Genomic DNA, 72,089 nt, shown 5'->3' with positions numbered 1-72,089 from the left:
GCATGCCTGTAGTCCCAGCTACTCTGGAGGCTGAGGCAGAAGAATCGCTTGAACCCAAGAGTTTGAGGTTGCTGTGAGCTACACTGACGCCACGGCACTCTAGCCCCACCAACAGAGCAAGACTCTGTCTCAAAAAAAAAACAAAAAAAACAAAACTAGCCTGTGATCCAGCAGTTGCACTCCTGTGCATTTATCCCAGAGAAATGAAGACTTACATTCACACAAAAAGACCTGTATATGAATGTTTACAGAAGCTTTATTCATAACAGCCAAAAACTGGAAACAGCTCAGATGTCCTTCAGTGGGTGAATGATGACACAATCTGTGGTACCTGCTTACGGTGGGACACTACCCAGCAATAAAAAGATTAAACTATTGATGCACGCAGTAACCTGGATGAATATCCATAGCATTATGCTTAATGAAAAAAAAAGGTCGATTCCAAAAGGCTACATAGCGTATGATTCCATTTGTATAATATTCTTGAAATGATAACATTACAGGAATGAAGAACAAATGCATGGTTACCCTGGCTAAAAATGGAATGGGGAAGAAGGGAAGTGAGTGTGGCTGTAAACAGGCAAGCTAGGGGCTCCTTTCGGTGATGGAAATGGTCAGTATCCGGACTGTATCAATATCAGCATCCTGGTTTGATATTGTACTATATTATATTTTGCAAGATGTCACCATGGGGGAAAATGAGTAAAGAGTACAGGGGATCTCCGTGTATTATTTTTTTTGCATGTGAATCTACAATTATCTCACAATAAAAGTTTAAATATTTTTAAAAACTACTCTCTTCATTTCCAATACTGCCTTGATTCAGTCATTACTCAGCCTTTCACAAGCTCAAAGCCAGACTGCTGGGCCCCAGAGCCGAGCCTGCCCCCTTAGCATTTCCTCATGCTAATAGTGAGGTCAGGGGCAGCCTGCTGGCACCAGGCCTATCAGGGAAGACTGACTCTTAAAAGGCAGGGTCAGGGAAGGAAGCAAGCAAGTCTGGCAGGACAGCTTGGAGCATAGATCCTCTCATCCCAACTGTTTTCAGTGCCCACCAAAAGGCCACTAGGTCCTTGGTTGCATATGACAATGCATCTCCTGGTCAGCTGGCTTTGCCCCAATAGCCAAATGCAAAGTGAGGTCTTGGTTCCTCGGGTCAGTATTTAGGATGTGCCAAAGGGCAGAACACCTCGGACATTATCTACTTCTTTGCTGTCCATCCAAGGCCAGATACATAGCAAAACCCCTCCTCCAGGGACTAAATGTTGTGGAGGTGACCTGGCCATACACAGATATGGTTTAATTCTCTTTTTCAACACTCTCTCAGCACCAGATTCTCTGAGGCACAGAACATCTTCCCCAGCCGTGTGCCTCCTGGTACATTTCATCATAAGTGAGCCTGGTGTGGCTCTCAACCTGGGGGTCAAAGGAGTCTGGCTTGGCAGGTCTTGGCTGCTGGAAGTTGCTCCCCAGAGAAAGTCCTTTGGTGCTACTGGGACCCAGGTCAGAACACCCCCAGACTGATGTGGGCAGTTTGGGGTGCTATACTTTGAGTAGAAGACCAACAGACTTCTGTGTGTCCAGAGAGACCAGGAACCCAGGGAAAGGTGGAAGAACTGTAGCAACCTAACGTGGAGAGAAGACTTGGGGCCTGGTTGCTCTCTTCAGAAGTCTGAGGCTGTCACGGAGAAGGGGAATTGTGCTCTGTGTGGCCTGAGTGACAGCTGGGACAGCCGGGAAGAAGCTATGGAGAAACATATCAATATTTTTTTTTTTCCTAGAGCTTCACAATGGTGGAATGGGTGCCTGGAGCAAGAGCAAGGTCTGGAAGTAAATGGAGATGTTAAGACTGCTGGTCTGAATATTCCTTCCTTTGTAAGGAATATTGTGTGGCTAAAATCTCAGAGAATTTAAAGACTTTGAGAAGAGGGTTTGAACTAGAATAGATAACTCTATGAATCCTCCCAGCACAAATTCTATGTCTCCAAGAAACCAGACCAGGGATCAGGCCTGCTAGGAAGTCAGGAACCATGCTTCACCCATGGACCTGACAACCCTCAGGGCCCAACCACAGAGGGATCCTGGGGTCAGGTCCTTACTTTCTCCAGACCCAGATACCATATAGACAACTCCTGAAAGAGGAGGAAACCTCACCCAGGAGAGCCAGCGTTGCTCTCCTGAAAGGACACAGGCTCCTGGGAATCTCTGAAATATCCCAAGTAAAACTCCTCTGTCTGCCAGGTGCCATTAGGGCAAAGCTCTCTGAAGCTCCACTCAGCATCTCAACAGACTGGCTAAAGCCAGTGGCTGCTAAATCCAGCTCAGCTGACCCCCAATCCCAGCCTAAACCACGCTGGCCTGAGCAAGACCACCTTGCAAATACCTTTGCAGGACACATGTGCCAACTTGCCTGCCCACCCTCCCAACCTTGCCATCCCACCCTCCCAACCTTGCCATCCAGCTGGTCATTGCTTTAAACCAGAAGTTAGCAAACGTTTTCTCTAAAGGATTTGATAGTAAATATTTTAGACTTTGTGAGCCACACAGTCTCTTTTGTAACTCTGCTCAACTCTGGCATTGCACCACAAAAGCAGCCAGAGGCAGTATGAAACTGAATGAGCATGTCTGTGTTCCAATAAAACTTCAGGTACAAAAACAGGTGATGGGCCAGATGTAGCCCAAGGCCATAGTTTGTCGACCCCTGATCTAAACTCATGACCACCCTAGCCTGACAGGCTGGATACTCCCGGATTCTGAGTTACCTCCACCAGAGAGCCCTTTCCCTCTGTGTCTGGCCAATTCTCCCTGCCTATTCCAGGACTTCTGGCTCATGTGGATCTCATGAGGGCAAAACACCCACCACCCCTGGCTATCGCCACCCTCCTGATCCTGCCATGCTACTGCCTGCATCTTGCTGTGTTCTCCAAGACACCAAATGTCTTTCGGTCACCTGGAACTCCCCTCCAGACTTTACCCAGGCTGTCCCCTCTACCTGGACTGCCCTGCCCCATCCTCCTCACCAGCTGCTTCTCCAACCTTTAGGAAGCAGCTCAGCCCTCTGATTTTGCAAAAGGTCTTCCCTGCAAAGGAAGTGCCCACGCTACCCCCACCACTCATTTTACTCCCTGAGTTCCGCACTGTTTGAAAATTGTCCATTTGTTGGTCTGCCTCTCTGATTAGGGTGTGGATTCCTAAAGGGCAGGAACAGTGTCTTACTCATCTATCTGTCCCTAGCACGCAGCCTCGGAGCAGGTGCCCAGTAACGGCTGAGAGAACAATCACCTGGACAGATGCATCGCCGCATGTGGCCTCTTGCAGGAGTCACTGTGTTCTGCACGCACATCTCATCTCCTCGCATGTTGCCCTGGAGCTTTGTGCAATCATTTCTCCATCCCCACCCATCTGCGTGTCTAACATTTTCAAATTCAGCTCTCTCCTTAGACAGTGGAGTCTGCGTGCTTCTGCCTCCTTCACTGGACTTCAGGCGAGCCCCATCTCTCTGCCACCTGAGCCCCCCTCAGAGGTGAGCAGTGCTTCAGCAGAGATAATCGAGGGCTTGAAGCACTTCATACCTGGGGATAAATAAGGACTTTTCAAACTGGAGAGCATCCTCGCCATTAGAAGACACTCTGTTGGCTGTTAATCAGAGAAGCCTGTGAGTGCTGGCAATGCAGGAAGAAGGAAAACTCAAGCCCAGATCCCAGCAAGAGAGAGCGCAGTGCTCAGGTGGGAGTTAGAAATGGTGAATTGTAGCCAGGAAGAAAGCTGAAGATCCTGCCTTTGCGAGCCCCTCCTGGCTGTCAACATTCAAGCAAAACAGCTGCACATTCAGCCCCGGCTGGGCATTGAGCTTTCCCTGAACCACAATGGGAAGAGGATTGGGAGTCTCAACCCCTTTAGTAGGTGGGGCCCAGCGAGTTCTGGACCTCCCCCGTTTGCATGGACTCATTTCCTCCCCAGGTCTATCATGTTAACCTGGGCCATGAAACTGGGCTTCTGCCTCCATCTCCCTGCTAGCTTGTCAATTCTCTGCTGAAACTGGCTGTGTCCCCAGCCCAGGTTCCTAGGCTGCAGCATGGCTCCTGGCCTAGCTCTTGCCATCATTTTCTCTGGGTCCCAGGATCCTTTTCCTGCACCCTCTGCTGTTACCACCCACCTGACACAGATGCAGTGCCCACACACAGGAGGGGTGCATTGCATGGCCATCCTCATCCTCTCCGAGCTCACCACTTTCCTGAGGTGCCCGCTGCCCTGCACCAGGTGATGCCAGCCTGTACCAAGCTGATTCCACCTGGATCTTGGCAGCCATCTCAGGGACCAGCCCAGCAGGCCTGCCAAGCTCCAGTCCGGTCAGTCCTAGTACCTCTCCTGCCCACAGGCCTGGTCCTGCTAAGCCTCTAGAGTCCTCCTACCAAGCTGTCACTCATGCCAGCCAGGTGCTGTGCTGAAAAAGGAGAGGCAGGTAGGGAGCCTCCTCCTGAAAGCATTTTAGGGACTGGAACCAGCTCCTTGGGGAGGAAGGTTAAATCTCTGAGCCCTGAGACTGCACCCCAGCAGCCCATCCCACCTGGTTCCAGGGCCTGAGGCTCTCCTGGTCAAGCCAGTCAAGGGTCTGCCCATCCCACTCTACCAAGGGCTGGGGGGAGTTGGCAATCTAGGTCTGCAGGCAGAAACCCCTGACAAGAGTCCAGGAGCACCAGCAGGGGTGGCCTGGGGGGCTCTAGCACAGGAACAGGGTCCTGCCAGGGGCTAGTTCCACACACTGAGCTGCATCCACCTCCCTCAGGCTGGGAGCAGAGTGGGAGGGTGTTGGGGAAAGAGAGTGGGACTTTTGCAGCAAGGGCTTGTGTAGGGAGCTGGCCTTCCTGCTTCCTCCTGACTGGGCACAGGGCAGTCAGGTTAGAACGAATGATTCCCCAGGAGGGGGAGGATGGATCAATGCCCAGGAGCCAGGCTGGAGAGGAGCACAGGGCAGGGAAGGAGGTATGCCTCTGATGGCCAAGGTGGAGTCCCCAAGATTCACATGGCCACCTCCTACTGAGCAGTTTCCCAGGGCCTGGCCCTGAGCTAGGAGGTTTCCAGACCTTACTCTCATCAGGATCTCAATTCTCCCTGGTAGGCAGACCACACTCACTTTACAGTTGAGGGGAGGGAGGTTCAGAGGATGACCTGTCTACAGTGGGACAAAAAGTGATGGGGTCTGGATTTAGCGCTGCTCTGCCTGTGAGGGCCGCACTCTCTCCACAGCGAGACGTGGCCCCCCTAGAAAGCACGTCCCAGAGCAAGGCAGGGAGAACAGGAGTGGAGCCAGCCCCAGGAGGCAGGACTGGCAGCAAGGAGATGAGCAAATGGATCTGAGCAGGGTAGTGCCAGGCAGGCCTCCCTGCGGAGGCCACTGCTTTGGGTGTGGTGTGGGGGGCAGGAGAGACAGAAAGCCCATGACCCCAGGATAACTTGGGCAGACCACACCAGCTGGTGGCCGGCCTCCAAGCAGACCTATCCCTGAGCACTGCCACCCGATAGCAATGCCCGCGACCAGATGATGGGGCTCTGAGCGCTCAGCTTAGCTCTCCATCCTCCTTCATCCCTCTCCTGCTATCTTTCTCCTCCAGAATGTTCTCCCTCCTCTTGGTGCTCTGAGTTTCCCAGAACATAATCCAGACTCTGCAGCATCCTCCTTTTGGCGGTGTTTCATCAATTAATCTTTCGTCCACATTGATCCCCTGAAAAATGACTTCCTCGTTATCCATCTTGCAGAGTTTCCACTTGGCAGCCTGAATGGTAAAGCATCTGTCAAACTCAAATTCTCTCTGACGCAGCAGGAAGAGCCAGGGTTTTGGAGTCAACAGGCCCCGCTCTGCCACCCTCCAGCTGTGTGGCCTTGGGTGAGTCACTGGGCTTTTCTGAGCCTCAGTTTCTCCAGTTGTCAAACAGGTTGAAAGTACTCCCCTTTAGCTTTAGGCAAAGCTAAAGTTACAGGCTTGAGAGGTGTCCCCAAACGCTTCTCATTCCCCCACCCACCACAGAAGTCACAGCTTGCCATGCAAGGCAAAAGCCCACATATAATTAAAGCTAAAAGTGAAAGCCAAAAAATGGGGCGCTCATTTCAGTTGCAAAACTAAATCATGAAAAAAATGTGCAACCTCACTTATTATAACAAAAACAAAGATTAAAACTATGTCAAGACTTCATTTCTCATCATCCAATTGGCAAAAATCCAAAAGTTTGACAACCAAGTCTGTTGGTGAAACTGTGGGCGGAACAGGCTTTCTTACACATTGCCGGTGGGAATGCAAGAGGTTACAGGTCCTGGGGAGGGGAGATAGGCATTACATAGAAAAAGTGGATATTTATTCATCTTTTAAGCCAGAATCCCACATCTAGGAATCTATTCTAAAGGTACACTGGTAAAACATGAAGAGGAAAGAAAGAAAGAACAAAGCTATTCATTGCAACACTATTTACAAAAGCAGAAGATTAGAAACCACCCAAACATCCTTATCAAGAGGGGACGGGTTCAGTAAACAATGGGACGTCTGTATGAAGGTGCATGAGGCACCCATAGAAAAGAAGGAAGAAGATCTGTAACTACTACTGTGGAGTGTTCTCTGAGATGCCAGGTTAAGTGAAGAAAGCATGCTGGAAGAAAGTGTGTATAGTCCACCGATTATCTAAGAAAGGGGATATGTATACATATTTGCCTATAATTTTTTATAAATGCACAATGAAAGGAGAGTTGGACTCTTTATGCCCCACTTCCATCACCACAGGCCATCCTTTGGCTCCATCCAGCCACTGCCACAGCTGCACTGGCACACCTGCAGCCTGGCACAGCCCCTGCCCAAGCTGCACTGCACCTCCCCTGCATGTTCCCTAAGATGTCTTGTCCACTGCTGACAACCACTTTGGCTCATAAGCACACCTGGAAGTTCTGGGAGATAACACCCCCGGGGCAATCCTTGACCAACAGGGGACCAGAACACAGGAGCTGAATGTCAATACTCTCAACTTCATGTCTTGAACAGACAATTCTGGGGTACATTCTCGGTTCCCCAGAAGGTCCTCTGTGGGCCTGAGCTTCAGTTGCCCATTGCAGTCAGCTCGGTAACGCATTCTCAGATTGCCCTTCCTTCCTTCCTTTTGTTTCCTTCTTCCACAGTCTCTCGTGATTATCCCCAGGGGTCACCTCCCAGAATTAATTACCTGCACAGTCATTGTCTCAGATTCTGCTTTGTGGAAAAACCCAAAGTCTAGCAAAGGATAAACCATAAAAAAAAAATGATTACCTACAGGGGCAGGAGACAATAAGGTGGAGAGAACAGGAATAGCAATATATTTTATGAATATATTTTACATTTTAGACTTGGCTTTTGATACATTTAAATATTTTATATAATTATAAAACAAAATTAAATTTCAAAAGGTAATTCCTAAAATTGAAAGTAAAATAAAACAAACCTAAATGTGCATAATGTTGGAGGCATAATCACAGAGAAGAACTATTCCAAGTGACTTTAAAATATATTTTAAAAGTTAAAAATAATCTTAAACTATTTTCAGTAGTCATATTGTTAATGGCAGGGTTGCTGTTGCTATTCTGAGATTGTTATATATGGGATAAAGCAAAAAGCAATTATACTGATGTCATTGAGAGCCTGGATTTTTGACATGAATGAAAGAAGATACAGATCTAAGACTGATGATTTTAAAAAAAACCTATAGTTTTGAATTTCAGTTAGAAATGTCAGTAAAAAAAAACCTTATAGCATATCTAATCTTTAAAAATAAATATATATTTTCCAGCTTCATCTCTCTATAAGGCCAAGAAATGCTGATTAAAATGATTAGAAATGTTATTAATAAAAACCCTAGTACTCAAATGGTAATCATTTAAAACCATTTCCCACTTAAAAAAAAAAAAAAGCAAGGATCCTTGGAGAAATGGCTGATTCCGGATTACAGCAAGAAATGTACAAGATGAGCCTGGAACTTTTGTCATCCCAGAAAGCAAAGAAGCCATCAAAGACTGTTAGGCTTTGGGCACAGGGTCTGCAGAGGCACCTTGCGCACGTTCCTCCCAGTCAGTGTCAATGGCCTGGACAACACGAACACCTGCAAGGGTGAGCACTGCCTCGGAGGAACTGCAGCAAATACGCTTACAAATGCCACCCTGGCGAATGAAGAGAAAGAACATAGCATTTTCCTGCCTTTTCTATATGACTATACCTCAGAATAATTAAACCGCTCATGAGAGAGAATTCCTCTCCATAGAGGTATTCTAATTTAGTAGACAAAGAAGAAATGACAGAAGTAGAATATCACCATTTTGCAATCCAGCCAGAATGAATGGATGGACCCAGCTAACGATTATCAATAGTTGTAACATCACAATTACACAAGAGACAACCAGATATTATGTACCTCTCGATGGACCAGCTGTGAATAGTCTAGCCTAAAATCAAAACCCTGAATCTGTCCAAACCCCTCGATCTACCTACCAGGTTAGAGTAGACGCAGAAGACAGAGGAGTATGTGAACGACACCACAGGGAGACAGCAGCAAATCCAGACTGTGGGAAAACTGACCACGAGACAAAAGGCTCAGTTTCTTCAACAAGTCAGCTTTAAAGAAAAAATAGTTCAGGGCCCTATAATTGAAAAGGGACTTGAGAGACATATCAACAACTGCAACGTGTGGGCCTCATTTGGATCCATCAGACTTGGTATGGGCGTCAAAGACAGGACCCGGCTTTGGCCACGCTCCACAGGCTACAGCTGAGCCCAGGGCTTTCCTGTCCTGGGGCTCAATGAAGGCCTACTGGGAAAACGAGCATTCACCTTCCCTGGCCCTTCAACCTACACCCGTTCCCCTACCACGCCCTCCAGCCCTCTCACTGCTCATGGCATCAGCCCCAAACAGTGTATCCTGCTCCGTTGCTTTTATCTCATCCTGTTCTTCACTCCCCCATTTACAAGCCTCATGGCTCATTCTCCTGTTTCTGACTTCATCCATCCCTCCAGAGGTGACACTTGATACCACTGTCCCACTAAGTCCTGGGCTCCCCAGCCCATCCTCCAATCCAGGTCCTCCCTCCAACCATGCTGCCTCACACTGCTCCAAATAAATGACATGCCAGTGGTCCCCCAGTCTCCAAACTCCACAGGCCACTACGTGGCTCACTTACTGGCCCATCAGTGCCACCCAATAGTCCACATACTCTTCTGACTGCATCCGTCCACTCTATGCCCGGCCATCTTTCAGGGAATCGCAGAATGTCAGAGTGGGAACTGTCCTGCTTTTGCTGATGGGTATTAGTCCTGGGCCTCCAAGAGCACCTCCTTCCAAGGAGTCTAACAGATAAAGCTCCACATTCTGGCCACCCATGAGGACCAGCTGAGACCTTGCCCAACAGAAGTGAGGAATGGCAGGGACAATGGCTTCCATTCACGCATTTACAGAGGGCTAGACAATGTTCCAACCACTCCCTGGGTGAAGACATGGTGAGCTGTCTTGGTGGGGGTCAGGGCAAAGAGATTGGCCTCTACCCCTTTGCCGGACTCAGGGCAGGGGCTTTGGGGATGGCATGGCAACCCCACCTAGGGTCATTAAGATCATATGGGTCATCCAGCCCCAGAATGGGAGGCCCATTTTCAGATTTAAAAGGGCCTCTCAGAGCTAACCAAAGAGACAACCAGCCCTAGGTTGAAAATAAACAATTGGTAGGACTAGATGCCTTGTATGTGTGTGTTCTGTTTCCATTTTTAAAAAAGTAAAAAACGAAAAGTAGCTGAATAATTTCTATTAGGAAATAGGATGATGCAGGCCAAAAGGAAAGGGAATAAAAAAGCAAGCATTCTTCTAGGAGAGAAACAAACGTAAACCTAGCAAAACAAAAAGCAATTCCACTTTCGACACCAGCTGTGATTGTTAGAAAGCTTGCTCTTGCCCTGGGTCCACACCTTTCCTCCTGCAGTGACCCTCCTTTGCCAAGCTTCTGTCTTCTGGATGCAAAGGGAAAAGTTCCTTGGGCAGCCACCACGCAGAAGGTGCTGTGCTAGGTATATAATCCCGACAATGCTGAAGAATAAGCATTTCTGTTTCCATTTTACTGATTAAGCCCTGAAGCTTGAGGAGGTCATGCGGCTTGACTATTGTCACCCGGCAAAATGTGAGGGAACTAGCATGTGAACCCAAGTCTGCCTGGCTCCAGAGCTCCTGCTCTTCATTCAACTCTTTGCTGCCTGTGGTCCCAATCAGAATGCCTAATTCTCTCTTCCCACGAGAGCCCTTCACATTTTCAAAACCAGCCATCAGCTCCCTGCCTCTTTCCAGCTCCCAGACCGACATGCCGCAGCCCAGATAGTCCCAATCCCTTCAGCAGTCAGCATGACACGCCTTCACATCTTTGCATCTTTCTTCTTTGAATATGTTCCAATTTGCCCAAATCCCCTTAAACATGTGAGGCCCAGAAAGTGGACCCAGATTTTCAGATCCGGACTGATGGGCTGACCAAAGCAAAGCCTGCGGGGATTATCTCCCTCTTTGATCTGGAATCGAAACTGACAGCAGCACAGCTTAGGACAGATTCATTAGCTCTGCTGACAGCCGCGGCACAGGGCTGGCGCATAATGAGTGTTCACTCAGATAAAGCTCCCCAGAGCTTTGTGTCCTAGCCTCTGCTAAGCCAGCTTTCCTCTTCCTAAACTTGAGCAATTTGTTGTTTTGAACCTCAATTCAGGATTTTCCCATCATTGATTCCAATTCCATTCAACAAACACCCACCGAGCTAGGCACAAGCACTGTTGCTAGGGAGCGGAGACGCCTAAGGTTACCGTTGAGCGCCAGGCTGCTAGTCTCCTCCCCTAGCCCAGCCCAGCGCTCCTCTGGGCACCCCCGCATGCCCCCCGAGCCCCCCGCCCAGGAGGGCCTGGCACCCACTGCAGTCTTCCCCCAACAGGTGCTGAGTTCTTCCTGCAGAGCAGAGCCACACCTTGCAAACTGCCAGGTCTCTGGAGTAGTTTTTGGGTGACCAGAGCTATGCCAAGCAGGGTATTTTTCATAGTGAGTGAACAGCTGCCAAGAACATTTCAAGAGATGATTTACTCCTTCTCTGAGGGTTGTTTACACCAGAGCTTTCTGTTCCCATCAGAGCCTGTGCCTCTCATGAAAAACCTGTCACAATTTGTGATCTGAGAGGAGCCTGTTTGCCTGAAGGAAGAAAACTCCTGTTTCTCTCCACACAGGAAATACTGCCAGGTTTTCTCACTTGTCCAGAACGTGCTCCCCTGGCTGGAACTGCAGGTGGAAGTGCAGGTGGCCATTAGCTGACCCCGGCCTAGACCCTGCCCAGCAGAGGTCATCTGTAGTTTGAGGTGACACTTTATGTTGCCTGTGCCCTCTGGGAAGCTGACAGTGCCTGGCTGAGTTATGACGTATTCAACTCCATACGCCCAGGAGACCACGGTATAATTCTGGCCCTTTCCAATGAGTCGGCCCAAAGCTTGAGTGTTAGCTAACACATCTGGAGACTGGTTTGGTACAAATGGTGACAAGAGCTCTAAGCTGGGAGCCTGCAGACCTGGATCTGGGTTCAAACTCTATCACTAACCAGCTATGTGACCTTGGGCAAGTCGTTTACACTCTCTGGGCCTGTTTCCTCATCTGCCACAGTAAGAGGGCTAATATAGAGACTCTCCAACACTATTCAAGTTGTGATACTATATAGCACGATGGGTCGTGAACACGGCTGTGGAGCCGGAGTGCCTGGGTTTATACCCCAGTTCTGCCATTTAGCAGCAGTATGATCTAGGCAAGTTACCCAAGTTCTTTAAATCTCAGTGTCCTCTTCCGAAAAATGGGGATAATACTAGTATGTACCTCATAGGGTTCTTATGAGGATTAGGTGGAGTCAACCACCTTAACAGGAAAGCCAGTAACCTGGGAGCCACAGTTAAACCCAGGCCCCCGCAGCCTCTCCCACAGGCCCAGGCCTAAGCTTCCCCCCCAGGCCCAGCACCACACTCCTCCCTCCCAAGCCCAGGCAGACCCCTGCACCCGAGGGGCGGGTGAGCACACCTGGGCCCCACCAGCCCCAAAGAGCAGGGCAATTAAACCTGCCTTTATTGTGGCCCTGAGGGTTATAAACAAGCAGGCCTGACATATGGGTCATTCCTGAGGCTCCTGCTTCATTGGTTTTAAGGGCCCCTTGGCGGTAAAGAATTTCAAAGCTGCTAACTCCATAGTATATTAAAGCGGAATAAATTCCTCTGAATGGTCCTCAGGTGAGAACCAGCGTGTAGCAAACACCTCCTGGCTTCCTCTTGCAGGACCCAAGAGTGACCCCTGGTGGTCTCAGGCCAGCTGAAGTCCAGCCTTTCCCATGTGGATCCTTGAGAATCTTCTGAGTCTGGCGACTTTCTCTCTCTCTCTCTCTCTCTCTCTCTCCCCCCTCCCCCATATATGTGTCTTACTCTCTGTGCTCTGTGTCTCTCTCTCCCATGAGGCTCCCAATCCCTTAGAAATGTAGGTGTAATAGGACATTATTAATAGGATGAGACTCTCCTTGCCTTTGTTTCAACTGAGGCACCAATATGTGAGAGATCAAATAGGGAGATATCAGATACCAAAATTAGTGTAAAATAGACATCCTCACATACACAAATTCACTAAGGATATAGACCCATATAGAACTTGTTCTATAATTTTTAGAGCCCCTTATTTGTCAGGTTCAAAAGGAGGTTGTCCTCACTAACCTTTCTAGCTTCCCTTCTATCACTCGCCCATACTCCCTACACCGTATTGACGCTGATCTGCTCACCTGACGCACCTCTGTGCCCCAACAGGACAGAGGCCTTCAGGCCTCCATGTCTTGGTTCACGCTGCCTTCTCCTCCTGGAACGCCTTTCCCTACCTTTCCCCTCATAATCCCGTTTATTTTTCAAGGCCGACCTCAATGTCTCTCCTTCCTAAAGTCACCCTTGTTGAAAATGAACTGCACCTGGGCTTTTACCATAGCTCTCAGTCCTTCCCACCTGGAATCACAGAATGTGTGTGCACACCTGTCTCCCGGACCAGCCTCTGAGGTCTTTGGGGTGCTTCTGGGTCATCCTGGCAGAGCTATACACATTGGTAAACGAGTTAATGAGTGGATCCTAATGGAGGAGTTTTCTCTGTTCTGAGCATCAAAGAAAAGACAGAGGTCATTTCCTGAGTCCCTTGAGGGTGGGCATGAGGCCACAGGGAAAGCTCCAAAGCCAGCGCTCATAGTAGAGAGTGGCAGACTATCCCAGCTCAGAGCTACCTGTCTGCCTTGCCCTTCTGCACAGACATCAGAGCCGCTCTCCTGGCACGTGGCCGGCAGCTATTACTGGGCTCATGCTGCACACCTGCTTTAAGGCCAGGACTAAAGAGCTGTGTCTACACAATTTATGCCTTCAAGGACCAGTGCCTAGATAACCTGCATCTAAATAATCCAAACTGTATAATATGCTTTTGTAACTCCTGTTATGTAAAATCCATATCTCTACAATTCAATTCTGTGTACTCCATGTATCTTTAACCTTTATCTCTAAAATATGTCTATACACTGCATGTCTGTACAACTCCCCTGTACATGATTCTGTCCTGGGAAACTCACGTCTACATCACAAGCCCCAGGTATCACATGGGTTTCTGCATACAACATATCTGGACAAAGAATGCATGGCCAACCAGGACCGAGTTTTGTTTATGACCCCTCTTTTTTTTTTTTTTTTTTTTTTGAGACAGCATCTCATTCCTCTGGCTCATCCAACTAGAGTGCAGTGGCATCATCATAGTCACAGCAACCTCAAACTCCTGGGCTCCGGTGATTTTCCTGCCTCAGCCTCCCAAGTAGCTGGGACTACGGGCACACACCACCACACCTGGCTGATTTTTCTGTTTTTAATAGAGACGACCTCCTAACCTCAAGTGATCCTCCCACCTCAGCCTTCCAGAGTGCAAGGATTACAGGCATGAGCCACCGAGACCGGCCATTTGTGACCCATTTTGAAAGGAACACCTTCCTGCTCAATTCAGACACCAGGACAGTGACTGCAAAAGCCACCTGGATTGTTCCCTCCAGAAATGGTTCCTTTATCTCAGGATTTCACAAAGACAAGAAAAACGTTAGATGAGAAGAGTTGAAAACATTACTGAGAAATAGCATAAAAAGAGACTCTCTATTACGTTTTGAGGTAATCAGATTCACTATCTTTTACTTGAAAAATAAATTTTTAAGTGAAACATGTCTCTAGCTATGCTTCTTTTTTAAAATAGTTCATACTGTCCTTTTATACTAATTAAGTTAATTAGTACTATATCAGTCATAGTTAGCAAGTTAAGACAAAGGTCAAGGTTAGGTAGAGGCCAATCTTCTGCAGAAAATATAATTTATAATTTTAAGCAAGAAAAAAAAGACGTACTGTTTTCTATTTTAAAAACTAATAAATATTCTTTATTAAAATAAAGATATTCTTTAATAAATGTTTCTTATAATATAATTTCAGAGTCCCGAGCTTAAAAAATCTGGGGAACTTAAAAATTTTTAACATTGAGGGAAAGCTCTCTGTCCATCTTAATAAACAGACTTAGAAACTCAACTTTATGATGACAAGATATAAGGTAAACATAGATTAACTTAAGTTTTAGGGTACAGAGTATATAAATAGTTCCTGAGATTTTAACCGTCCAACCCTGTTTCTCAACAGGGTGCCACTGGCATTTGGGGTCAAGAATATTCTCATCCTGTGTCAGGCTGTCGCATGCATTTCAGGATATCCAGCATTCTTGGCCCTGCCCACTGAAGTGCAGGTACAGCCCAGCCAGTGTGACAGCCATAAACACTCCCACACACCTTCAAACACACCCCAAAGCAGTGGTATTGACCCCAACTAAGAATCACTGGTCTAAACAAAGATTAATTGCTTACCCAGAGCTCTGCATTCTCAAAGCAGGTGAGCAGATAGCTCTTTAAAGTTTCTTTCAAGGTTTTTACTATAAACTGGGGACTTTGGATTTAACTTTAATTTTTTAATTGAAATTTTTATCTACATAATTGTAAAATCACATGCAGTTGTAAGAAATAATACAGAGAGATCCTTTGTACACTTTGCCCAGCTTCCCCCAACGGTAACAAGACTTTTTGTTTTGTTTTGCAAAACTATAGTATAACATCACAACCAGTATATTGACATTGATCCAATCCACCCATCTTATTCTGATTGCCCAAGTTTTACTTGTACTCGTGTGTGTGTGTGTGTGTGTGTGTGTATCAAGTTCCACACTGTTTTACCATCTGTGTAGGCTCATATATCCATCACACAGTCAAGACATTGAGCAACAAAAGAATCCCTCATTTGACCTTTCATAACACACCTATGTTCCTTCCATGTCTCTCTACTTCCCCCAGTCCCCAACCTTCAACACCCACTAATCTGTCCTACGTTTCTAAAATTTTCTAATTTCAAGAATGTTACATAAATAGAACAATATAGCATGCAACCTTTGGGGGCTGGCTTGTTTCATTCAGCAAAATTCCCTACAGATTCATCCAAGTTGTTGCACATACCAAAACAGGTAGTTTTTTGGCTGAGTAGTACTCCAGGATATGTATGTACCATTAGTTTAGCCACTCAGTGGTTGAAGGACAGCCAGACCAATTCCAGTTTTCAGCTATTACAAATAAAGCTGCTATAAATATTTTTGCACTCGTTTTTGTGTGAACATAAGTCTTTATTTCTCTGGGATAAATGCCTGAGAGTGCAACTGCTAAGCAGTATGGCAGTTGTATTTTTTTTTAAAGATATTGTTAAACTGTTTTCCATAATGATTATGCAATTATTTTGGTATTTTATATCTTCTGCCTGTTTTCAGTTGGATTGTTTGGCTTTTTTACTGTAGAGTTTTAAGAGTTCTTTATATACTGTAGATACTGTTAATAGTTCTTTGTGAAATATGTGGTTTGCAAGTAATTTTTCCCAGTCTACACTTGTTTTTTCACCCTCTTCACATGGGATTTCACAGAGCAAATGTTTATAATTTTGATGAGGTCTAATTTATTCATTTTCAAATTGTGCTTTGGTTGTCAAGTCTAAGAACTTTTGCCTTAGCTCTAGATCCCAAAGATTGTCTCCTATTTTTTAAAGGGTTTTACAGTTTTATGTTTTATATCTAAGTCTGTGATCTACTTTGAGTTAATTTTTGCATAAGGTATGAGACAGGTCAAGATTCATTTTTTTGCCTATGTGTGCAATTGCTCAAATACCATTTGTTGAAAAGTCTACTTATCTTTAATTCTAATCTAGACTAAATCAAAAATATCTGAGATTTATACTCATTTCATATACACACAGGAATAAACAACATAGAGTTCATTAACAATCAACACACGCATACATATTTACAGCTAGTTACTAACCATTTTAAATAGTGATATTAAAAAGGGTTTCAGAAAAACTACATGCTACATATATCATAGTTGAAGGCCTAATATTCATAATACACAAGACACTCTTAAAAATTGAGAAAACAGGGGCCAAACACCTGACAGAAAACTGAGCAAAAGTCATGAACAGACAGTTCGCCTTAAAAAAAAGATATATAATCGTCCTTACACTTATGAGAAGTTGTTCAACTCATAATCAGAGAAATGAAAATACACTGAAATGCCATTTATCACCTATGAAATTATCAAAAATTTAAAAACTTGGCAACACTCTGTGTTGGCAAGGCTGGGGAGAAACAGGCACTCTTACACATTGCTGGTAGGAATGCAAAATGATACATCCTTATGGTCGGGAATTTGGCAGTATTTAACAGAACTATACATGCATTTACCTTTTGTTCTAGAAATCCCACTTTTTAGGAATTAACTCTGCAAATACGCCTGCAACAATACAAAATTATCTCTGTACAAGTTTATTCATGGCAGCATTATTTGTAATTTAAAAATATCAGAAACAACCTAAATGCTCATTTATAGGAGATTTGTTGAATAAATTATATTCACACAACGAAGTGCTATTCAGTGGTTAAAGAGAATGGAGATGGTCTCTACATAGTAACATGGAGTGATTTCCAGGACATATTGTGTAAGAGTGAATAAGCAAAGCACAAAAGAGTATATATAGTATTCTACCTTTTGTGTAGGAAGAGGAAATAAAATTACATGTACTTGCTTACTTAATTGCAAAAGGAAATTGGGAAAAGCTAAGCTAGGAACTAATGAGAATGTTGACCTACAGGAGTAGATGGGAACCAGGTGGATAGGGCAGAGGTATTTCAATGAGGGTAGCTTTTCTTAGTGTTGGGAGTTTGGAATCATGTTAATGTTTTAAATGCTTTTTAGAAAATTAAATCAAATCAATAGGATGTCAGTTTAAAAACTCAGAAATGGTATACAAACAAAAAAAATAAGCCTAATCATAATTTAACATAGCCATAGCGAAGGGAGAAAATGAGAACTCGCCCACGTAACTTACGAACACAGTACTTGGACTAGTACCCTCAATCTAAAGACAAAAAGAACGGTAAGTAAATAATTCTATTTATGGGTTTGTTTTTTGCAGTAGTATGGGTTAGCAACTCTGAAACTACATACTGTGAAAAGTAGAATTGAGCAAATGAATAAATAGATTGAAATGGTGGGAGCGAGGTTTCTCACTGTGAGAGTAGCTGTTACGGGTAAGGAATCGGAGAAGCTTAGGATGAACCCTGTGATGAAGGATTGGAATTAGAAGTCTCAGACAGATAGATAGATAGATAGGGGGGTGTGTGTGTATGCACATGTGCATGTTTTCTAGATCTGTAAATTGAAAAGGCCTAGAAGTTATGGTACACCAGTAGCAATGAACACATGTACTACCCAGATCTTCTAAACATTATGTCTTATAGTAATATAAGGAACCAGGATTTCTTGAAGAAATAGCTGATTCCAAAGCTGAGACAAGAAGGACCTGGAATATCTCATCACAGAAAGTAAAGAATTGCTCCAAAAAATGATAGGAACATATTAAAAAACATAGGAACCAATGTGAGGGGGCTTCCACTAGCCAAATCTGGGTTAATGTGACCATCAAAATATATGGTGATAGTAATGTCTTGTAACCCATTGAATAAAATAAGATTCTATGAGTGTGTACTGATATAATTGAATAAATGACTAAATAAATGGGAGATAAGGGAAAGATCTTTCTTATAAAATTATACCAACAGGGCTGGGCCAGGTGGCTCATGCCTGTAAACCCAGCGTTTTAGAATTATGCTGACAAATTAATGTAGAGGATTAATGGAGTTAGAAAAATCACCATTTTGCAATCATTATATCAATAATTATTCAAGTGTGAACCACAGTTTATGGGAGGCCATTGCATTGGACTAGCCTCCTGCTCTAGGCTGACCAACCAAACCAGCATGGGGTCACTTGTGCTAAGTGCCACATAATCAAACTGAACTTTGAAATGTTCAAGTTTCCCCAAAAAAACAGGAGATTCTAGTCAACTTGAGTCAGCACAATAAGGAAGACCCCTCTGTTTTAACTCTACAAGGAACGTAACTTTGAAACAACCAATTGGCTTTTCGTTCTGTTTCTGCTTTCCTCAGCCCTTTTCTACCTATAAAGCCATCTTCTGTGCAGCTCATCGGAACACTCGTTCTTAATGAGGTGTTGCCCGATTCTGGAATCGCAAATAAAAGCCAATTCTATCTTTAAACTAAATTTGTTTTAATTTTGTCTTTTGACACAAGCGAGAATTATCAACGGATGCTAAAACTAGTAGGTGATAGTTTGATAACCAGATAGTTTGAACAAGATATTTCCATAGTTTTAAAGTATATTTCTACAAACTACTTATGGATTATAGAGGGGAAAATAATAACTTACAGTGGAGAAACCTGGAGGACACCAACTTAACCAAGGGATCAATGCTACCCTCACCAATGATATAAGACAAAGCAACATGACATGCCTTCCGATGCCATGTTCTAAGAAGGACACAACATTGCATCTGTGTTATTCAAGCTAAACCGTGATCTGAATCTCATCATGAGGAAGCATTAGACAGACTCAAATTGAGGAACAATTTATAAAATTACTGACCTGTACTCTTCCCAAAATGTCAAGGCCAAAAGCTGAGGAAATGTTCCAAATTAAAGAAGACTGAAAAGACATGACCACTAAATGCAATGTGGGAACCTGGATCAGATCCTGTACCAGGAGGAAAAAACAGCTATAAAGACAATTGACAAAATTTGAATTTGGACTGCGGATAGATGACAACGTTTTGTCAATGTCAAGTTTCCCGGTTTTGATAATTGTGCTGTGGTTATATAACAAAATGTCCTGATCTTACAAAATATGCACTGATATATTTAGAAGTAAAGGAATATAATGCCTACTTAGTCTCAAATGGTTCAGAAAAAAACTTAGAGAAACTTAGAGAACAAATAATAATGCAAATGGGTCAAAATGCTAACTCTTGTTAAATCTGGGCGAAGAGTATATGGGAATTCTTTGTACTATTGCAATTTTTTGTACTTTTAAAATTATACCACAACTATATGTATACCATGGAATATTACTCAGCTATAAGGAATGATGAAGATACGACATCTCTATGGTTCTCCTGGAGAGAGTTGGAACCCATTATATTAAGTGAAGTACCCAAGAATGGAAAAACAAGCATCACATGTACTCACCAGAAAATTGGTTTCCTTGATCATCACCTAAATACAAATCTGGAAACGACACCAATTGGACATCAGACTGAGGTGGGGGGTGGGGGAGGGGATGGGGGTATGCCTACACAATGAGTGCATTGCGCACCGTTTGGGGAGTGGTAACACTTGAAGGTGCTGACTCGGGAAAGGGGGGGTGGGGAAAAATATGAAACTATTGTTTTTAACTTGCACTGTTCACTTAATAATTTATCATGAATATTTCTCATATTATTTCATATCATTGTACAAGAAATAATGTATACATTATGAGGACATACCGTATCTAACAAGATATACTGTTAGACTCTTTGATTCTGTAAAATTAAATTGAAAAAAAAAATAAAAAAATAAAATAAAATAAAATTATACCACAATTATAAGTTACCAAAAAAATCTTTTTCTACTAGTGGAATTTTTTTTAAATGAAATCCCACCTGGAAGTCTAATGTGTTTAACAAATAGAGTTATTCTGAGTGAAATCAGATGGTAGCTCCAGAGCTCTGCACACAGATCCCCTCCCACCCTCCACAGCAACACCTGAAGGGCAAGGCCACAGAAACTTGGCTGTTCACAGCCAGTCCCCCTCCACCAGAGGTGCTAAGGTGACGCGTCTGGCCTCGTCCCTACTCAGATCCTCTTTCTTGATCACCTCTGCTCTCCAGCCTCCTCTCCATGCTAATTTGGCCTCCTCCTAATATTTATGCAAATATGTCAATTGCAGAGAATTCTCAAACTCTCTGCCTGCTACTGCATAGGTCCATGATGCTCAGAAACGTTCTTCCTCAACCACACAGGGCTTCGCAGCTGCTAGCCCTATTTCTGCTTCAAGCTGCAGCTGCTCCTACCTATACTACAGATGGACTTGGGAAAGGGAGCTCCTCTTGGGGACAGGAATGCACTATGCTGATCCCCGCTACCTCCCCTTGCCCCTGTAAAACACCTCCGACAGCTGAAGGGGAACTCTTTGGCATTAGACAAGGAAAAGATACTGTGTTCATTTCCTAGGGCTACTGTAACAAATTACCACTAGCATGTGACTTAAAACAACAGAAATTTATTCTCTCACAGTTCTGTAGTAAATAGCCCAAAAGCAGTTCCATGAGACTAAAGTAGGGCAGTTGGCAGTGCTCATGTCACCCGGAGGCTTGGAGAGGAGTATCCATTGCCTTGTTTCTCAGCCACTGGTGCCTGTCTGCATCCCCGCCTTGTGGCTTCCTCCTCCATCTTCAAAGCACATCACTGCAGTCTCCGCCTCCACCATCACATCGCCGTCTCCTCTTCTGTCTAATCTCCCTCTGCCTCTCTCATAAGGACACTTGTGATTATTACATTTAGGGTCCACCCAAGTCATCCAGAACAATCTCCCTATCACAAGATGCTTGATATAATCACATCTGCTAAGTCCCCTTTGCCATATAAAGGAACATTCCCTGGGTCTGGGGATTCAGAAGTAGGTATCTTTGGGGGCCATTATTCAGCCTACCACAGGGACCTAAATTGATGGCTTCCCGACAGCTTCTCCCTACTACTCAGATTCCCCAGCCTTTATGATTATGTTCTGTCTTTCATTTAGTTATTCCCCCAAGTGCTCTGATTTACTTCAAAGCTGCTAGTTTACAGCAGATGCTGCCTGACTTTGGCGGCTCTGAGATTATTCCGCCCCCTGCCGGTAGGTGACGCTCCAGAGCTTGTGTCTGCACGGTCCTTACGTACACAAGCCCTTTGTCAACTGGATTGATGGACAGCCCTACCTCTGCGTGGAAGAACCTGAAAGCAACAGAAAAGGGGCTGAGGAAGATCCTCCACTGTTTCCCAAGCCTACGGCTGGGGCAGGCTGAGGTCTCCCTGGGAGTTCTCATCAGCAACCACCACACGCATAAATCAAAAAGGAACTGAGCCACAGTGCTCCCGGAGAATGAAAGGGAAAACAGAACATCAGTTCACGTTCGGGCTGATTCTAAACTGTATGGGAATGAAAGCTTTTGGGGTGATGAATTTCCCTTTAATACTGTCACATCTGTAGTCCTGGAGGTTTAACCTCTGATTTTTGGCTGTAAAACCAACATTATTTCTGCAAACTTGACACCGGATGCTGCCAGGGAGATATAGCTGAAGTGATAAAAGTCTATTTAACAGATTTAGTGAAGCAAATACAAACTAATTAACAATTTTAGAATTGGGATTAAACACTAATTCTTTTAAACCATAAAAACTGAGATGAACAAAAGGAAAAAAAAAATGTTCTTCCTCTGAATAACTCAAAGGAACCATCTGTTTGTCATTGAGAAAATGGCCCGATTGATAGATTTTGAACAAATTCTTATTTTTTTTTCTGGATTTGAATGCATTATGGACAGCCATTGCAGAAAGAAGGCATATTACTTCCTGGCTAATGTGTCGGTCTGGGCTTCGCTGGAGCTCCAAACAAAGAATCAAATGACATCTCTGTGAATCCTACCTGAGGTGTATGTTTCTGGCCATTAGGAAGGAAAGATGGCCTGAGGTTCCCTCCTACCTCACTGTGCTATCGCCGTTGCCAGGACACAGCTCCTTCACTGCACTTCAGGGCTGCACAACCAGGGCTGAGGGGCCTCATCTGCTACCGTGCTGAGACTTTCCAAATTAGGCAAAGTGTGAGCTATGAGACTGTGGACATTAGACTTGCCATTCTCCCGTCTCCCCACCTCAATGCTCAGCCTCAATATGCGGTCTAACTCTAGAACACAGGCTATCCAATTAATCCCATCCTAACCAGGGTTGGGTGATGGGGAGGGGGAATTTTGTTTGCTCTGGTCCCAAATTCAGTTGTTTGACATCAAATCAGTCTGACTATTGGTTCCGCTCTGAATGGATCCTGAAAAGATCTCAGATCTCTTGTGAACTACTTGAGGATAGAGATTTTTATATCCTTTGCACCTAATCCGTAGGCCTGTATATATACATGATCAATAAAAATAATAAATTATCACTTATTGAGTGCCAATTATGTGCTAGACACACGCTATCTCATTTAGTCCTCTCAAAAACATTATGAAACGGATACTATGATGATCCCTATTCATAGAAAACTAAGTCCTAGAAAAGTAAGTAATTTCTCTGAATTCATGCAGCTCCTGCATGGCAAGACAAAGTTGAAACTCAGGCCTGTCTGATTCCAGAACTTATCTCCTTTTGTTTTTTGTGTTTTTTTTTTTTTTGGCCTGTTTATTGTACATATTAATTTTTTTTTCAAAATATTAATTAAGGAGGTACAAATGTTTTTGTTACATGGACATCTTGTATAATGCTTCAGTCAGGGTCTTGGGTGTACACATCACTGGAATAGTGTTCATTATACCCAAAAGGTAAGTTTTTGATTCCACACCCACCTTGCCTCTTCTTGGTTTTTCATGTCCTTTATATCGCTTTGTGCCCATGTGTAGCCTTCACTTAGCTCCCACTTATTACTGAGAACATATGGTGTTTGGTTTTCCATTTCTGAGATACTTCGCTTAGCATAATGTTCCCCAGTTCCATCCAAGTTGCTGCAAATGACATTATTTCATTCCTGTTTGTGGCTGAGTAGTGCTCCATGGTAGATGCATACATCACATTTTCTTAATCCACTCACAAATTGAAGGGCATTTAGGTTGATTCCACATCTTTGCAATTGTCCAGAACTGATCTCTAACCACTACACATACCTTACTGTAGGTGTGTACACAACCATTCATTCCTTCACATTCCACTTTATTCTAAAAATGTTTGTGATTACAGAATTACAGCCAGTAGAACTCAGCTGAGAGTATTGAGTTTCAGGGAAAATAGGGTGGTAAGTTAAATTGTTAAGTGCATTGTCAGTCCAAATGAGGTTTGTAGGAAACACTTGGAGAGCAATTTGAAGCACTTCTTGAGATTTGGTCTTTGGACTCTTATAGCGGGCATGTGGTTCCAGGATGCAAGAGAAAGTCCCATCTGGGGCTAGGATGATCATGGATAGACTGGCCAAAGACCATGGAGGGTGAGCCGCAGGTGAACCAAGCCTGTCAGCAGGACTTTAGGGTCAGACCCCGTGAATCTTGTGTTAACACTGCCTCATTTTCTCCCAAGTGGATCAGTATTTGGAGGCTAGAAATAACATGTTTTAGCAACAACTCAGAATTATTTATGGGTTTGAGGGTCATCAATGCCAGTTATAGAGCTGTCCATCCCATAAAAGGCAGCCAAGCTCACAGATTCCTGGTAGATGTCTGAACATTTCCTTGGCCAGAGTTCCTTCCTTACTCCGAAAAATCCTTTACAACCAGAAATCTATGCAGTTCTCTTGGGCCCTCCCAATGGCTGTTATCTAAAATTCTCCTGATAATGCACACATATATCCAAATATAGAAATATCATGAAAACTTTTCAGAGTAGGGTTTCCACTCTGTAATTCTGGATGCGTGGCTAGATTCCACTACAAACCCCTAATTCCTGTGCCTAGCACTAGGCAGGGTGGCAAGTAGTCACTACTGAAGAGGTACGGCAGCACACACCCAAGTCCAGAAAAACAGATGAGGATCAGAACTCAAATGAGCAATGAAGTTGCCTCAGTTTCCCCAGGAAATCTGAGAACAGACCAGCTTTGAGGAGATGTAGATTAGAGCAGATAGACACTGACCTGGTCACCCTCTGACAGTTTAAGGCCCTAGCCCTTCTCTCATTTTCCTGCCCCATGCCAGGGAGACTGTCATGCCATTGGGTTTTTCATGCCAGTATTTCTCAAACTAGGGCCTTTGGACATTTTCTCTGGGTTCATGAGGTTTTATTGTTGTTGTTGTTGTTGTTGTTGTTGTTGCTGTTGTTGTTTTTCTACCACTATATTAACAATGATGGGTTCATGAGATTTTGACATTGTTTTTTAATTTTGTGTTTTAATATTGGTGGATATCTAAAAATAATCAATACATGTATCTTGTGGATCAACTGAATGACCAGCTCAAACCACAGAATTTCTACGTCCACATCTAGGCTTGTGTTTATGACCACACAGGAGCCATAAAACTGCTTTAACTGTCTCAGGCTAATGACAAACAAACAGGGTGGACTTCAGCACAGTTGGCAGGATCATGGTCAAGTGAAGAACAAATGACCTCACAACCTCGTAGAAAGGAAGGTGCCATGGTATGTAGGATGAGGCAGGTGGTGGCTGTACCAAGTCACTGTGTGGCATGCGTCATATTCAGCAGAGTCATGGCCACTTCACACGCACCTGTGCATTGCTGCCAGGACCCCACCCACAATGATTTCATTTTAGTAAACCAACATCCTCCACCATATTAAATAAAGACTAATCTGAATTTTATTGGCTTTGTGGATTTGTTCGTATTTTATAAATCTGTAGAAGTTTATCTGAATGTTAAGGTTTGTACAATATTGTTTATACTTAAATTTATACATGTGTTTTGGTTTTAAGATTATACTTAGTTTAATAGCTGTACATATTTAAGTTAATTATGATAATAAAATAATTTCTCAGCATTGTTTTCCTTGAAAAAGAGACTATACATCATTTAAGAGCTTGAAGCTGTCTTGTTTGCTGAATATTACATCATCAATTTCTCTAATACAGTTGCATTTGTCCCCTACTGGCCAGTGGGTGTGGCTAGTAGATTCTAAGGGTCAGACTGACTTCTTTACTTTTTGATGACCTCCTTGTTCATTATTCATGCCCATGAAGAATGCTGAAAGGGCCTTCAGCTCTAAACAGGAATAGAGCAGAAAGTTCTAGAAGGTTCTCAGGGCAAGTCCTCACGGGCTAGCATTTGGTCAGAGGGACAAAGTAGAAGCCCAGCACCAGATCTAGTTCATTCCACCCAGGCAGCAGGACAGACCTAACGCCCATCCCCGGGGTTTCTTTGTCTCCTCCCCCTGCCACCACTGCAATAGGACTGGAGGGCAGAGCTTGCAGCTGGACATCCACAGCCCTTGCTGGGGAGTGGTGAGGGCTGAGAGGCAGAAGCCGGACTGGTGAATGCACCATCGATCAATTGCTGGCCACAGAGAAAACAAATTATTTTAGACATAACTGACCATAGACAATAAAACACCAAGCCCATCCCAATAAAACATCACATTGCTTTTGACTTGAGCTAAACGACAGAATTGAAGCAAGGAACCCATTAGAAGAAACTGTTGACATGTTAGGGCTTTGCCCTTAAGCCCCACCCATGGCCCTTTACATGCGGCCAGACTGCATACGGGTAGCACTGGGATCTGCGAAGGGGGTGCCACCCGGGACAAAGTGACAAGCCAGGTCAGTGAGGCCTGCTCTGGGACACTGCCCAGGAAGGCTCCTGCATACGCTGAAGCAAATGCCCACAAAACCCAAGAAAATAATCTGGATAAGATTTTACATATGGACACACTTGATTTATATTAAACACATAAGAATGTTTCTTAATCCCGCAAAGAAATATGTTTTCTACTATTTTTCTTGAAACATACAACCCCTTTTGGTCTATCTCTCATTTGTTTTCAATGGTACTGAAGACAAGAGTATAGAGAAATACTTCTCTATCATAAGGAAAACAGTAGAGCAAGGATGACGCAAAAGAGAAGGGACACTCAGTTTGAAGTCAAGAGATGACAGGTAGTGGTGGGGACAGTGCTGAACCGAAGAGCACTTGCTCTGAAAATGGCAAGCCCGGCTTAGGCCTGCAGAAGCCACTGTGTGCCTTGCTACGGCAAACATGATTCCAGGCTGCTGCAAAGGAACAGAGGATTCACTGATTGTCAAAGGCCCATTCATTCTTCAGCTTTGGGCCAAGCACGGGCCAATTTAACCAGCTTGCTGCTGGGCATTTTTTTCTGTAATACATTTATCAGTTAACAACCTGTAACGGGTAATAGAGGTATATTCCCAACGCAGAATACCATTATGTGTCTGGGCACACATAATGAGGCCATTCCCACAGCTTGGCCAACAGCCCACACTAACACAGCTCTGCTGATGTGGATATAACAAATTCTATTAAATGAAAAACCCAACATAATGGCAGCTGTTAATACCTTCTAATATTAATGGGTAGCATTAATCTTATGTAATAGAACGTGCCCACTTGCCAGGCACTTCATTTCACAGCTCTTCCCAGTCTCTTTAAGTGTCCTCTCACACCCTGATCTCTGTCTTCCGGACACCCTCTGATTTGTCATCACTATTAAGGCAGAGGTTGGAAGGCCACCAATGCATGTGGCTGCACAGAAAAAGTAGCCCTAATAGGGCTCTAGAGTCTGTCTCTTCTCTCACCTACATCCACCCCAAGAGGAGAATGAACACAGGAGACATCCCCTTTAATATGACATGCTCTTATCATTCTTCACATCTCAGCTGAGCTGCCACTTCCCTCGGGAGGCCTTCCCTGCCTGTCTCTTCCACCTCAACAACAATTGGATTAAGTGCCCTCCAGCACGGTTCCCAGCACTGTTGATTCTCCCATATTTACCATCACCCTCTGTGGGCTGCTTCTGAGCAGGGTCCTGGCATCTCTCAGACCAAAACATAGAAAGCATTCAATAAATGCAGAATAAATGAACAAATGATTGAAAGGATTATTAATTACATGGATGGATAGGTAGATGGGAGGATGGATGGATGGATGGATGGATGATGGATGAATGGATGGATAGACAGTTCTCTGCCTTTTTAGAGATCCTGTGTAGAGGAAGGAGCGTTCTCCAATATGGTGATTTAAGAGAGATCTCACCACAAGATGGCGCTCACAATTTTCTTAATTTATGGTCTCCATAGAAAATTTTCACATTTCAAATTTAAATTTAGAATCATTAGGTATGTTTTACACTTAATGTAACTTGTTAACTATACTGCCCATATTTCTTGTTTCATTAAATTTCACACAATTACAATCATATTCTCTCCCCTGGGACATCAAGACGTGACGCTGCCCCATTTTGTTTTGACATTGGGGGATTGCTGTGTGGCTTTGTGCACTGTGCAGGGAGCAGCGTTAGTCCCCAGACAGTACAAGGAGTAAAGGCGTTGTTCTTCCACACCATCCCCAACAACACAGTCAGCAGAAAAGTGAAACCTCGGCTTGAAAAAGCCATTAACCTTTGAAAACATGAATTTTGCCTTAATAAAATCATAACCTCTTACATTTGTACAGTGTGTTTTATGCCATACAAAGCAATTTCATACCACAGTTTTTGAGAACTTAAGACCTATGCCAGTCACTTTAGATTTATTACCCCCATTTGATCTTCATACTGACCCTGTGAGTTAGGTATTAATATCTCCCATTTTTCAGATAATAAAATGGAGGTTCAGAGCGGGGATGTGATTTGCCAGAATCATCTGGGTGGTAAGTGGCAGAGCTAGAGTTTGGACCCAGGGGTTTAGTTTCCTCCACCTTAACTTGCTTCCCATTATTCACTGTGACACAAGCCATTTCGGTGGCAAGAAGACAGTATTAGGCAATAGGAGGAAAGGGAACCTCCATGTATAACTGCTTGTTTTATACTTGTTATGTGCGCGTATTTATGTGTGCTGCATACACACACACACACACACACACACCCCTTACAGAAGCTCTATAAAGGGGGTAAGTATTAATATTCCTATTTCCAAGTAACCACAGCATGCCAGGCACAATGCCAAGTGCTTTCTCATACATCATCTCATCTCATCCCTATCTTCTGTGAGGAAGATATTATTCTCACAATTTTATAGATGAGAAAATTATAGTATAGAGAAATTAAATGGCTTATGTCACAGAGGACCCAAGTGCCATGGCTTAGATTCAAATTCAGCTCCATCTGATTTCAAAGCTCTGGTCCTTTCTGTGGCACCATATGATGCTGCCAAAGGCCGCCTGCGTAGGGGTAACTTGGGAATTCTGGGCTGGATTCCTGGAGCTGCCTCTCTACTCTTTCTACTCTTATCTAACTGCCCACAGTCCCCAAACATTCCTCTGGGCCTTAGCACATCCTATTCCTTTGTTGGAAATGCCCTTCCCTACAGCGTCTGCCTGGAGAATACCTGCTCACCTTTGAGCCCAACTCAAATGGCACCTCTCCTATGGCGCCTCCTCTGATGGCCCTCCCCAGGCATACCCACACATCCTCATTCCGTGTCCACTGTCCTTCTGCTAAGCCTCACCCCCCCCCCGCCCTGCCCCCCCCCACACACACACACACACCACACACACACACACACACACACACGCATTCATCTTGTGGGTCTATAATAGGGTCATAAATATCCCACTGCTTGGTGTCCAGCTTGGTGCAGGGCCTGAGATTTCCCTCTACTTGCAAGCTAAGAAGTTGGCCTGTGACAGTCTCATGGATGCTGGCAGAAGACACAGATGGCCTCGTCACTGTCTATCTCAGGCACCGTTAGCAGTGCCCTGCTCATGGGAGGTGCTCCATCAATGGTTGCTGAATAACTGAGAGAATAAATTCAAGGGAAGGCTCGAGGTCCACACATTTGATAGTACGTAGCTATGGAGAGACAGATCTGTCCGGAAGTGAAGAAGGAAAGGGCGGTGAAGAGAAAGGCATGAGTGCAGCAGCAGCAGGTGGAATCTGGGAGGAGGCATATTATCTTTCATGGACCAGTGTCTATTGGTAAGTATTAAAGTCCCCAGCTAGAAAATTCAGGAATCCCTGTATGTTCAATTTCTTCCTCTCTCTTTTTTTTTTTTAAACAAACACTTACATGTGGCACTTACTCTGTGCCAAGTACTGGCTTGAAGAGCTTTACGTATATTAACATATATTTTACATGCATATTCATCTTCATAGCCTCTGTGACTGCCATGGGGAATTAAGTTGAACGTGGCAAGAGTGGCATCCATGACTTTAGAGGCTAGGTGAGAAAAGGCCAGTTTTGTTAGTTCTCTTGGGAGCTTTGGAAACTGTTAGCCAGTAGACAGTTGGACAACTCTGAGACCGGCCTGTGGAAAGTCCACATGGAGAGAGAGAGCGAGGTCTCCTGTTCCAACGCCGGCCCCAGACTGAGAGGCAGTCTTCAAGATGACCCCAGCCCCCACCACCACTGAGAGAGCTGGAGAAAGGACTGCCCAGCTGAACCTGCTCTACTCGCAGATTTGGGAGCAAAATAAATGTTTTTAAGCCACTGCCCTGGAGAGCCTTGCTATGCCGCATGAGATGACTGAAACAGGTTTGGGTTCTCTTTGTGATGGGTGCTGTTGTTAGCTCCAGAATCCATGTCCCTAACCACCACACTAAGGTGCCTCTATTTAAGCCCGTAAAAGGAAACCAACTAGATAATCCCAATCATACACCAGATTTCTAAGTCAGGACAGCTTCCTAATGATTCCTACATGTTTGAAAAATGTCTGCTAAACCAGAACTTGCAAATAGATGGAAAAATATACCATGCTCGTGGATCGGAAGAATCAACATTGTTAAAATGTCTATACTACCCAAAGTGATCTACAGATTCAATGCAATCCCTATTAAATTACCAACATCATTCTTTACAGACATAGAGAAAATAATTATACACTTTGTATGGAATCAAAGAAGACCCCGTATAGCAAAAGCAATTTTAAGCAACAAAAACAAAATGGGAGGTATTAATTTGCCAGACCTCAAACAATACTACAAGGCCGTGGTTCTTAAAACAGCCTGGTATTGGCACAAGTGCAGGGACACAGACCAGTGGAACACAACAGAAAATCCAAATATAGAACCATCCTCATATAGGCACCTAATTTTTGACAAAGCGGGAAAGAATATACTCTGGGGACAAGAATCCCTATTCAATAAATGGTGCTGGGAGAATTGGTTAGCCACTTGTAGAAGACTGAAACAGGACCCACAGCTTTCACCTCTCACAAAAATCAAATCACGGTGGATAACAGACTTAAACCTTAGGCGTGATACAATCAGAATTCTAGAAGAAAATGTAGGAAAGACTCTTACAGACATTGGCCTAGGCAAAGAATTTATGAAGAAGACCCCCAAGGCAATCACAGCAGCAACAAAAATAAATGAATGGGACATGATTAAATTAAAAAGCTTCTGCACGGCCAAAGAAACAGTCCAGAGAATAAACAGACCACCTACAGAATGGGAAAAAATTTTTGCATACTACACATCAGATAAAGGACTGATAACAAGAATCTATTTAGAACTCAGGAAAATCAGCAAGAAAAAATCAAGCAACCCTATCAAAAAGTGGGCAAAGGACATGAATAGAAATTTTTCAAAAGAAGATATAAAAATGGCTAACAAACATATAAAAAAGTGTTCAACATCTCTAATCATCAGGGAAATGCAAATCAAAACCACAATGAGATATCACTTAACCCCAGTGAGAATGGCCTTTATCAAAAAAACCCACAACAACACATGTTGGCGTGGGTGTGGAGAGACAGGAACACTAATACACTGCTGGTGGGACTGCAAACTAGTGCAACCCCTGTGGAAAGCATTATGGAGGTATCTTAAACAGATTCAAGTAGACCTGCCATTTGACCCAGCAATCCCATTACTGGGCATATACCCAAAGGAAAAAAGGTCATTCTGTAACAAAGACACATGTACCCGAATGTTTATAGCAGCACAATTCACAATAGCAAAGATGTGGAAACAACCCAAATGCCCATCAATACATGATTGGATTAGTAAACTGTGGTATATGTATACCATGGAATATTACTCAGCTATAAGGAATGATGAAGATATGACATCTCTATGGTTCTCCTGGAGAGAGTTGGAACCCATTATATTAAGTGAAGTATCCCAAGAATGGAAAAACAAGCATCACATGTACTCACCAGAAAATTGGTTTCCCTGATCATCACCTAAATACAAATCTGGGAACGACACCAATTGGACATCAGACTGAGGTGTGGGGTGGGGGAGGGGATGGGAGTATGCCTACACAATGAGTGCATTGCGCACCGTTTGGGGAGTGGTAACACTTGAAGGTGCTGACTCGGGAAAGGGGGGGGTGGGGAAAAAAAAATATGAAACTGTTGTTTTTAACTTGCATTGTTCACTTAATAATTTATCATGAATATTTCCCATATTATTTCATATCATTGTACAAGAAATAATAAAAAAAAAAAAAGAAAAATGTCTGCTAAACCTTCGTTGTTTTGTTAGTTCTGCTTAGCTTAAGTTAGAGGTAACTCTAGGGCTCAGCACTTTCAGCTCTTCCAAAGTGCACATACAAACAGGCTTAAGTGAAGCCTAGAAAGACCTCTGACACCCACAGCAAAACAAAAGTGAAGACAGACAAGGGCCCACTCTTCAGCCATGTAGCTTGACCAGTGGCGAGAAGTCTAAACAACAAAAATGCTATTGGTCAATGTGGAGTATTGTAGGTTGGGAGTATAGCTATACAACGCAGCTTTATTTAAAACACATTTTAGGGGGAAAGACATATACCTGATGTGTAGACTCAATAGATCAGGGGTGAGCAAACTATGGCCTGTGGGCCAGATCTTACCAGCCACCTGGTTTTATAAATAAAGCTTTATTAGAAAACAGCACATCTATCCACTTATATATTGTGAATGGCTGCTTTCAAGCTACATAGCTTGGAGAGACTGTGTAGCCCACAAAGCCAAAAAGATTTACTTTCTTGCCCTTTACAGAAAAACTTTATCAAATACTGCTTTAGATAATGTGAAATTTAGCTATTTTTAAATGTTTTAAATATCTGTCAAATCATTCACCCTTTATTGTTTTTGAAATTTTAATTATAAGATATTTCAAACATACAGAAAATAAGACTAAATAGTAAATAACTCACTCACGTACCCACCACTGAGATTAAACAGATGTTAACAATTTGCCATATTTGTTTCAGCTCAACTTAAAAACGAAAAATAAAAAATACACAGCTAGAGTACCCCTATCTTTTTCCCTTTCCTCCAGCCCGAGGCTATCATTTCTTAAAGTTGGAATATTTCCTTCCTATTTACATTTCTGTACTGTTAGTACAAATTTACACAATTTGTTACAGGCCTGTGCAGCTTTTCCATAAGTACTATCATGCTGTATGTGTTTTTGGCAACATTTTTTCCACTCATCATTATGTTTTTGAAATTTATAGTTACTGATGCATGTACATCTAGTTCACTCACTTTAGCTGCATTATGACATTTCATTTTATGAATAAACCACAACTTATATAACACAGTTATGTAACAACCTAATAAGGGACAATTTGGTCATTTCCACTTTTTCTCTGCTGTCCACAGTGCTACAATAAACATCTTCATATACATCTCCTTGTGCATAAATGTATGAGTTTCTCTAGGACATGTTCCTCTGCATGAAATAGCTGGTCACGGGGTGAGAGTGTGATTCATTATCTTCCATTCACCCTTCCAGAGAGTGCTCTCCACGCTTTCCCATCCTGCTCCAGTCCCCAGGAAGCCAGAGTATGTGGACTTATCAGCAGGCTCCCTTGCCTCCTGTCCCCTTGTGTTTGGCCACTGAAGAGGACCAAGGGGAGGTTGGAAGCGGGAGGAAAGTGAGGTCAGGGTATTTGTTTCCCCAGTTCCCTCCCTGTGGGATCACAGCAGGCTGGCTAGGCCCCTCCACAGACGGTCACAGGCCACCTTCTGTCACCAGGTTCCAATAAATTGTTCCTCAACTTTGCTCCCCAGCCTAAGGGTGGTCAGGTCCCACTAACACTAATTCCTGGGTGCTGCCCTATGCCTTGCGCCTTTCCTGTACCTTGTTCATACCTTTCTAAATAGTAACATTATTAAACCCTCCTCAAATTCCCAAATTTGAGCGTGCCACCTGCTTTTGCTAGAGCCCTGGCTGACACAACATGGGTCTTCAACTCTACAGTGTCTTTGTAAATTTCTCCCAAAAGAAGCTGTATCAACTTGTACTCCCACACATCTGTGTATGAGTTCCCATTTCCTCACATTTTCTCAAAAACTTGGTATGATTTGCTTTATAACTTTTGCCAGTGAGGCTGAGCAGGAACATCTTTTAATACATTTATTGGTCCTTTGGGTTTCCTCATCTGTAAATTGTATGCTCACATCCTTAGCCTGATTTTCTGGCTTTTTCTTTTTCTTTCTGATTTAAATGAGTCCTTTAGATATACTGAATGCTAATTCTTGTTGGATTGAAAAGAAATCTTCTCCCAGTCTGAGTCTGGTCATTTCCCTTGATTTATGGTTGTGGCTTTCAATTTTAAAGTGGTCAACATAGTCGATGTTTTTCTGATTTTGCTTTTTATAACTTAAGAAATTCTTTTCTAACCCATTGTCATAAAGATAATCTCTTATATTCTCTGCCAAAACTTTTACAGTTTTGCTTTTACCATTTAGACCTTTAGCCTATCTGGAATATATTTTGGCATTAGGTAAAATGTGGGAATATAATTTTATTTTTCCATATGGATAACCATTCGTTTATTGATTAGTCCTTATCCTCACCAATTCATAAGGCCACCTCTGTCATATTTCAAGACTCTATGTACACACAGGGTTGTTTCTGGGCTCTCCTATTTCGCTCCATTGGTCTATTTATCTATTCCTCTCCCAATAACACGCTGTCTTTATGAAAAGTCTGGAAGTATCCTACCACCTCCCCCCAAATCTGCTGCTTCTTCAAAATTATCTTAGGTGTACTTTCCCATGTACATTTTTAGTTTTTGGTACTCTATATCAGATCATGGCAATTTTCCTCTATTTCTAATTTTCTAAGAGTTTTAATAAGTAACAACAGTATATCAATAAAATGTATTATAAATATAACAAATGATATATAAATAAATTTATAGAATTATTTTTCTGCACTAAGAAAGTCATATGACTTCTTTCCTTTCAATTTGTTAATGAAAAGCATTATGCTAACAGATTCTCTGATATTGAATTATCTTTGAATTCCAGAGATATGCTCTACTTGGTTGTATTTTTTCTTAATAAATAGCTGGTTTACCTAGGAATTTTGCATCTATGTTAAGAAGATTACTCTATAATCTATTTCCTGTGTTATCCTTGTCCATTTTTGGTTAAATAGCTCGCAAGCTGTAGCTGTCTCGCTTTTTATATTATCTGAATTAGTTTAAGAGGGATTATCTGAAGATTTTTGAAGATTTCCTAGAACTCCCCTATAAAAATATCTATGCCTAGTATCTTTTGAATAAGATAAATTTCTAATTACTATTCTAGTTCATTTAATTATTATAGGTCTAGTCAAGTTTCCTGACTCTTACTGAGTCATTTTTAGTATGATACATTTTTCTAAGTAATTCTCTATTTTGCCAAAATTTGCAAATGCGTTATGTAGGGGAGCAGCTCTGCCATAGCACCACCATGGCCTTGCACAGAACTATCTGGACCACATAGGCAAAGCACAACCAGTCCAACCTAAATCTTTGCAGAACACCCTGCCATCCTCCCAGAACATGGCACGGACAGCCTGTCTTGAGAGGAGCTGTCACAAGGCTGATTATCACCCACTCTCTATCTTAGGGAACACTCCCTATTTTGCAAGAGGTTCTCTGAGGCAGTTTCTCATCTGCCTGCCTAGTTCTGGTGCAACCTTAACCACTCCCCCACCCTGTGGAGGGCAGATCTACAGGCTATAAAACTGTTTACCTGTAGTCTGGAATTGGCTCCCCCACAACAGAGCAACCTACTGCTCTTATCATCTGGCACCTGGCATCCTTTGTTTTGATGCCATCCTGGGGAACAAGGTACATGGGGAGCTGACACCTTACTGATCTTGCTTTTGCTGTCTATGTAATTAGTAAACTGCCAGTTTGTCTTGTCCTTACCAACCAAATCTATGACAAAGTGACAAGCCTTTCTAATTACTGCAGTAGTCAATGCTGCTTACAGGCTGCCTGATACATTAGAACGATGTTGCTAATAGTATTCTTTATGATTTTTAAAGTTAAAATCCCATGTTCATTCTAATATATACTTGAAACTTAGCTCTTGTTTTCTCATTAAATCTTATTAGAGGTGTGTCTATCCAATTAGTTTTTCCAAAGAACCAGATCTCCTCTTTTTGTTTGTTTGTTTATACTTTATTATTTCCTTCTATTTTCTTTAGAGTTATTTGGTTCTTCCAACTTCTTACAGTGGACACTTAACTCGTTATTTTTTAATCTTCCTTTTTCTAATTTTTGCTTGTAAGGCTGTAAACTTCCCCTAAGCACTTTTCACTTGCATCTCACAAGTTTGGATTTGTAGCATTTGTGTCCTTATGTGTTTGGCTTTTGTTTTTGTTTTTGTTTTGCCATTCAGTTCTAAAAAAATTCTCATTTCAATAATTATTTTTTCTTTGAGTCATAAATGAATAAGGATTAGTTGATTATCTTTTCATTAATGATGTCCGATTTTATTAAATTGGGACCAGAAAATGCAGCTGTTCGATAATAAGTCTTTACTTTGTGGCTTAGTGTATGGTCAAATTTTAGAACTGTTCCAGGTATTCTTGAAAAGAATTTATGTTCTCTAATGATTATGTTTAGAGTTCTATATATTTCCATTAAATTAAGCTCATTAATTTTGTTCTTCAAATCTTCTATATCCCTATTAAATTTTGCCTATTTGGTCTATCAATTACTGAGAAAAATGTTAGCCTTTCATGATGATTATGAGCTTGCAGATTTTGTCTTATAATTCTATCAATGTTGCTTTGTGTATTTTAAGGCTGCATATAAATTCATAATTATTTTATCTTCCTGCTTTATTGTTTTATTATTATGTAACAACCCTCTTTTTATTTAACAAAAATAAAACCTATATTGTCAGATATTAATATATCTATACCAGTTTTCTTCTGATTGGTATTTTTATTGTCTATATTTTCCCTCTTTATTTTTAAATTTTATTTTCCATTTCCTTTATTTTTAATCATTCTCAGGTCCTATGTTTTAGAAGCAACTCTCCTTAGCCCAGCATGGTGGCATGTACCTGTAGTCCCAGCTAAATCACTTGAGCCCAGGAGTTTGAAACCAGCCTGGACGATATGGTGAGACCCCATCTCAAAATAAAGAAAATAGAAAAATAAAGATAGCCTGACAGTTCACAAAACATGATTACAGATGTTTTATAAGAAAGAAGTAAAGAAGGAGAGAAGGAAAGAAAAGAAAGGAAGGAAGGGAAGGGGAGGGGAGGGGAGGGGAGGGAGGAAGAATTCTTTAATAAACAGCATTTTATTTTATAGCTCATCTGAGAGTTTGTGTCTTTTAAGGGGTGGGTTTGTTCCATTTATAATTGTTTAATTTACTGATATATTTGCATTTGTTTCTACCTTCTTATGTTTCTACCTACTTACTCTAATTTTTTTCTGTTTTCTTCTTTTCTGCCTTCCATTGGATTGAGTTTTATTTATTTCCCCTTTCTGCCATCTAATGTCTGTTCTTTTAATGGTTACCCTTCATTTTTGCACATGCATATTTATTTTAACAATATCTAAATTTTATTTATTTTTTACCATCCTTTCTAAAAACAATATATTTTAACTTCACTTTTGTTTATCATGCATGTTCTTACCATCCAGTATTGTTTGCATACCTTAGAAGTTAGTTTTTATTGTTCTTATTTTATAGAATAAGGGTATATCCTTTGCATATACACAAAGTTGTAATGACTTATTTGCTCATTGTCATTTTTCTGCATCTCTTTTCTTCCTTTTGGGGTTATTTGCATTCTTTCTGAAGTACACCCTTGAGTAGTTCTTTAAGGAAGGGTCATTCAGTAGTAATTTATAGAGTCTTCATCTAATAATGCCTTTACTTAACCTTCGCTCTTGGAATGGTAATGGAGAAGAATTCTCAACTGACAGTTATTTTCCCTCAGCCTTGAAATGGTATTCTAGTGTCTTCTAGAATCTACTGCCACAGTTCAGAAGACTGCGATTAATCTGGTTGTCACTCTTTTTTTTTTTTTTTTTTTTTGAGACAGAGTCTCGCTCTGTTGCCCGGGCTAGAGTGAGTGCCGTGGCGTCAGCCTAGCTCACAGCAACCTCAAACTCCTGGGCTTAAGCGATCCTACTGCCTCAGCCTCCCGAGTAGCTGGGACTACAGGCATGCGCCACCATGCCCGGCTAATTTTTTGTATATATATATTTTAGTTGTCCATATAATTTCTTTCTATTTTTTTAGTAGAGACGGGGTCTCGCTCTTGCTCAGGCTGGTCTCGAACTCCTGACCTCGAGTGATCCACCCGCCTCGGCCTCCCAGAGTGCTAGGATTACAGGCGTGAGCCACCACGCCCGGCCTTGGTTGTCACTCTTTTACGGGCAATTTGTCTTTTCTCTCTTGCTGCTAGTATGATTTTCTTTGTTCTTAGAGCTCTACAGTTGCCCTAAAATGAGGCCTTTTTGCAATAATTCTCAGGATTCATTATATTTCTGAATCTGCAGTTCTTTGCCTTTTATCAGTTCTGAAAAATTATCAGCTAGTATCTCTTTAACTCTTTAGATATTGCCTCTGCCTTAATTTCGGTATTCTGTACATTTGGAATACACACACACACAGACACACACATATATGTACACATATATACACAGGTACACGTTTTTATATAAAATTCTTATGTTTACTCTATGGTATACACACATACACACACATACATAAATTTTCTTTCATATCTTTGTGTCTCTGTCTTGCTTTTGAGGAATTTCCTCAGATCTTCCTTCCATTTCACTAATTTGTCCTTCAACTGCATTTGCTATTTAATAAATCTAATGACTTTTTAATTTCCAATGGCTATAATTTTATTCTAGAAATTTTTAAAGTTATTTATTCTTTTCTTATATATTGATAATTTTTAAAATCCTTATATATTCTCTTTCATATTAAGTTTTAGTGTCTTAAATGTTTAGATATCTCATTATCCTTTTTATTGCATCTCCTGACTTTCATTCAGCATAATTCATTTCTTCATTTATTTTATAATTTTTATTGTGAGCTCACATATTGTTTCAAGCCAAACATTCTGCTTTAAGCGAGGTCAAGACTTTCCTCTCATCTCACTGTGGATGTATTAACCTAAGCCCCAAAATCATCAGGATCAATAACCCCCTACACACACACACACACACACACACACACACACTCACCAGCTACAACTTCAGCTCTGTATTTACTGCTTTTCTTTTCAGTTCCCTCTTCATTTTGGGCCTCTGGGAGTTTTCCTTTTTCTTGAAAACTCAGCTATTCATTTTGAATTATTATTATTATGCCTTATCCAGCTTGTCTAGGTGTTTTTATGTGGGAAGTTTTGTGCATTTTTAATTTACCATCTTGCTAGAACCAGAAATCAAACTGAATTTACTGACATATTACATGTAACATTTTTTTAACTACTGTGAAGTCAAAATGGGGTCATTAATGAGCAGATCAGTGGTGGGGATACATCACTGTATGAGTCACAGAATCACATGTGTGGAAGACAGCAGGATTTTAAAAGAAATATCTTGGCCCTCCAAGTTCTATAGACATTACTTTTAATTTTAGCTCTGCAAAGTTTAATACCTATGTGACCTTAGGTAACTTAGAATAATCTCTGAGACTCAATATTTTCACCATAAAATGCAAATGTTGATGTCTCAAGTTACTGGAGATGCCAAGCTTAAAGACATGTATTTAGATCTATTTGGGGTAAAAATATTTCAAAATTGTATGACACACTTTCATGCCTTCTTCCAAAGAATAAAAATCACATTACCTTGTCTTAATGACTTAAAATCATCATTTCCAGCCTCAGTGAGAAGGAAGAGAGGAACATCTGCCAGGACCACTGTGGTGTGTGGTCCTTTTACCCATGCACAGGATGACACCAAAACAAAAAGGCCAGGTGACAGATGACATGAGACTGCTGTGCTACATGCTGGGGCAGCCCACAGTTAGCTTCTACTCTTATGATGTTCACACTTAAAAAGTCAGCAGAGACACCCACAGGAACAAGTACAAAGCCAGTTCTGCCAAGACCTTCATATACAGCCTGTCACAAATCCTCACAACAGCCCTGAGAATAGATTATATTATCCCCATTTTACATATGAGGAAACTGAGGCTCACTAAAGGTTATATGACCCCTAAGATTATACCACAATAATTGACGAAGCCAAGGATGAGACTTTCTTAACGACCCCATATCCACTGACAGAATTAGTCTCTCCCTCCTTTGTGCTCCCAGAATAGTTTGTTCTTGACAAAGATAAATAGCTCTTGTCACACTTAAACTCAATTTGTGGTGTAGTGTCTATGCCTGCCTTTACACCTTCTTGAGGGCACTAATTGTCTTGAATTCATCTTAGAATCCCAAGCCCCTGGGCAAGATGAGTCCAGCAAAGATTTGCTAAGTGAAAGTCAGACCTCCTGTCTACAAATCCAGTACACTCTGTCCCACACTACCTCCTGGTCATTGTCACAGAGCCCACCTGGAAGAGCCCTACACCCAAGTGCTCCTGAATCCATGTTCCTCCCCCAAGGTCAGCATCTAGCTGAGGCCTTTGCCCTGGGTAGCAGGGACTAAAGCCATATTCATTGCCGTGTCCCTCTCTAGGCTGGGCACGGCATCTGGCACGGGGCCGGGCACATCTCAGGTGCTCAGAAAGCCTGGGTGATTGAAATGGATTGGCTTTTTGATTTGAGGAGGCTCAGACACAGAACAGTGCTGACTCGGGGAATCATAGCTCCTGCAATGACTCATACATCAGGACCTCTTTAATGGGAAATTATGGAAATGTACTGCCTGGAGCTGTCTTAATTAGGAACAACCTGATCTTGATTGCAGCTTCTGCGTAGACTCCCCTCCCCTATAGTCCCCTCTCCTTTTCTCCTTGACACCTAGAGCAGCATCTGGCTGACTTTGACAAGGCTTTACTTCTCCCAATCATGCTGCTGACAGGCTGGGGTTGGTGACAGTCGAGGTAGTTGGGGGTGGCAGCCCTTCAGCCAGCATAAGCCACCTAATGGGCAACCTCAATCAGTGAGTAACAGCGACCTCCCCACCCCCCGTCTTGCCTTAACTTTCAGGAAAGGCTGGGGCTGAGGTTGGAAATAGGCAAAAGATAATCAGTTTGGATGCTCTTCCAGCGACCACTTTCTCCACCCCACCCCATGCCACAGCTAGTTTATCCTGGAGACTATATTCCGACTAGAGAATAAAGATGGACTCCCTGCACTGACTACCCCCTCTGAGCTTTAGCCCCCAACCTAAGGGCAGGCTGGGCCTGAGTCCCCAGGAGAAGGAAGGGTACAGCCATTCTCTCCCCATGCACCCGGACATCTTATTATTATGCTCGGGGGCCACAAAACACAACTGGGATCCAGGAAGGTTTGGCCTCCCAAGCAAGATTCCAAACCCCAGCCCAGAGCCAGACACAACCAGTCTGTCCAGATTCCCTCACTCAGACTGTCCCTGGTTTCCCCATCACCACATGCAATCTGCTTGTCACAGCATCATTCAGCAAACATTTACCAACGTGTGAGGTCCTGACACTCCGCAGCTCCACGTCCTTCCTTCCCTCCCTCTCCACACACACACACACACACACACACACACAGAGAAAATATAATTTTGAAGTCAAGTATTTATTGAACTAATAAAAGAGTTCTCAAAGAAGCTTTATCACCATGCATGACTCATCTTTTCATTGGTGGCTTTAGGTTTCTCTAGTCCCCAGCTTCTCCAGGGGGTAATTAATAAAGTGTAAACAAACATTTAAATCATTTGGGAGCTCACTATTTAAAAGCTCTAGGGGTGAACTTCTTAATATTATAATATGGCCGCTCCTTAAATCATCTGTGGAAAAAACCTCCTTAAACAGGAAGGCCCTTTGATAGAACTCCTACTCAAATGAGTAGAGCTATTAAACTTCACCTGGCAGGACAGGATGGGGAATATTGTGTATCCACTCTCCCTAATATATTTAGCTGCCCTAACGGGTTCACAAGCAGCATCAGAAACCCTAATCCCAACAAATAGATCCTTCTCACCTGGGGCTTAGCTCCACTTTTCCTGCCTGACCCTTTCCAACGGCTTCCTGTTGCCAAGATGAGTAATTATCAGAGTGTGGCCCCCAAACCAGCAGCAGCAGCAGCACCTGGGAACATAAAAGAAATGCAAATTCTCAGGCCTCACCTGAGACCTATATTTTAGCCCCACCCCCCCACCCCCCTCAGCTGGGCACCCTCGCAAAGTGACACACACAGTCAGACATAGAGGCCCTGCCTCCAGGACTGGACTCTCCAGCCAGATGTCCCACCGCTTGCCTCCTCATACTCTGTATTCCAGCCACTCCAGACATTTTGCAATTCCCTGCACACATTATGGTACTTTGTGCCTCCTTCATACCTTTGCCCGAGCTATTCTCTCCACCTGGAATGTCCTTCCCCAATTTCCCACCTAGAAAACTCATGCAGCCTTTAAGACTCAGCTTGTTCTCTCCTCTTCCAAGAAATATTGCTAACTGCAGGAGAGTCAGATTCCACTCCCCTCAGCTCCCTCCCTTACTGCATGGTGTTCACTTCTCACATTGCCATTACCTTGCTGCATTTTAATTGTTGGTTCCCTTGTCTCTGTCCTCCTCAAGGGCACAATCTGTGTCTGATTCACCTTTTATCACAGTATCAGCACAGTACCTGGCATATTCCTACAATGACAAAATCTACTGAGTGTCAATTCTGCACCAGGCTCTCAGCACCAGAGAGACAGTGAGGACCATGTCAGACAGACCAACCTCATGGAGCTAATTCGCAGTTAAGTGAATGGTAGGTAGGAAGGGAAGAAGGAAAGGAAGAAGCAAGACCCTTGCAGAAGTGGTGGAATCACATTGCTTTTCTGGTGATTTAGAATGATCTAGAGGCTGCCTCAAAAACACAATGACTTCCTCCAGCTCTGGGAGGATGAATTCATTTTTCTGTAAGCCCCTCTCCAAATTCATTCCCAAAGCAAAAAACGTCAAGGCCAGAACAAAGCAAGAAAAAAAAAATCCCTAATCAGGAGGCCCGTCCTCCCATGGGCCTGGGCCCAGCCCCAGCCATTGAAGGGCCATACTGCAGGCCAGAATGTTCAGTGCCATCCCCATGGTGGCTGCCACCAAGACAGTAAACAGGGACAAGACCAGATTAGGAGTCTTGATGCCTCACCTCCTGTGATTAAGGCTCTAATCACTTTGTCAAGACTCAAATCAGGTTGGCATGTCCCTCCTCAATTAGCAGCTTATCTAATTATAAGACGTGAATTGCAAGTCTGCTCACTGCAGTAATGCAATAATGGGGTCCTCGTGGAAGCCATTTGACTTCTGGACTAATTTCTACACCCAGTGAGCAATGGAGGTTAACAAAATAGGGGTTCAGTTTATATGAAGGCAACACGAATTTTCTCAAAGTGGAAGAAAGGTTTGAAGGTGGGAGGGAAGATGATGCTGAGGAGGCTGTTGCAGTCATCACAGGAGAGATGGTGACGCCTGCACGCAGGCAGAGGCAGTGGCGGGTGGAGAGGTCATTCCAGAAGGACTAAGAGACATTTGGGACATAGAACTGGTTGTAGCGGAAAGAGAACAAGGGGAGTCAGGAGGGAGATGAAGGGGTCTAGTCTGGGATCTGAAGGTGCTATAAGAGTAGTCAGGACAGCTTTTCTGATAGAATAGACTATATTAGTACGCTCCCCAGCCTAAGCCCAGTTTTACACACACACCCCCCACAGGCCTCCTCACTCAGACTCACACACATAAATACAGAGAAAACATAAAATTGAACACACAAACTCATTACACAACAAATAGGTACCCATTGACAGATGTGCATAAATACATTCACTTAAAACAAGAATTCTGAAATAATTATTCAGAAAATGAAAGCAAAAATACTTTAGTGTCAATCACAGGCATACCTTATTTTCTTGGGCTTTGCTTTATTGCACTTCACAAATATTGTGTTTCATTACAAATTGAAGGTTTGTGGCAACTCTACTACGTCAAGCAAGTCGATCAGCACTATTTTTCCAACACCATATGGTCCCTTCGTGTCTCTGTGTCACATTTTGGCAATTCTCACAATGTTTGAAACTTTTCCATTGTTATTATATCTGTTACGGTGATCTGTGATCAGTGATCTTTGAAGTTACTATTATAATTGTTTGGGGGCACCACAACTGGTCTCATATAAGACAGCAAATTTAACTGACAAATGTGTGTGTTCTGATTCCACCGACCAGCCATTCCTCCATCTCGTTCCCTCTCCTCAGGCCTCCCTCCTCCCTGAGACACAACAATACTTTAATCAGGCCAGTTAATAACCCTACAGTGGCCTCTAAGTGTTCAAGGGAAAGGAAGAATCTCACATTCCCCACTTTAAATCAAAAACTGGAAATCATTAAGCTTAGTGAAGCAGGCATGTTGAAAGCTGAGATAGGCTGAAAACTCAGCTCTTATGCCAAACATTTAGCCAAGCTGTGAATGCAAAAAAAATTTTTCTTAAAGGAAATGAAAAGTGCTACTCCAGTGAACACACAAATGATAAGAAAGCAAAACAGCCTTATTGCTGATCTAGAGAAAGTTATAGTGGTCTAGATAGAAGATCAAACCAGCCACAACATTCCCTTAAGCCAAAGCCTAATCCAGAGCAAGGCTCTAAGTCTCTTCAATTCTATGAAGGCTGAGAGAGGTGAGGAAGCTGCCGAAGGAAAGTCTGAAGCCAGCATAGATGGCCTCCTGTGGTTTAAGGAAAGAAGCCACCTCCACAAGATAAAAGTTCAAGATGAAGCAGCAAATGCTGATATAGAAGCAGCAAAACGTTATCCAGAAGATCTAGCTAAAATAATTGATGAAGGTGGCTACACTAAGCAACAGATTTTCAGTGTAAATGAAACAGCCTTCTATTAGAAGACAATGCCATCTAGGACTTTCATAGCTAGAGAGGAGAAGTCAATACATGGTTTCAAAGCTTCAAAGGACAAGTTCTCTTATTAGGGGATAACACAGCTGGTGGCTTGAAGTTGAAGCCAATGCTCATTTATCATTCTGAAAATCCTAGTGCCCTTAAGAATTATGCTATATCCTCATAGAAGTAGAGAGAAAGATTGTGGTTACTAGAGGCTGAGAAGGGGATAGGGAGGGGAGGATAGGGAGAGGTTGGTTAATGGATACAAAATTACAACTGGATTGGAGAAATGAGTTCCAGTGTTCTGCAGCACTGTAGGGTGAATACAGTTACAATAGTTTATTGTATATTTTCAAAAAGCTAGAAGGGAGAATTTTGAATGTTCACGACACAAAAAAATGATAAATGTTTGAGGTAGTGGATTATCCTGATTTGATCATTACACATCATATACATGTTTCAAAATATCACCCTGTATCCTGTAAATATGTACAATTATGATGTGTCAACTAAAAATGAAAGAGAAAAAACATTGATGAAGAGAAAGGATTATGCTGAATCTACTCTGCCTGTGATCTATAAATAGAATAACAAAGCCTGGCTGACAGCACATCTGTTTACAGCATGGTTTGCTTATTTTTTATGCCCAATGTTGAGACCTACTGCTCAGGAAAAAAAAAGATTCCTTTCAAAATATTACTGCTCATTGACAATGCACTTTGTCACCTAAGAGCTCTGAGGGAGATGTACAAGGAGATTAGTGCTATTTTTATGCCTGCTAACATAACATCCACTGTGCAGCCCATGGATCAAGGAGTAATTTTAACTTCCGAGTCTTATTATTTAAGGAATATATTTTGTAAGTCTACAACTGCCATAGAAAGTGATTCCTCTGATGAATCTGGACAGAGTAAATTGAATACCCCCTAGAACAGATTCACCATTCTAGATGCCATTAAGAACATTTGTGGGCCAGGCACAGTGGCTCACACCTGTAATCCTACTACTCTGGGAGGCCAGGGCGGGAGGATTGCTTGAGCTCAAGAGTTTGAGACCAGCTTAAGCAAGAGCAACACCTCGTCTCTACTAAAATAAGAAAAATTTGGCCGGGCGCGGTGGCTCACGCCTGTAATCCTAGCACTCTGGGAGGCCGAGGCGGGTGGATCGCTCAAGGTCAGGAGTTCGAGACCAGCCTGAGCAAGAGTGAGACCCCGTCTCTACTAAAAAAATAGAAAGAAATTATCTGGCCAACTAAAATATATATATACAAAAAAAAAAATTAGCCGGGCATGGTGGCGCATGCCTGTAGTCCCAGCTACTCGGGAGGCTGAGGCAGTAGGATCGCTTAAGCCCAGGAGTCTGAGGTTGCTGTGAGCTAAGCTGATGCCACGGCACTCACTCTAGCCCGGGCAACAAAGTGAGACTCTGTCTCAAAAAAAAAAAAAAAAAAAAAAAAAATAAGAAAAATTAGCTAGGCATGGTGGTGCATGCCTGTAGTCCCTGCTACTTGGGATCCCAGCTGAGGCAGGAGGATCACTTGAGCCCAGGAGTTTGAGGGTTGCAGTGAGTTGTGATGATGCCACTGCACTCTACTCAGGGCAACCAAGCAAAACTCTGTCTCACAAAAAAAAAAAAAAAAAAATGTGATTCATGGGAGGAGGTCAAAATATCAACAGGAGTTTGGAAGAAGTTGATTCCAACCCTCATGGATGACTTTGAAAGGTTCAAGACTTCAGTGGAGGAAGTTACTGCAGATATGGTGGAAATAGCAAGAGAATTAGACGTGGAGCCTGAAGATGGGATTGAATTGCTGTAATCTCATAATAAAATTTTAATGGATGCAGAGGTGCTTCTGATGGATAAGCAGAAAGTGGTTTCTTGAGATAGAACATACTCCTGATTAAGACGCTGTGAACACTGTTGAAATGACAACAAAGGATTTAGAATATTACACAAACAACTTCATAAAGCGGTGGCAGGGTTTGAAAGGTTTGACTCTAATTTTGAAAGAAGTTCTGCTGTGGATAAGGTGCTATCCAACAGCATCACATGTTACAGAGAAATCGTTCATGAAAGCAAGAGTCAATCAATGTGGCAAACCTCATTGTTGTCTTATTTTAAGAAATTGCCACAGCCGCCCCAACTTTTAGCAATCACCACCCTGATCAGTCAGCAGCCATCAATATCGAGGCAAGACCCAACGCCAGCAAAAAGATTACAATTTGCTGAAAGCTCAGATGATTGTTAGCATTTCTAAGCAATGAAGTACTTTTAAGTTATGGTATATACATTGTTTTTTTAGACATAATGCTATTTCACACTTAATAGACTACAATAAAATATAAACATAACTTTTATATGCACTAGGAAACCAGAAAATTTGTGACTCACTTTATTGCATGATTCACTTTATTCCAGTGGTCTGGAACCAAACCTGCAATATCGCTAGGGTATGTCTGTATCTGGACTTTTTCTGCAGCTCTCAGCTGCTTGAAGGAAACAGTCCTTCATCCTGTTATGGACGGAAAATTTATGTCCACCTCCCCGCTGCCCCACAGTTGTATGCTGGAGCCCTGACCCTCAGTGTGACTGTATTTGGAGGGAGGGCCTATGAGGAAGTGACAACCATTAAATGAGTTCGTAAGGGGAGGGCTGGTGTCTTTATAAGAAGAGGAAGAGACAGCAGAGCTCTCTCTCTCCACCATGTGAGGACACAGAGAGAAGGCGGCCGGCTGGCTGTAAGCCAGGAAGAGAGGCCTCACCAGAAACCAGCCAGGCTGGCCCCCGATCTTGGACTATCCAGTCTGCAGAATTGTGAGAAAATAAATTTCTGTAGTTTAAGCCACACAGTCTGTCACCCTCTCCCCACCTCTGCTCTTTTCCCCAAACTGTGAGAGAGAACATGACCATCTACAGCCCCTCATCTGAAGCCATGGTCCTAGCAAGAGCGCCCTCCCTCGGACTCCAACCTGGAAAACCCCAGGAAGGACTCGGATTCTCACAGCATACACCACCTGCGCCCTCCTGGACCAAGCCTGAGGCCGGTGGCACAGGGTACTATGACTGACTTTGCCTTTGGCCAAATAGGCCAGATTTGCTATCAAAAGGCAAAGGAGCAAGAGAGAGATACTGAGCAGAAAAAGAAGCAGACATGATACCCGTTATTTTACCAGTTATTTGCTCAAATTTCGGTAACAACCAAGTGACATCAAGCAAGTCACTTTACCTCTCTGAGTTTTACTCTCCTCCTCTGTCAAGTGGAGATGACCAGGGTCATAGTGAGAATAAATGAAATAATACATGTTATAACCCTTCTTAGCACAGGGTTGGCACATAGCAAATGTCCAATAAAAGAGAGCATCTCTTACTTTTATTATCTGGATGCTGCTGTAAGAAAATATAATTTTGCATTTCAAACTTCTAAGCCAATTTTCAAAGCACAGATAAAAAGCAAAATTCAATTTTATGTGCTCCGGTCCAAAAACTCATAATGTTACCAGGAATATGAATTTTTCAAATAAGAAAACTGAAGCCCAGAGGAGTTAATAGGTAGCCCAAGATCCCACAAAGAGAAGAGACAGAGCTGGAATCAAGAACCCTGAACTCTAATAACATCCCCAGGGGTCCCCAAACCAGCTGCCACTTCATCCTGCCATTGTCCCCATGTGTGCCCCCAGCCAGACCACTGACCCATCCTAGGTGACAATTTCAGCCTCTCCTTTTTGCTTCCAGACACCCAAGCTGCTCAGCAAGCATTGCTATGATGGAATTGAAACCCAGTGGGATATCTGGAAAGCAAGTGGGATATCTGGAAGTAATAAACTTCTGACTGCTTGCTCATTTGGCACCCGGTGGGGGTAGCACAGATTGCTCTCATCTCTCTTTCTTAAGAATCAATAAAAAATTAGTGATGTGTTTAGCAGAGATTAAATAAATAAAATTAGGTTTCTTTTTTAAACTTTTATGGGACTGACACTTTGGTCACATTCCTAAGGGTCACTCTGGGTCAATCTGATACATTATGTGGTAATTGCAGTATAAATTTTAAGAACTGAGCCTTGGTGTCCCGAGAAGAAAGAGAAACATGTGATTGGCCAGGAGAGGTGCGAGCAACAAGGAGAAAGCAGCACTTTCAGCTGAGCCTTGAAGGATGACTAACTAGGGGTCGGGCATTCCAGGAAGGAAGAAGCAGTGTGGGCAAGTATACGGAAGAAGCATGGAAGGTGTTTGGGACGGGCAGGAGCAGAGCGAGTCCAGAGAGCATTTTGGTGAGCAGCAGAGGCTGGACTGAGGTCAGGATGCAGCTGGTTGCAACAGTCCCTGCACTGCACAGAAGCTAAGCAGAGGCATGAAGTTGCAGACAAGGGCATGCAGACCAAGGCAGTCAGACTTTGAAGCAATAGAATTTGGGGACAAACTTGTCTTTTCTGATCCTAATTTAGGAGTGCTACAGGCAGACAGACCTGAGTTCAAATCCCACTGCTGCCATTCCTATGAAGTGAGATTTTATGCAAGTTATTTAAGCCCTGGTGAACCACTGGAGACAATAATAATGCTCCTTAGAGGAGGTAAACTCAATACCTGCAGGTGCCAGGGAAGTAGGATAAATGTCATCGCCTGGGTATAAAATAACAAGGAGTACTAGGGATTGCATTCAGTTCTAATCCTAAAAGTAGTCAAACTCAAACATTTTAAAATATTGTGCAGGCTAAACACAACACACTTGGCCAGCATATAGGCAACATGCGCATTCTTGACTATATCCTGAGATTGTTGCAAGAATTAAGTGAGATAGTGAATATAAAGTGCTTCACATAGTAGAGAAGCCAGATAAAAAAGAGTTTGTATACTATGATTCATTTATATGAAGTTCAAGAATAGGCAAACTAATCTATGGTGAGAGAAATCAGAATAGTGTTTACTCGTGAGGAGGAGTGAGATTGGCAGTGAGGGGTATAAGGGAGCCTTATGGCCGGTTGGAAATGTTCTCTGTCTGGTTCTAGGTTTGGTTACATGTCTGTACATAAAGATTCATGTTATACATAAAGATTTACTGTACACTTAAGTTCTGTGAGCTTTATTGTAATAAGTTACACTTCATTCAAAAAGGAAATTTTAAAACAAGTCCTTCACAGTGTAATAAGTGCTTAATAAATGGTGGTTGTGCTGGTAATGGTTGTTATCATTACTACTTTTACTATTAATATTATTATTAAGCCACAAGGTCAATAAACCAACTAAATGAGCAACAAGCAAACATCAAAGACTCGCTAGATGCTGGGTGCTTATGTCAGATTATATTTCCAAATATATACATATATATATATATATATATATATATATTTGGCCCTCCATATCCAATGAGTTCTGCGTGTATGGGTTCAACCAACTACAGATTGAAAATATTTGATAAAAAATTATGTCTATACTAAATATGTACTGACTTTTTTTTTCTTGTCATTATTCCCTAAACAATACAGAATAACAACAACTATTTATATAGTATTTACACTAGACATTATGAGCAATCTGAGATTGGAAGTTTATAGGAAGATATATGTAGGTTATATGCAAATACTATGCCATTTTATAGCAGGGACTTAAACATCTTCAGATTTTGGTGTCTGCAAGAGGTCCTGGAACCAATCCCCCAGGGACACCAAGGGATGACTGTACCTATATATACTTTCCACATGTTCTTGCTACAACATAAGGTTCATTCCTCTCCTACAACATGAGGTTCATTCCTCTCACCAAGAGGTGGGGTCTGTGTACCCTACCCTTGGATCTGGGCAGGCTTATGACTACTGTCACCAATAGACTGTGGCAGATGGGATGCTATGTGACTTCTGAGATAGGCCATAAATAGCACACAACTTTGACCCAGCTCTCTCTTAAAAATCCAGGCCTTGGGAGCCCTTCTTCCCATGCAGGAATTTTTTTTTTTTGAGAAGAAATTTTTTTTTTTTTGAAACAGGGTCTCACTGTGTTGCCACAGCTAGAGTGCAGTGTCATCATCATAGCTCACAGTAACCTCAAACTCCTGGGTTCAAGTGATCCTCCTGCCTCAGCCTCCCAAGTAGCTGGGACTACAAGCATACACCACCACGCCCAGTGAAAGCATTCTGGATTTTAATCTTTTAATATTATGATTTGGGGGATTTTAGACTTTAGGGATTATGATTTTTATGGAGTTTGATCTTTCAGTATTTCAACATTTGGGATTACGGCATTCGGAATTGTGACTTTTAGGTTTATGATCACCACCACCAGATGGCTATCCACGAGTGCTTAACAGAAAAGAAGAAAAATAACATTGGAAGACAGAGGAAGGGGAATATTAGTGGTATATTAGTCTATTTGAACTGCCATAACAAAAAAAAAAAAAAAAACCAACAGACTGGGTGGCTTAAACAACAGAAATTTATTTCTCACCGTTCTGGAGACTAGGAAGTCTAAGACAAAGGTGCTGGCTGAGTTGATGCTTGGTGAGGGTTCTCTTCCTGGCTTGCAAATGGCCACCTGACTGCTGTGTCCTCACCTGGAGGGGAGAGAACTCTGTGTCTCTTCCTCTTCTCACAAGGGCACAGACCCTGTGGAATTAGTGCCCCAACTCTATCGCCTCATTTAACCGTCATCATCTCCTCACAGGCCTGTCTCCAAATGCAGTCACATAGGGGTTAGGGCGTCAACATATGCATACGTGGGGGACACAAACGTTCAGTCCATAATACAGTGATGGTAACTTCGGCAATAATGTCTTCTGTGGCAAAACAGAAAATGTACCTAATGAACTGGATGATCTAGCAAAAGAGATTTCCAGGCAGAACGCTGAAGGTGCCACTTGGCTTCTAGTTGCTTATAATAAAATGTGAAAAGATAGAAGACATGTTAAACAAAGAACCATTGAGCATAAAGGGGCCAGGACTTGCTGGGTTTGACAATAAAAAATGTCTTACTCCAAGATTCTTCAGACAGGAAATGATTCTAAAATTTTAAAATGACCTCCAGGCAAAGATCAAATCCAGAGTGCTGTCAGGAAAATGTGGTCTGAAGATTTAGCTGTGGGAGTGAATGTAAAACCCTTTATTAAGACCTCAGAAATATGTCAGGTGGTGTTCCAAATAGGAAAAAAAAAAAGTTCCTCCCAGATTCTCACCAATAAACAATAGGGCTTCCAGTAATCTTCAGTGTGGTGTCCCACAGCAGCCTTACAGGAAACTCAAGTTGCAAAGGAGCTAGCTCACTGATACCTGTGGTTGTGACTTTTCTCCATTGGAGCAAATGCCAGTAAGATTCATAGAATCTTACGGTGATTGTAAGATGACTGCATCACCTGAAACCCTGCCTGCTTGGATTAAAAGGGACAGAGGCAGTACATGATGAAAATGGTAATTTGGACCTCCAAACCACTATAAAAAAAGCAGGCTGATAAAATAACTTAGCTGTAAACACTGACTGTTTCATACAGCAGAGAAAGGATGACTCAGAGAGCTTCTGCTTCTGAGCCTGGAGGGTACAGCCAGGAGCCGTGGAGAACCATGCTCAGGCACTAGGACTGAGTTCTAATGAGAAACTGCCGTGTGCCCAGCAGAATTTCAGAAGTGCTAAGGACACCTGTATATCCCCCACTTTCCCTGTTTTTTCCTTTAACAGGACAATCTATAGTGGTTGGTGGTTGTCCTGTGCCTGCCCCACCACTGTATATCAGGTAGAAGGAAGATACATGTTCCTTTTGTTCACAGGCCTGGAGACCAAGAGGAACAGTGCAGGAGGTGCTGTATTCGGAGAATCCACCCAAGGAGCCTCAACCAAACCTAGACCTGATTAGATGATGAGGCCCAGGACTTCTAGCTGATGCTGTAAGATGATGAGACTCGGGGGGCCCTAGGAAGAGATGGGTGTACTTTCACGTGGGAGGGATATGAGTCACCAGAAGGTAGACTGAAGTAGACAGCCTCCTGTGATCCTTGCCTTCTAGTGTTCTTGCCCTCATGCAGTCCCCTCCCTGCACTGAGTCAGGTCTGGCCGTGTGCCCGATACAATACAGAGGAAATGAGGCTGGGTCGTAAAAGGGCTGCACAGCTTCTGCCTTGGACTCTCAGACCTCTTGCTCTGTGGGAAGCCAGCTGCGGTGATGTGAGACATTCCTGGTGCCCTATGGGGAGGAACTGAGGCCCCACCAATGGGCAGCACCAACTTACCAGCCCTGTGAGTAAACCACCTGGAAAGTGGGACCTCCAGCCCCAGTCAAGCCTTCAGATGACTGCAGCCCCTGCTGAAATGTGACTGCAAACTCATGAGAGACCTGAGCCAGAAGCACTTAACCTCACTGCTCCAGAATTTCTGTCCCAAACAAACATGAGGGGGGAAAAATGAGTATTATTGTTTAAAGCCACTAAGTTTTGGGGTGATTTGTTACACAGCAGTAGATAATGAACACAGCTCTATAGGCGTATGTGTACAAAGGAGAATCAATCAGATGTAATCACTAGCCAAAAAAATTTGCAGTAGAGTGAGAAGAAAATGTGCAGACACAGAACACAGTCAGTTTAGTGCAGCATGAGGTTCACTTGGTCAGCCTGCTAAAGGGCAACTTCTCTCTCCTGTTGGACTATTGGCATCGGGGATCAGAAGTGAGGTGCCTGGAGGTGGTGAGACTTCAGGAGACAGTTTGAAGGTGTGAGCTGGTACCTTAGACAGAAGATTTGCCTTTCAGCACTAAACCCTACCAGGCACTGGATTTGTTGTTGCAAAAAGATGCCTATCCATTTACAGAGCTGTTTTGTACCCGCTCTGTCACAGAGGCAGGTCAGGGACTACCACACCTATAACACAGAGGAGAAAACTGAGGGTCCCACTAGGTAATCGGCTTGTCCAGGCCCTGGGCACTTTCTGCTTCCATAATAGCTCTCAGCAGCCCAAAGCTGCATTTAGCTGCCAAAGGAAGCAGAATTCCAAATGCCACGGCTGGGCCATAAGCACACATTAAGGAACAACACGGAGGGAAAATGCAGGCCAATTGCTCTGATGGGGACCCTCAATAAGTAATAACAGGCTTTGGCTGCCTTATAACAATCTTTCACACCTATTAAAATCTGTGCCTCAGGGTGCTGAAGCTGAGCTCATATCATAGCCAAGATTGTGTCTGTCTTTACCATGTGACTTCAGGCCTCTCTGGGTCTCTAAGCCTCATCAATATTATGTGGGGTTAGACTGCCTGGTCTCTAAGGCTACATGTGGTTCTGACATCGTAGGACTCATGAGGAATTTCAACACTTTCCACACTGATGTTGGCATAATAATACCAAGCTGTTCCCATCTTGAGTCTCCAATCTACAAGATCAATGCCAAACAGGAAATTGCAGGCAGTAATTTATTCTGAATTCTCCCACCATGGGACTTGTTCATATACATTGCTACATGGACTCTAATAAAACATTAAACAGACAAAGAAGGTTTCTTCCAGCTTCCCCAGCCCCCTGACATATGTTCCCCTTTCTGCTAGACCCCCCTGGAGAGAGTACCTCCCTGGGACTGCAGCTGTGATCAAGAATAACTGCCGAGAGCCAGGCAGGAGGTCGGTCGCAAAAACAACCAAGCCTATAAAACAAAATGACATAAGAATAAAATAAAACATTATAAAAAAATCAAATGAGCAAGCTAGGTTGATGTCAGAGGACCCTCTGATCAATACTCACTTTTGGTCTGTAAATGTAAAGGAGGAGAGAGACAAATTGGAGTATCTGCCTGCTAAGCCCTGCCCAGTGGACTTAGCCCTGCTGTATTAATCTGGGTCCTCCAGAGAAGCAGAACCAATAGAGCAGATAGATAGACATAAAGAGATTTACTATCAAGAATTAGCTCACACAATTATGGAGGCTGAGAAGTCCAAGATCTGTGGTCAGCAAGGTGGAGACCCAGGAGAGCCAATGGTGTACTTCCAGTCCAAGTCCAAAGGCAGAAGACTGATGTCTCAGCTCAAAGATAGTCATGTACAGAGAAAGAATTCTTTCCTACTCAGCCTTTTATTCTCTTCAGGCCTTCAATGGGTTGGATGAGGCCCACCCACACTGGAGAAAGGCAGTCTGCTTTACCCAGTCTACCAAATGAAATGTTAATCTCATCCACAAATATCCTCACAGACACATCCAGAAATAATGTTTAACCAAATATCTGGGCACCTTGTGGCCCAGTCAAGTTGACGCATAAAATTCACCTTTGTACTCGCCCAGGTCCCAGGGAAATGGGAGTCACCTTGGCAGAACAGTAAGATGAAATGAGGTCTGGAAACTGACCACTGTCGATGTAGGTGCCTGGTCTGCTGGGAGCGGCTCTGGGGGCGAAGTGAGCACTGAGCGATGCTGCATTTCATAGCAGCCGTTATCACTTCACATGAGAGAAGAGCAATCTGTCCCTATTACTTCAATCTCCGGGTAGTACACAGGACCAGAAATAGCTAGGAACCCAGAAACACAGTAATGGAAACTCAGTAATTTGAAGGCTAAATTCTGATCCCCCGAAGCAGGAATGCCTGAGAGTTTTGGGAGAGTGGTATGTCTGTTCTGAACAAAGACATAACCAGAGTAGGGATGCACGGGCCATGGGCCAGTGTGGGAAGCAGAATTGGTTCAGGAGAATACACAGAATCAGGACGAGGCAGGTGACGGGGACCTAGATGGTGCTTAAGTCGATTCTGTCTTAGGAGATCGATGTCCCCCCAGGGAGCCCGGGCTGGCAGTTAGCATACAGCCCATTTTGAAGTGGTGCCTCATGTTGTGTCTGGCTGATGTAAGTACAATTATGATAGGCTAAGTGTTGAGTAAACAAAATACAATAAACTCACTTCTTAGCTAAGCTTTTTGTTATATATCCAAATTCCTAAATAAAGGGCGCCTTTTGATACCTTTATGGAAGACTGACTAAATTGCAAGGGCATAGTCAACATGTACAGTGGCCACCATAATACCCAGCAGGGACACACTCGGGAAACTGGTCCCCTGTTCCTCTCACTCCTAGAGGAAAGAGGGAGAACCTCTTCCTGCTAAAGTGTGGGGGATGTTCCTTACACCGTAAAGCCCCTTCTCCTTGAATGAGAGGCAGACCCAAGACAAGGTCTCACGTCTCAACTCCTAGTCCAGTGCTCTTCCTGCTTTGCTGTGAAGAAGCAAAATTCAGAGCTGGGCTCGGAAACAAACACTAACTCTCTGTCAAGTAAGAGTGGGCCATGGGCCGGGCACAGTGGCTCACCCTGTAATCCTAGCACTCTGGGAGGCTGAGGCGGGTGGATCACTCAAGGTCAGGAGTTCAAGACCAACCTGAGCAAGAGCGAGACCCCATCTCTACTAAAAAAATAGAAAGAAAATTATCTGGCCAACTAAAATATATATAGAAAAAATTAGCCGGGCATGGTGGTGCATGCCTGTAGTCCCAGCTACTCGGGAGGCTGAGGCAGTAGGATCACTTAAGCCCAGGAGTTTGAGGTTCCTGTGAGCTAGGCTGATGCCACGGCACTCACTCTAGCCTGGGCAACAAAGCAAGACTCTGTCTCAAAAAAAAAAAAAAAAAAAAGAGTGGGCCATGGAGCACCAGCAAGCTCGTCTTTTGGCTGGGCTCACATCCCTCCCAACTCCTCCTTCTCTGAGGTACCTCTCACAAACACACAGACACACACACCTAGACGCACACACAAGCCCACCACTGCTGGGCCTCAGCACCCGGTGTGGACGTGGTAGGGTGAAAGTGTTTGAACAGAGCTACCTGACTCAGAGACAGGAGCTGCAGAGGGCATGGGGCCTGGGCCTTGGCCTGGTTGCAGGATGGCTGCTAGACACTTCACTCTCTCCCAGCAATGCAGACCACTCAGGCCCACACCAGCCCCCTGCCAGCCCACACTGGCTGTTGGGGCCCATAACTGACCTTCTTATCACTAATCTGCTTCCTCTCTGACCTCAGCCCCCACTACCCTTCCCCCACCGCCCCTGCCGCAGACGCCAGCCCTGGATTCCAGCCCCAGAGACTTTGCCTATTCGAAGACTCTCTAGCAGGAGAGCCTCTCTTCTCTACTGTGAACCATGATTTAGCTCATCCGGAAGACCCCAGGGTACCTAGTAACCCCTTCCAACTCCAGTCCTAAAGACACCAGCCCAAATCTCAGCCTCTTGGCTGGTCGCTGTGCAGGCCCAGCTGCCCCAGGCAGGGTGAAGACAGACAGCAGGACACTCCCTCTATTCTGATCCTGCGTCCAGGGGACTAGGAGGATGAATAGACATGTGTCCAAAGAAGACACAGGCATGGCCAATAAGCACATGAAAAGATTCTCAACATCATTAGTCATTAGGGAAACGAAAATCAAAACCACAGTAAGATACCACTTCATACCCACTAAGATGGCTAATATCAAAAAAAACAAAAAATAAACAAACAAAAATAAGAGGAGAAATTAGAACCCTGTGCATGGCTGGTGGGAATGTAAAATGATGCAGTCACTGTGCAAAACAGTTTGGCAATTTCTCAAAAAGCTAAACATAAAATTACAATATGATCCAGCAATTCAACTCCTAGGTACCCAAAATAATTGAAAGCAAGAACTAAAATAGATACTTGTACACCAATGTTCATAATAGCAATATTCACAATAGCCAAAAGGTAGAAACAACACAAGTGTCCATCAAACGATGACTAAACAAAATGTAGTATATACATACAATGGAATACTATTTGGCCCTAAAAAGAAATGAAATTCTAATATATGTTACAATATGGATGAACCTTGAAAACATTATACTAAGTAAAATGAACCAAACACAATGCAGATATTACATAGTTCCCCTTATACAAGGAACTTAGAATAGGCAAATTTATAAAGATATAAAGTAGAATAGTGATTACCAGGGCCTGGGTGAAAAGAAGGTATGGGAAGTTATTGTTTTATGGGTACAGAGCTTCTGTTTGGGATGATGGAAATTTCTAGAAATAGATGGTGGTAATGGTTACCCTACACTGTGAATGTACTTAATGCCACTGAATTATGCACTTAAAAATTGTTTAAATGGTAAATTTTATTATATATATTTTACCATGATAAAAAAAATTAATGTATTTCCCCATTCTAATGAAATATAGGAGAAAACATAGGTCGGCTTCTTCCTGATGTGCCCTGCACGAAAGAGTTTGAGGACAGACACTGGAGGCCCACTCTGCTTCCAGGGCTGGGACTTGGGCACCATGGGGTTAAACATTAGGCTGTCTCAGGAATCCCCAGGGCAGGACAGGGATGCCAGGGAGAACCACGGCCAAGTCGCTGCTCTCACCTAGGTGATGACGAGGTCCACAGGCAGGAGAGGCCCAGCAGCTCGGAGATGGGGTGGGGGTGAGAGAGGAAACAGGACTCATTACATCTTCAAATTTACTTTTAAATAAACTTTCTGTAAGTTTCTCAGTGATAGGCATTGGTCTCCAAATTAACCAGAAGACTGCCAGCACACAGGTTTAACGCCAAAGGAGCGAACAAGCTGCACTTGCTTGCCGGGGTAAGGCACTAGTGTGTTGTAGGAGCTCAAGTGTTGGCATCAGATGGACGTGTGTCCAAGTCCTGATGCTCACCAAGAATATGGCCTTGGACATGTCACGTAACCTTTGACGGACTCAGACTCCCCACCCTAAACTAGGAATGGTACTGCCTACCTCCCAGGATTGGTGCCAGGCTAATAACTGAACACCTATAACACACCAGATATAGTCCTCTCAATAGCCCTGCAAGATACATACTATCAGCCCTCATTTATCAATGAAGAAACTAAGGTTCAGAGAAGCAAAATAACTTCATTATTCATTTGCCACACATTTTTTAATGTCGTCCACAATTCTAGGCCCTGGGGAAATAGCTATGAACCAGACAGACTCAATATGTCCCCTATCTGAGCAGAGAAGTCAGGCAACGAGCCAGGTGGTTTCAGCGTGTTTCCCGACTGTGAGGACCGGGACGTGCGCAGGGCTTTGGGAGCAGCAAGGGCATCAGGTGTGGTCTGGATCATCAGGAAGAGAGTACCAGAGGCAGTGGTGATAAAGCTGAGAACTGAAGGCTAAGAAGAGTTGGGGGACAGCGAAGAGAAGAAGGGGGAGCAGGAGAAAGGAACCAGCAGGTCACCGGGTACATGGGTAAAGACGGAATGAGGAGGCCTAGATACAACCTGTGCATGGTACACAGCAGACACTGATGAGGTTATCTCTGCCTCCCATCAAATTACAGCAAGATCCAAGAACACTGGGGTGCGACTCAAAGACATAGCATCTAGTCCCAGCTCTGGCGCTCCTCAAGAAAGTCACACCCCAACTCTGGACCTCAGTCTGCCAACTGTGAAGAAGCAGGTTGGAATGTTCCACCTCTGAAGACAGGTCCTGCCTCATTTGTCCATTCAGCCAACATTTATCAAGTGCCTTGTATATGCCCAGCACTCTTCCAGAAGGTGGGCATCTGTCACTGAACAAAACAGGTAACGACCCTCGCCTACCAGAGCTTACATTTTAGAGGAGGGAAGACAGGCAATACACAACTAAAGACATAATAAACAAATAATATAATTTTTTTAAGAAAGTGTTAGGCACTATAAAAAAAAAAGAAGAAATAGATCAGGGATTAGTTTTCATTTTAAACAGGGTAATTAGAGGAGGATGCATTGAGGAGGCTGACCTGAGTAGTGGAGACTTGAAAGAGGTGAGATTTCCAGTCCCAGAAATATCTGGAGAAGGGGCAATGGGGTCCGAGGGAATACAGCAGAGGCCCTGGCAGAGGGTGCCCACCATGTGAGAGGAGCAGCAAGGACGCTGGTGTCTGTAGCAGAGTGTGAAAGGGAGTAACAATGGGAAATGAGGCCAGACAGGTGAAGGGGAGTGGCCAAGTAGACCACACGGGTAGGCCACTGTGAGGACTCAGGTTCTGTAAGTTTGCTCCAAGCCCCCAGGCTTCCAGCCACTGGAAACCGCTTTGACTTACTTGGGCTGCCAGCAGCAGGAACTTCAGGGCAGTGGCGCCAGCCCAATCTGTTCCTCCAGCCTGGTGCTGTCTCAGGAATGGCCACCACGTACGTGTCTTGGCACTGAACTTGGCAGCGTAGACTCAGGCTTGCAATGTGTGCCTCACACAGACCACATACACAGGGATCTCCTGCCCCATTCCCCGCTCACTCTCTCCCTGTGATTAGCCTTTTTCCTCATTGCTGTGCACAAAAGAGACAGGAAGGCAGGCTCTGGCTGTGTTCTAGGTGGTTGAAGATTTTTTTTTCCAACCAATTCCATTGCTGCTAATTGACCTTAATGCTCTCCATCACTTGGAAACCCATTTCAGCCACAATTGTTCTCTGTGCATCTGAAAAGTGAAAAATCACCAGCCTTCTAACTGAACAATAATTATCTTAGCATTGCAAGGCCAACCAGGCGCCCCGCCCTAGCCTATTACCTCTCTCCTCTTTGCAACTTGGAAAAAAAAAATAGGCATCAATGCAAGAAAGTCATTTATTCTCTACTTTATAGGCTGTACACCAAATAGTCTGTCAAGGTCTTTTAAAAACCACTTTCCATCCTCACATTCTGCTTAGCAAGTTGCTTTGTCTTTCCCTCAGCCATTGATTTTTGCATCTTGTTAGGGTTGTTCTATGCTCCTAAGGAATTAATAACAAATTAGCCAAAGTCCATGAGCTACAGCTCAGCCTGCTGGGCCCACCTGGACAGCCAGCCTTGCTCTGCGTCCCTTCTACTTAATTCCAGGCGAATGAGAATGTTCCCAAGGACAGGGGTGGGCTGGAGTCTTGCTCTGCATTGCTAAGGAGGAGTGTGGGACTGCTCTGGGCTAGATCTTTCTTTAGTCATGTTGGGTCCCAGCAATAGGAAGGGGCTGAGGAGGGCTGATGAAGGAAGCTGAGAAAGTGCCAATCTGGAGCTGGGGCTGTAGCCTGACTAAAGAACAGATCCTTGAATGGGAAAATCAAGAATCCAGGTCTCCATATGCAGACTGGAATCACTGAATATTCGGGTTCAGTCCAGGCTGGCGTCAGTGTCTAAGTTCTACGTGGTCCTTGGGTTCAGGAAGGACTCTAACTGGGACACTGTACTATATGCAAAACAAGAAACAGCACAGTGGTTAAGAGCAGGAACCAGACTTCCTGGGTCCAAATTCTGATTCTGCCACTTACCAGTGGGCAAGTTTTTTAAACTTTTGTGTCTCGTTTTCTTTGTTTGTAAAATGGGGGAAATCATTGTACCCATGATACTCATGGAGTTATTGTTGAGATTAATGAGTTAATTTATGCAAAAGGCTTAGAAAAGTACCTGACACCTAGGAAGTGCTTTTAAAAAAAAAATTCTTTTTTTAGAAATGGAGTCTTGCTTTTTTGCCCAGGCTGGAGTGCAGTGGCTATTCACAGGCAGGATCATAGTGTACTGTAGACTCTAACTCCTGGGCTCAAGTGATCCTTGAACCCAGCCTCCCATGTACCTGGGACTATAGGCATGTGCCACTGCACCCAGCTCCTATCACAGAAAATTTAATTGCATTTTTCCTTCCTATCCACTTGTATGCATAAAAATTTTTTATGTCTTTATGAGCCCAGGAATCATCTTTAATTCTTCCCTCTCCCCCACCACCAACCCCACTGATCACCAAGCCTTCCCTCCTCTTCCTCCGCCACACCACCATGCCACCTCACTCTCTTGAACTACTGCATCATTCACCTCCTGACTGCTTCCTGCTCTCCCTATCTCTTCTTCTTCTCCTTCTCTCACCTTCTCTAATCCATTCATCACACTCCCAGCAAAGTAATCTTTATAAATCATAAATATGATCATATTGTCTATTGCCCTTCCATCGGGCTTCTCCCATTGTCTATAAGAGTCATTAAAACGTTTTGGCACACAAGGTCCCGCATGGTCCCCTACAAATTCCTGCAGCCTTATTTACTGTCCTCTGCCCCAATTCTGTATTCCAGTAATACCAAACTGCCTGTTGTCACCCACACTACACACAGGTACACAGGCACACCGACACCCCTTCACATGCCCACACATCATGCTTTATTTGCTCTGCCTGAAATGTCCTCCTTGCCTTTCCACCTCCCTCTACCCATCCTCATGTCAACACTACCACCGCCCCCATACATTGCTTGGCCAGCTCCTATACCCACCTAAGACCCAGGTGTCACTTCCTCCTGAGCCTTCCCTGAAGCCACCCGTTGGATTAGAAACTTGTGTCCATTAGAATAATCCTAGATAACAAGTAAATTCCTAAATTTCAGTGGTTTAACTTGATAAAGATTTAGCTGTCATTTCAGGATAGTCTAAAGTAGGTGTTCCTGGCTGGCAGGCAGCTCTCCCTCATGTGGAAGTTAGGGATGCATCTTTTGGCTCCATAACAGCTAGTGTTTCAGAGCCTTCTGTGTCCAGCTCATGGGTGAGGTAAGAGGGACTAGAGGAGGTCCACCCACTTCTTAAAATCCCTGGCCACCTCACTCCCACCCACATTCCATTGATGAGGACACTCCCCGTTACAAGGAGATCGGGAAATGTAGTCCCTGTGCCTTCTGGCTCCACCCTGTTGAAAGGGGAGCATGCCATTTGGTGGACGGTTGGCCTTTGCAGCCACAGGGCCCCTTCCTGTCCCTACATCCACCTGAGAGTTATCACAATGTGTGGCTATGATCTGATGCCCATCTCTCCCACAGATTGTGAGCTCCTTGAGGACAAGGGCCTAGCTCTTTTCATCTCTACGTTTCAGCACCAGCACCAGTGCTTAGGACCGCTGGGCGAATGGATCACTCAACTCAGGACCAGCTCGGCGATTGGGAGGGTCTGACCCTGCAGGCAGACATTCCTCCCTGCAAGCAGCTGAGCCAGACTGGGAAACGCAGGGATGCCAGGACAGATCATGAAGGAAGTTCTACCCACAGAAACATAAAAGACAGGCACAATGTTGGGCCCCAATGAGAGGTTTGCATCTGCTTCTCCAAGGTATCTCTCAGGCCAGAAAGGGCTCAAACTCTGAGAGCTCTGAAACACATACTCTTCATAGCTAATACTTACATGTAGCCCATACCACGTGCCAAGCACTATCCATAAATCCTCAAAATAACCACATTTTACAGATGAGGAAACTGAGGCTCAGAAAGGTTAAATGACATATGATACCGTCTCTACCCATGGGCCTATCTTCCTTCTCTGGAGCCCCAAGAAGCCCTGGGACAAGGATGGTTTCAGCCTGTCTTCCAGCATTTCTTTAGTGAAAATTAAGTTTTGGGAGACGGCAGATGTTTGACTTTCTGGAGGACAAAGCAGACCTTTTAGAGATTTCTTACCCCTGTCTAAACATCAGGGCTTAGGTAAAAGGTCAGTGGCCTGAAAACAAGCTTCCAAGATTACTCTTCACTGTGAATTCTAAGCATAAAAGCTAAGAAAGACTGAACTTTTTCATTGACGTTTACATCTTACAATGTCTTCTGGTCAAATTAAAAAACAATAGAGATTGAAGCAAAATAACAAATTGCAAGGCTCCCAGCCCATCTCAGTATGACACCTGTGCAGAATTAACAGTGATGATGTTATGACAGGAGGCTGATCTCTCTGCATTCAAGGCTTGGGCCGAGCACCCAGAGGCCAATGGTGCGGAAACACAGCCCCACTCAGCCATGCATCACATCCCCTCCACCGGCATTTCCATAATCTTAACTGGATAACGACCACAGCCCCTCCTGGGAAATCATTGTCTCGGAAATATTTTCACCCTGATGACAGGAGAAACAGCTGTAATTTGTCATTATAGAAATATCCAATTATCAGGCCACTGAGTGATATCTGCAGCCTCCTGTCTTCACTGCCACTGGTCTGGCTCTGAGCTCCACAACCTCCAGGGCCAGGGCCAGGTCTGCCAGGTGACAGCCACAGAAGAGCCTGGCTCCCCTCTCTCATCACCTGGGGGAGGGCCCAGCAGCCCCTGCCTCTGGCAGAAGCAAGTGCCTCCAAGGCCTCCTCCTGAGATCACCTCTGGATGCAAATGCAGAACAGCACATTATAAGCAACTCAACCCCTGGCCAAACTGCCACCTCTTCCAATGTGGCCACTCTCGATACTCTGGCAGAAGAAACTCTTTCTCCTCAGTTTTCCCAAAAGAGGGTGAAGTAGCCTGCAAAAAAAAGTCTGAAGTGTTCAGACTTTGAAGCCAGGCATGCCTGGTTCAATTTGTGTTCCCAGGACATCCTAGCTACATGACCTGCGAGGTACACATAGGACAGAATCCTCCATGGATGGAATGCACTAGGGAAAAAGCAAGTGAATGGAAAACAACTGAATCTGATGCAATAGTAACACCCAACATGTATAGGTACTAAGTGCCATATAATATTAACTCATTTTATCCTCACAACCCTGCAAAATGGGTGCTATTATTATGTTTATTTTTCAGATGAGGAAACTGAGGCAAAGAAAGGTTAAGAAATGAAGGACACCTGGCTGTGAATGGCAGACATGGGATTTACACCAGGTACTCTGGTTCAAGGGTCATGCTCCTAACATTTTATATTCCTTTTTACAAGGATTATTGTCGTCTATGTCCCAGGCACTGTGTAAAGTTTTTTATACATATGACATCATTTAATTCCCACAATACATTATCCCCAGTGTGCATATGAATAAATCGAGGCACAGAAAGTTTCAGTAACTTGCCCAAGTTCACACAGCTATTAAGTAATAATCAAGACTCAAATCCAGGTGTTCTGGCACAGTCTACATACTGAGCCACTGTCTATACATACTAGCTACCGTTTTTGACTACTTTATGTGCACGGGTGCATTTAATTAATCTTCCCAACAAGAAAGATTTCTCCTCCCCTGAGAAAGATTATTATTACCCTCATTTTTTCAATTGGGAAACTAAGGATTATAGAATTTTAGCAAATTACAGTTAGTAATTGAGGCCCAGTATTCAACTCCAGGCATTATCTGGAACCCTCTATTTAAACCTCTATGCTGTAGTAATTTCCTCCCCTAACCCAATACCTGCTTATTCACAGAACATGTGAATTTGAATATAATTAATCTGAGGCACAAATGACCTACTCAGGACCTAGCTCAAATACCACCTCCTCCGAGATGGCCTCCCTCAATCTGCTGGCAGAGTTCATCGCCTCCTCCTCTGTTTAATGTCTGAGCTGGCTTTTGCACCCAGAATGGCTACTGATCACAACGGGTAGTGGGAAGAGAGAAAGCAGCTACAGAATAAGCCTGCTGCCCAGGGTCAGTGGCCTCTGAAGAAACAAGTACCACAATGGCAGGGAACACAGGGAAGAGACCACAACAAAATTTAGAGAAATGGTAAGTTACTCAGTAAGTGGTCACTGACTTGGCAGAGCTGAGCTAAATCCTAAATTGACAGTGGAGAGAGCTGAGAATTAACACAATAATAAAAGGCACAGAGATTAGCAGCACTGATGCCTCTAGATTCAGGGGTGAAGGAAGTAAAACAAGTTAGGTTGCTTTAGAATTATTCAAGAAGCAGTTGGAGTTCTACCTTCCTTCCCTGACTGTATGCCCCCAGGTGACTGCCCTGCCGCATCCCAGAGAAGTCGGGAGGTTTATTCTTTGGAGAGGACCAAAAAGATGTCTGGATCAAAGAACAATAGAACCAGCTGAAGGCCAAGATTCCGTATTAAATTACATGAACACACACATACTGAATGTTCCAGCACTGCGCTCCCAGAACATCAGCAACTAGGCCTTTGCCTTCCCGGCAGCAGAGTAGAAGGGTCCAGAGGAGGAATCTGGCCGGTTCAAGAGGAAAAATTTTTAAAAACTGACATTGGAGTCTTCCCCAGCCAATGGCATAGCTGGATCGCCCTATAGAAAAGTTCTCAATTGACAAACACCCACTGCAGACTTCTTAGTCCCTGGCTCCTAAACATGAGCAGCTATGTGAGGATTAGCAGGCACCTCAGGAAAGTCTCCAACATGAAGGACAGAGAACAAAGGAAACAAGGGTGGGGATGGGGTTGGAGGAAAGCAAACTGAAGGACACAGTTTGCAAGAAGGACACTGAAAAATAACTTTAATATCCTCAGAGAAATAAAAGAACATATTACATACATGAAACAAGAATAAGATGCTACAAAAGGGGAGTGGGACATTCACAGAGCAAGGAGGAGCTCCAGGAAATTAAAAACATGAGAGCAGAAATGATAAACTCAGTAGAAAGCTTGAAGAGCTGAGGAAATTACCCAGAATGATGGAGAACGAAGAAAATAAGGTAAGATAATTAAAGAACCAGTTCAGTAAGTCCAGCATCTCCATCATCGGAATTCCAATTCAAGATTTCCCAGAACTATAGGCAATGAGTTTCCAGACGGAAAAGGTCACTGAATGCCCAGCAAAGTGGATAAAAATACCCAAACCAAGGCATATCAATGAGAGCTTTCAAAACACAGGGGACAAAGAAAAGAGCTGACAAGTTTCCAGAGGGGGAAAAAAAAGAAATAGGTCACATACACCAAATGAGGAGTTCGAATAGTTTCACACTTCACAAAAATAACCCTGGAAGCTAGAAGTCAGTGGAATAATGCCTTCAAAATTCTGAGAAAAAATTATTAATATTTGCAATCCAAAAATCTTAGCCAAATTGTCAATCAAGAATGAAGGTCCAAAAATACATTTTCAGATGAGCAAGATCGCAAAAAAAAAAAAAAAAACTTATATCCCACATCCCCTTACTCAAGAAGCTACCGTGGATGTGCTTCACCCAAATTAGAGCATAAACTGAAAAAAGAGGAAGAATGGAATACAGGAAATAGGAGACCCAACATGGGAGTGAGGCAAAGGGAATCCCAAAGTTGATTATGAAGGGATGTCTCAGGATAACCGTTGTGCACCAACCAGGGAAGGCAACGTCCACCAGCAGTTCAGAAGGCTAAGGAAAAACACCACTTCGAGAAGATGAATTGATAGAATATCTGATGTGAATGAAAGGAAATGTAGACAACCTTTGGAGAGTTTGGGGCTGAATTGGTGATAAGTATGTGAAATATCCAACATACACACAAACAAAAGGTAATTAACACCAGAGAAACCAAAAGGTTCTTCAGGAAAGGAAAAGTAATCAAAGTTCACTGTAATAGTTCAGACATGAGTAGCATGGATGGTCAAAATATTTAATATTACAAACACTGAATATTGACTAACCAAACTTATATTAGCAATTATGTTGAGAAGATGGGGATATGAGAAGGGTGCATGTGTTTGGTAGGACAAGAGGAAGAAATGAAGCTAAATCTTCGTTTCCCATAGTGGGAATTCAGTACATGATGCCTGAAACAAACAAACAAAAAATCAAGAGGTACAAATATAGATTGTCGAAGGTAAGATAGTAAGGATCAAAATGTATCTAGAAAAGGTGAAAGCGGTTGCCTCTGTGGAAGGGGACATGGGGGAGGTGACTGTGCGCTGCTTTTTGTCTTAATAAACCTTGTAGGACTGAGTGAGTCTTTAAACTATGTGCATGTCTAATTCTGACAAAAATTTAAATTTAAAAAACTTTTCCCTGGCTTTGAAAGGGGAACTAACGAGAACAGGATGGTGTTCTCTGACGGAACCCAGGCCCTTTCATGCTTTGACACGAGGATCATGGCAATGAAATAAATAGCCATAATCACACGGCTGCACCTTCTGTACCACCTTAGAGTTTATTCATTCATTCATTCAACAAATACTGATCAAGGGCCCACTATGTGAAGGCAATTTCACATCCATTCTCTCTGGTGATCTGGCTTTTACACATGAGACACAAGTCATGTGGGCCAGTGGCTCCTTCTCGTGTCAAGTTTACCCGGGGGCCACTGGCTCCCTGAGGGGAAAGGGTGAGTTCTGGTCTGTGATGCTGGGGGCAGAAGAAACAGGCAGGTCTTCCCCTCTGGGCTGCAGTGGATGCTCCAGTGATGTGTCTAGAATCAGACATCTCACCACCCAAGGAGAAGTTTCCTTCCAAACTAATTCTCTCCCACAAAATAAACTCTGATTTCCCCTATTAATGGGGTACATGAGAGAATGGGGAGATGAGGAAAAATATGTGTCTGGTCTCCCTTTTGTGGAATATTTGTGACCTAGAAAATATGTAATTTAAGTTCTAACCCCTCCCTAACGAGCCGGTAGGAGTCTACATAGCACACAGAGCCTGGTCACATGAAATATGCCTTGCCCAAGAATATTCTGCTCAGTAGAAGTCACCAGAGGTTTGGGGCAGCTCTGACCCCTCTGCAGGGAGTCTGTGTCACCTCCCCTACTTGGGAAGCAGTTCTGACTTCCTTGGTGATGTCATCTTCCATGTGAGAGGTGTCTGAGCTATATTTCAAGGGCACAACTGAGACTGCCTTAGCACCAAGGTGCATGAAGGCAAGGCCAAGGACTGCGATGCTAAAAAAGAAAGAAGGGTCACCAGGCACCTACCTACTCAACAGGGTCAGCTATTCTACCATGAAAGGAGACGGGGAGGAAGAGAGGAAAGAGGCAGGGTCAAAGTGGATACAATTAGGAGCTCTCTCTCAAAGTCTATTTAATATCACACTTGGCCATCAATCACGTCTCTTCACTTTAGACTCCCTGAATCACAGCCAAGACAGGGGGACTAGTCAGCACTAAGGTTGTCTGTTGCACTTGCCCATTGTAAAAGCTACATTTCAGAGCCAAAAGATGAGCTAATATCCTACTTCAATGTCAGTAGGAAAAAGCAAATAACTTTGGGCATGAGAACTAAGAAATAAGAAGGGAGCTTTAATGCTTCCATAGAGAAGCAAATATTTGCACTTATTAATATCCTGAAGCCCATGTTGCCATGAATAGTTCCTTCTCCTTTTATCTCATGCCTTTTGTCTAACACAGTGATAGATTGCCATCCTTTCAAAATCTTGACACAGATGACATTGAAGCAAATTATGTACCTCGGCCAGATTTCTCAGTTGAAATGGAGATAGCTGATGTGTACATTTTTCCATCTAATTAACATTCCACAGTTTGAATAGCTGTTATCATGCCCTGGGTCCCATATGAATGGGTGAATAGACGGAAAGATCCATAAACAGTTTGGCTTGCACAGAATGAGATTTTTCTCCAGACAAAGAGAAAATGGAATGAATCTTTGTTATCTGGATGGCGGCAGTCCTCAGAGACTAGTGCAATCACATGCTCCCCTGTGTTCAGCACACAAGTGTGTTGCCTAGCACCATCTCAGGAGGACTTTTGCCCACTCCACATCTCTGCCTTTAGCCATGCAGTATTTTTCCACCCAGGTCTTTGTTTACACTGTATGGTGGTTTCAAAAATAGGTCCCACATTTTTAGAAGTGTAGATTAATTTTCCTCCCCTGTACTTAATGACTCACTTTCAACAAATAGAATTTGGCAGAAGTAATGGTGTGTAACTTCTGAGACTAAGTCAAAAACTGCATTGCTCACTCTCTTTCTCTCTCTCTCCCCCCAGTCAGTCACTCTGGGGAAAATCAGTTGCCATTTCATGAGGACACTTGTACAGTCCTACAGAGAGGAACTGAGGCCTCCTACCAACAGCCATGGGAGTGAACCATTTTGGAAGTGGAATCCCAGCCCCCATCAAACCTTCAGATGAGACCACTGCTGACTTCATGGCTGCAACCTCATGAGCGACCCTGAGCCAGAACCGCCCACCTAAGCTGCTCCTGAATGCCTGACTCTCAGAAACTGTATGATATAATAAATATTTGTTGTTTTAAGCTGCTAAATTTTGGGGTGATCTACTAGGCAGCAATAAATGGCTAACACCCACTGTGACTTTTTCTGACTTTCATCACCATATTTATGAAATAATATTTTCCCCCAGATATTCAAATGCCTCTGCAACAAGACTCCAGAACTACCATGAAGTGAGTGTGAGGTTATCAGAAAACTGGTAAAGCCTTCAGTGAGCCAGCCACATTGCTCATCCTAGTGGAGAGGGAGAAAGAGAAATAGACGAAAATTGTCAAGGGCACGTCTCGGACCACTCAGTACTCAGTTCCCCTTTTCTCACGCATCTCCCAAGCACTGTCTCCCCCTCGTGGATCTCACCACGTGCTCAGCCCCTTTCATCAGCTGTGTGCATGCTGCTGGCCGCTTAATGCCCTGAACACTGGTCTTCCCCCAGAAACCTACAGCTAGCTGGCCACACTGGTGCTCGCACCTGCAGACTCGGGCCCACGCCAGCTCCTGAGCCAACCCTGGCCAGGATGCACAGTGTAAAGGTCTTTCAGTGCTTTCAAAGAAGGCTGGACAGGGAAACCTCCATAAGTAGAGTAACTACGTATTAGCAGAGTGGTTAAAGGGCTCAGTTTTGATGCTGGACAATAATGGATTTGATTCTAGAATCCCCTGCTGAATAACTGATTGACCTTGGACAAGTGAAATAACTAATCCTTTGGTTCTTCCTCTGTAAAATGGAAGCATAATGCTACCTACCTTAAAGGAAATTACACTTAAATCTATATAACCACTTAGTACATGGTCTGACACTTTACTCAATAAATGTTGCTATTAATAGGAGAACAGTTAATATCACAAGCTTAGAATCCCTTCCTAGCCCTGTGCAGTGACTTTATTTCATTTCATTGTAAATTCTGCTGATTCTTCATACCTGGTGTGACCTGGTTTCTTGTGGCTTCTTGTTTTTTATTTGTTTTTTTGTTTGTTTGTGTTTTTCCCCTGCTATCGTGACTGTTCTCCGGTTTCTAGCAGTTCTGACTCTGCCTTCTGGTTCCTGTCCTGACTCCCAGCCCTAATCATGTCCTTCCCTTGCTGTTATCTACCCACATCCACCCTTGAACATCCCTGGTCTCACTCTGGCCAGCCCCGGCTGATGTGTGGGATATGAAGAGAAGCCCACCACCCCTCCTCATGACACATTCCTATGTATCTTCAAAAGGTTTCCTATCTGTTTTTGCCTTTAGGAGGAAGGAGAGAACCTAGTCACCTCCTTTCGTGCAGAGCCCTGCCTATTCTAGGGAAAGCCAGCTGAGGCAAATTTATATACCCTGCTTAATTACTTCACTACTAGACTCCCAGCTAAGTTACCCTAGCAACACCTAGCAACCGGCCACTGTCACCGGCTGCTTCTGTAAGAGAGCTCTTCTGTTTTATACGCAATCTTTATTTGGTAGCCTTGGCATAGAAAAGAGTAAATTAAATAGGACTCTGAACAATATGTAACTGGTTTCATGACATCCCTTTGCTTCACTTTCCTCCATTTTCCTGCACAGGCCTCGTGGCGTTTCTCCAGGGCTGAGAGTTCAGGGATGGGTAGAGGCAGTAGGAGGTGGTGTTTCAGAGCACATCTATACAGTCAGATAGACGTGCTAGCTGTGTGACATTGGGAATATTATTTAACTTTGCCATGTCAGTTTCTCCATCTGTAAAATGGGGGTGATAATATCCCCTTTACAGGGTTGACATAAGGATGAACTAAGATAATGCACAGTGTCTGGCAAAGAGTGCATACCCAGCACTGGCTGCTGATTATGAGTAATCTCAGAACAGAAAACAACAGCCACCTTTCCAAGAGACACTGCAGCAGAGTCAGCCAGCCTAGTCATTCATGTGACTGTGGAGTGAGGAGAGTCTGCCGCTGGGGCCATACACTGCACCCCTCGCCCTCCTTCCCGGTGCCCTGAGATGTCCCCCACCCCTTGTGCTCTATTGCCACTCCCACCACAATGTGAGCTCCATGAGGGCAAGATTTTTGTCTATTTTGTTCACTACTGTATCCTAACACCCAGAACAGTGCTTGACATGTAACAGGTGTTCATTAAGTGTTCATTTGATGAATGAATGTTTGTAGCATATTATCTTGTGCATACAGGTTCTCTGAGGAGTTTCAAGTGCTGGGAAATGGGAATTCCTGAGTCCCTAGCTTTATACATTTAATAACACACCAGCCTCCAATGGCTGCCATGCTTTGTCTTCATGTAAAGCCAAGTCTACCCAAAACCTCAAATGTACTGTCTAAGAACATCCTAAGTGGTCACTGCTGATTTATGACTACAACGGGTAAACTAAAATGAAATTCAAATCCTCAAGAGCTGGTGTGAACTGGAAGGCAGGGGTGGAAGGATGTATCGTCAGGTCTGCCATTGTCAATGTGTTTCTCTCTCAAACCCAGTGAAGCCTGTCCTAACAGGAGGTTTAACAGGAGAAGGAGAAGGAATGTCTAAACCAAGAAGAGAAAACTTGTTCATGGTGTGAAGAGGATGTAGTTTCACATCAGGGGTGTGAATCAGGGCCAGAGCCAGAGCCTGCCAGCACCTGGAGTCAAGAAACCAAAATTTTAAAGGAGGCCAGAGAATCAAAGTTGTGTGTTTAGAGCAAGCAGAGAAGAAAGTCATAAGTGGAGGTAACAGTGAATTCACTGACAAAGTGATCTGGAAAGTGTAAGAGGCTATGTTCTACAGATTACAAGGCCCAGGCTCTGCCTCCCAAACCTGGGTCTTCTG

This window comes from Eulemur rufifrons, chromosome 6 (genome assembly GCF_041146395.1).
Source record: "Eulemur rufifrons isolate Redbay chromosome 6, OSU_ERuf_1, whole genome shotgun sequence".
NCBI classification, from domain to species: domain Eukaryota; kingdom Metazoa; phylum Chordata; class Mammalia; order Primates; family Lemuridae; genus Eulemur; species Eulemur rufifrons.
The sequence above is the reverse complement of the archived record's forward strand: the minus strand, read 5'-3'. Positions refer to the sequence as shown.